This window comes from Spodoptera frugiperda, chromosome 29, assembly GCF_023101765.2.
Source record: "Spodoptera frugiperda isolate SF20-4 chromosome 29, AGI-APGP_CSIRO_Sfru_2.0, whole genome shotgun sequence".
NCBI classification, from domain to species: Eukaryota; Metazoa; Arthropoda; class Insecta; order Lepidoptera; family Noctuidae; genus Spodoptera; species Spodoptera frugiperda.
Window position 1 is genome coordinate 9,177,490 of NC_064240.1, and position 60,948 is coordinate 9,238,437.

Consider the following 60,948-nt stretch of genomic DNA (forward strand, 5'->3'; position numbering starts at 1 on the left):
ATATACAGTATACAGTACAGAAACTTAAACTAGGTATTTATAAACAATTTTCCATCAAACCATAAACTATCAGTTATATCTGCTAGGTAGAAGCAACGCACCTCTATTTACCTCCCAGCTAAGTCATAGCAGCATTACAACAAAATAACTTACAAGTAGAAGCTGACCAATTAACGCAACGAAACACTACCAACAATAGAACATCATCGTAAAATATTTTACTTAACTAGAAAGTAATTAAAGAAGTATTATTCAGTCGGACTATTAATTACTACAGTACCCGGCGATAAATATTGCACATCAATCCACGATTAAATTCCTAACACCCAAAAAGCCGGCAACGCACTTGTAACGCGTCTGGTGTTTCGGATGTCCATGGGCGACGGCGATTGCTTACCATCAGAATCACCTGATCGTAGGTAAACCGGCACTTGCCAGAATTTTACCGGCTTATATAATTAAAAAATCAACCTTTGGGAAGAAACAATCGGCTACACCGCCCGAAATATAGGTATAGGTAATACGCCGAATACCACCTATATCGGATATACTGCTCATGATTATGACCCATGAAAACTAGCTGAGTACTCTCCTACAATCATAGATACTTAAAAAGAAAAAAATGTCGTTCAAATATAATCACACAATATTGTCTTTTTTCAAAAGCCCATGTGCAATATTTAACACCTGGTACTGTAGTTCACCACTGAATGTATAATTTCACATAGTTATTACAAGGCGTACCTATAGAACATATTTAGCTTGGTACATCCATATGTAAAATAGCCGTGGCTATCCATCTTCAAATACTGCCGTCGAAGCGATAGTCATAAAGTTTGGGTACTTCGAGCACACTAGTTTTATGTGGCACCTAAAGCATAGTACTAAGGCTTCCTTACTATTAAAATTAAAATATTTTACATTTCTCGTAACTGTGAAACTAGATGCATTATGCATCTAGTGTGTAGTTCGAGATCTATGACTGAGGTAAGTATGGATAAATGGACTTAAGTAGGTATATGTTTATGAATATATTTTGTTTTTGCGTATGTATGTGATACAAACAGGTTTACACAAATGATTCCGTCGGTTTGATACCCTAACTGTATTCTTTAGAAATATTTCTGGACAACAATCTAGGCTTCTTAACAATTTTAATAATATTCAATTAATTACAGCTTAGTTAAAATTAACTATCATCTGGAGTAACAGTGTGATAGTAAGTCCTCAACCTCTTGCGAATCACGCGCCAAATCTTTGATCCTATTCTTCTAAAACTCTTGTGGTTAAAAAACCTTAGTAACAGGTATTTAGAAATTACATAGTATTCTAAAAATAAAACATTTAATTTTAACTCGATATTATCATAAAAGGCAACATAAAACTATATTGTTCATTATTAACCTATCACAAAGCAATAATGTATGCAACACAAAAGCATAAAAACCTCCTTTGGAAAGTAACGATGACGTTTAACCGATAAAAAAGGTATTTAAAAATAAAAATGCAAAACAAATTTCAATTATCATGTCAGACAGAAAAAAAAATTTGAAAAATAATCAAATAGAAATATAAGACAGCATTTTTGACTGCATAGTCTGGACTCAATATAAATTAATCAAACTGGTATTATTTAGCAGCATTAAGATCCGATCAATTTATTGCCAGACATCTTTTTTGGATGTATTTTTTTATATAGTCGTTGATTTTTTGCTGTATAGACGAGACTATGAATAGAAACTAGTTAGGATGCACTATTTATGTTGTCTCGAGGACTATGAGATAATGACTCTGTTAAAATGAATGAGTATATAGATAGGTACTGTCTAACAAGCCTACCCACTATGCCTCTAGTCGACGCCTAGCAACAATGACTAGTGATTATATTGTTTAAGACTGTCTGGTTAGTTCGGTTATTATAATTATCGTTTATTGTCTAAGTAATATTGTCTAGATCTTTGTAGAATGATTACAAGTAGGACGACATTTTCAGGTAAGAGATACGGTTATCCAAACTTTCAATTACCTTCATCACAGATTTCCTTAATGTTTATAACCATTGACGTATAAAAGCACTTGTAGCCTATTATAGAAAATAAATTCATTTCATTTTATCTTTAATTTATTTACAGCATTTTTCTGTAAAGAAAATAACACCCCGATTATCGAATACAATAGATACTAAACACTAAACAATTTTTAACAATAAATAATAATAAAAAATCTAACTTACCCGTCCCTTTAAGCCTATAATTATAATATTAAACAAAGTTTTAGCTTCCTCCGACAGTGGTAAAGCTAGAATGCTATCATAATAGCCTATATTTTGGCTCTAGATTTTCATAATATTGAAAACTAACCTCACAAAAATATTACACTAAAACATTTCAGGTTAGACGCCTACATTAGATAACTTTTTAATTTATTAAAAGCCTATACCGCACTTTACGTAAATATAATACGCCCTGTATACAACAACCCTAATCGTATTATATCGTCGTAACGTCCACTGGTAGAAGGTAAATTTAGAAGTACAAAACCATCCCTTACGTACAAAATCCGCTGTACACCTAATAAAAATGACGAATGAATATAGCTGCACTACTGCAGACTATCCGACTGTCGTCAAGTATTTCAAATCTAACCACCAGCAGATATATCTCAATGATATTTGCATCTACCAAAACATAAAACAAACGTTTTGCTACGGAGAATTTTCGAATCCTAGTAAAAAGCACACGACACTAGTCCCCAATGTTCCTACGTTCGTTCGTGCTCACAAAGGGTGCGTCACACAAAATCAACGTGTTTACGATGAGGTTTAATCGTGTGAAGCCCACACGGGAGCTACTTGGTCTACGGCGTAGCTGCAGGTCTACGTCCGGCCATTGAACTCGACGTGCCGGCGCCGAATTCGCATGCACCCTTCTGAACTTCGTACACCTTAACTCACACAGGTCAAAGAGTAACGTACTCCATTCTATCCCTAATATTCGCAGACGATAATTACTATAGAAATTCGATCGTAGACCTATCACACGATCTATCATAAAACCAACGCGCAGACAACAATATTACCGAACAACAAAAGCATAACTCGACTTATTGTTCTTCTAAGACTCAAGTTACACTAAGCTTCTAATCAACCCAATCAGTCTGGCATCTAACAAAGAGCGCTTTGACAAACATTACTTATCACTACTACTGTTCTGAAACCATCGATTGTGAGTGTGTTCTAATCGTTCATTTTTATCGAGTCGGGCCTCGGGCGTGATAGATTATCCTTTAGCTTCCTTTTTCCTTTTAGAGAGCGTCGACCGTCGGCTACGAGGGGGCTAAGGGGGGAGACGAAGGGGGGCACGAACCGCTGCACCGAACCGCCAACGTCATTGCCCTGTCAACTCAACAATACTAAGCAGACGATGTTACGTATACCGAACAATACGGAATAGGTGCTAAACTAAAAAGGGATCACTGAACTCTTGTGCAAAACACAAAAACACTTTTTCCTTAACCAACAACGGCATCCACTTGCATATTACGCAAAACCCGATACAATTTCAGCAAAAACTTTAAAGCTTCAACTTAGAAAGTTGTCAACCCGATTAACGAGGTGCGAGACAAAACATTTCCCGACAAATTGATCGCAAATGATTATTAGGTGGGTGTATTAAGAACAATAGTGATAAGGGATTAATTAGCGGTTCGTGTTAATGTGGTAAACAAGTGAACAGCTGCGGCGCAATGAGGCGCGCCCTCTAGCTTCACTTATAATAATATAATGTCTAGACTTCAGACTACAGCCATGCGTCACCCTCGTTCACACGCAACGCTTTGAACACAACCGCTCTCTGCCTTTTTGTGCGCTTCCACTAAACATAAATGATTATCGCCATACTTGTGTATGTAAACATATGAAATACTACGATGGGACTTCTCATTCATATTCTATTCAAATTGTAAGTTAATGTAGTTACAAGCGAGCCCATTAATCTAAATGTGCGGGTACATGTAAACAGAACAGACATATTTTTTGTTTGACCACCGAGAATTAATGTATGATCAATATTTAGTAGGACGTAAAAAGCGGCTCAGTAAAGAAATGTAAAGAACATACATAAATGTTATGTAACGACATGAAAGTAAAGGAATTAAGTAAATGCACAAAAACTATGTAATTAAGTGCCCAATCATTCAACCGTAGAGCACTCTATTTTATGTACTAACACTGACATTAAACAAAAATAAATATAAATAACTTCATCTAATTATAAGTCTAGATCGATTAAGTAATTCATTACTCCTACAATAATTTATATCGACTCTTGTAAGCATGAAAGTTAGAAATTATTTACTACAACTAATTACACTTTATGCACAAAAACAAACTAAGTACAAAACAACACGAGTTGTACAACTAACAAAACATAATACAGTGAGTGTGGTACTCTATAACATGCCAAATGTTATCTAGATACTAAAACAACAGTGGACAAAATATATCTTGTCTTTGACGCATTGGGATGCGTCATAACAAATTTCTGGAGCCGTAGCTAACTTGGTGCAAGCCCACGAGACCGGTGGGCGCGGGCCGGGGGTGGGCGCCCCTTGCCACCCTCTATTTCCCACGCAACGACCTTTGTGCCTCGGCGATGCACTTTGACAGACTTTACTAATTCAATAGATGGACGCTGTGTGCCACGGCTCTTTCCGTTACATAATTATATACTTTGTTTAGCTTTACGTTACGTTGGGTAAGTACTCCCTTACATATTACATACCTACAAGTTTATTACAACGTTAATCAGTGGAGCGTTGAATATTGTAATTATTTCGTAATTTGCAGAAAGAGCTTTTTTACTAAAACTTCATAACTCAAAAAATAGTAATTTAAAAGTTACGTTAGTTACATAAACGTTTTTGAGCAAATAGTTTTCAAGTTTATTGTTGATATTATTCCAAGCATGACAGGATATTTTAAGAAAGTTATATTTAAAGTAAACACGAATTACCTAATCAAGTTATTCATGAAAAGCATAATGTACCTACTTATAAAACAAACATGTGTCTGTTTTATATTAATAAACATTTAACGAAGACTGTGTAATTACCAGCGAATTATAACGCGGAGTAATCTCACCGAGGTAGTATATTTGCTCAGGTAAATTGGCGTACGTAGAGCGTACGACACACGGGAACGTTGCGACGACGAATTACGACTATATCGTAGGTAGCACGTGCGAAATGACGACACAAATGTATTCGGTTATCTTCTAGCTGAACATTATATCGATACTACGTGTGCCATCTTTATTTATCTCTTATTTCATATAAAAAAATAACTTGTAATTTTCCGTTTTGTGAAACTGGTCGTTATATGAGAAAATTGGTAGATGAAAAACTTAATGAACGTTTGTTCTCTTGCACAAAAAGGACGTTGTCTTTAATCAGAGTTACGCAAAGGAGTCGTAAGTGCTTAGGAATCACGCCTCGGGTGCAATCCTCAGGTAAGACAGATATTATTAGATAGTACCTGTAGATGTATGACGTGAATTAATAGACAAAATCCACAGCAGAACTTTCAGTATAATTTTCAATTCAAGAATGGTCGAAGTAAAAAAAACAAAACTTAAATCACACTTAGCTGTAAGTACTAATAATCCACTGATAATAAACACCTAAAACTCTAAAGATTACATCGTAAGAAAAGGCGCACCGTTACAAATGGGCTGTTGACTGGAATATTCAAAATGGAAATCGGAACCGACAGCAACATTTAGTGGCTCATAAAAAGCAATGACTTTTATTGTTACGGAAATATGCAGGAAGTACAGTCACGCTGCACACACTCACATTACAACAGAAAATTTACACAACGTTAGTTTAAGACCACAAGGTTTTATACCACACCATTGAATACCTTTTCCGGCGAATAAGAAAACAAGAATCGAAAATCTTCAGTGATCTGTAATTCATTTCCTTTCTAGAATCGTATTTGAAGAATACAAAACTTATTTCAAAATAAGCACATCACTACACAATATGGATTTAGCAAATAATAGAGGTTCCATGTTTGGATACAAATAATCCTATAAAACCTGCAACAATAAATGAAACACAGAGTACGTATCGACAACACGTTCCAAAATGTAATTGCGAAACCCTGTACTACAATATTATCGTAATGTAAGTACACAAAGCTGAACCGAAACCTTCGAATAGCAATTATTAGGTATATATCAAATAAATTGGGAGTGTCCCCGTACCACGAGACTAACGGAACAAGGTAGCGACAAGAATCGTTTGCGCGGTGGGTTCGGGTGAGGTTCGTGGGGAGGCTCGCTTGTTTTGGTCTGTTTGGGCCGAGGACGGCCGCCACACAAAGACGACGACCGATCCGCACACTAATTCAAAGGAGATCGATAGTGCACCCACCCAGTATGCCCTTTCATGTAGACCTCATCATGCGACGCGATAATTAAAATGTTTTGCTCTGACTAATATTTAGCGATGCAAAATATTTTGGCTTGTAAAATATCAAAGCTATTTTGAGTATGTAAACTTTTACAATTGAGCACCCTATGTTGTTATTGGCGCCCAACAAAGTAACCTGTTTTATTGCCATTACCGCTGACAACACTAATTTATTCCCAACAAAGCTATAGTATTTTTTATTAACTAAAAGTTGTTAAGAAACATATTCCAAAGTAGTAACGTCTAATAATAACAAGGTTTCTAATAAGTACTTTGCCTGTCAACTTGTTATTCTAACAAATTACCTGCACATTGAAAATGTAGAAACCACCTGCTTTGTATTTACTCAGCATTACAACTAAAATGGAAATGTCTCGTAACATAATGTTATATTACAAAACGTAATACAAAACGAAAGTGTTTTAGTGCAGCAGATTCATTTCTTCTAAGAACTTTGAACGACCTTCGAGGAGGGTGGTTGTTCAAGTTTCAGTTTCAGTTGCAGAGGGCGCTCTCCCACCCATCTCGGGAAATTTGCATGATTAAACGCGCTGCCTTATAAGAACGCAAGTGAAGTAGAAAGAACTAAATTAGGTAGGTATGGTATAAAGCAAAATTTTCAGTGAATAATTCAGAATTTTCTCTATGCATAAACATAAAGTAAGTATAAATGCATAAGTTGGTAGTGTAGTATAAGGAGAACCGTGAAGAGAAAAGACAACAAAGAACCTTATATAACTTACTAAATAATAACGAAACTCAGTCCCCAAAGCAAAAATCTAATAAAAGCCGCATCAAAACAGAACAGGTACATGGAATTCTTGCATCGATACGGCAATAAATTAAAGGCAATATCGGCAACATTTTGCTGTTCCAAAATTGGAATCCACAACAAAGGGACGTCAAAGAAACTAGCAAGTGCACGCGTGCAAGCGGGGCCTGGGTATAAAGAGTGAGCGCTGCACGGCCGAGGAGCCTCGTGCGTCCATTACTCCCCTCCCAGGGGTGGTTGGGGGCTGCCGAAAGTACGGGGTGGCAAGTGTCTCGCTCACACCCAAAGATGCATCGAGTTTCTGGACGAAACCGCACTGCCGCTGCATATAATGGTAATGAATTTCGTCTCCATTTTATTTAGTGAGTACCTATACGTTAGCTATCGATTTCTCTTGAAATTTCGCCATGTTTTGCAAGGCTTTGCGTCTGTTACAGCTTACTTTGTGTGATATATTGGTATTTGGATACTGGAAGTCGAACAAAGCAATGATACTTTTGAATTTTGTTGAACCATATAGATAGGGATTATTTGTCACTCAATTAGGTATAAACGTTTCACTATTTACCTACTGAAACACTTAAAGAAAGCTTGGGACGTAGGAACAAGCTCCTCCAATAATAACGTTATATCTTGCAACACTATCCTTGTCTCTACACAATGACATCAGTACCTACGTACCTGTATAGGTAGGTTCACTAGTATTTCGTTAAAGTACCTCTCCTACCTACCCCAGTCACGACATGCCCCTGCACCGATAAATCGCATTATGGCCCACGTGTAGGGAATACATTTTTAATCTTGTTTCCTTTATATCATGCGGCCCAGAAAAGGTGGGTAGTGGTGGATGGTACGCCTCAGCAAACTACCTTCCTAAATGTAATTTTGAGTGGCGAGATCAAGTTTTCCTATAATTTCGTAATGATTCATACTGTAAATGTAAAAGTAACTAATCAAGAAGTAAATAAGTAGCTAAGTAAGTTTACACATACTATGTACATAAGTGATTTGAAACCCCCTCCCGAATGTCCCTTATTTTTATTGAAATGGCGCTAGTTTTCTTTCAATACGGTGAGACATGTATTTTTAAGTGTTTGAAACCTAAGCTACAGTTCGCGACTGAAGTGGGATGCACATTCAACACGTAAACATATCATCAACGTTACCAAAAACAAACACGTCAAAACAGCGCGGTAACGTTAATAACGCTCACGTTGCCATCCATAGCTCTTTTCATTCGGCACGAGCCGGTGCAGGCTGTGTCAAAGCACGTAATTAGTATTTAGGAAGGTGGTAAGAAAGGCGAGGTCGTGGGCCAGACGTCGGGTATCGATCCGACGACCTACCCCACACTCACCTCCCAAAAGGGTGGGAAGTGGGGAGCCACGCACATCGAGCCACCAATTGACACACTTAAGGTAATACTTGGCACTTACGATGTCGCCTCGACGTACTGATGGCCAACGGAAACAAAGCCTGTACCTACCTACGTCAAATTACTCTATCGACTGAAACAACCACTACCGGACGATAGCCATGTAATCGAGAACAAAGAACCCACGTATCTCTTCAAAAACAATCGGATACAGCAAATCATATTGCATCTACGATTATTGTTAGCCGAGTAGCAGAAGTAGCTGAAAATTACAGAAAGCTCGACCCAGTTGGCTCCGAGCCCGCCCGTACATCGGAACATCGCGCACTTGCTTATAGAAGACATGTATCCATTTTATTTAACCTTGGAGAACTATAAACATATTATTCTGCATTTCTATGACTGAGATGCGATCTCTTTGTTTACTCTGTATTCTGTTTATTTGTGAATATTGCGTAGATATTGACACAGCCTGGATTAACGTATTTGGTGTCTCTATTTATTATTACGTTGTTTTTTGACTCGACTTTACCAGATCTACACTCTAGAATTCAATCTGAATTTCTATGCTCTTTAATTTACACTATTCTCGGGTGGTGCATATCTTCATGTTTCTGGAGACAATATCCTTCAGCAGATACATAGGAACGCGTTTGTATATTAGTAGACAATGCCACCTGCATTAACTAAGACACCTTAACCACCGTCTGTGAATTCGCAAGCCGTCGCTTCAAATACCTAGCATATTACTGTTGTAGTAAATTGTAATCGTCGTCTTGTAATAGGCTACTATTTTATTTATTTTCACTTACCGTTCTAATGAGCTACTGTTACTTGTACTACACACTCAAACCGTATGTAGTTAAGTACTCTAACTAACCACTTACTGTAATGAACTAAGTATTAAGTAAATGTTTTCCTCTAAACTGACAACAACTATTTCGAACCTAGGTAATTAAATACCGAAGATACTTTACAGTTTCCTAATAAATTCTCGTAAGTATTCATGACTGTGAAACCTTTCTAGAAAACCTGGGTAATTCCTTGCACATTCAATTCCCTTTATCTCGCTTTTCTCAAAACTAAATTCTCTGTTCTTTATAAAGGCAATTTCCGCAAAAGGAATTACTGGTGAAAATAAGCAGAGCACGCAGATTGTCCGGAGCGACGTCGCGTCGGCGCTGCACTTTGGGGTTGAGGACTAGGGGGGGTGGAACATTGGGGAGGTGGGTGGTGTAAAATCACCCGCAATCATTTATACCCGAACTGCCTGCAGAATTACTAGCCGTCACTAAATTCACGACACCACCCCTTGCACCAACTTTATTATGGCTTTCCCTAACAGCATAAAATTGAAATTGATAGGAATTATTTCTTGAGAATTGTAAAGGTAAATTCTGTTTTCAGAGAGGTTTGTTTGTTGGATCTAAGTTTTCTGAGGTAGCTTATTACGGAGAACAGCTTTTTTACGGTTAAGTAGGCACGAACTTGAAGCTTATGAAAGTTGTAGACGCTTCAGTGAGCTTGAACTTAGTTATGATAGCATCAAGGGGTTGTTATCAGACAAAATAAGATTTTTTGATCTAAATAATATTGAGTGATAGGTCATTGAACCTTAGTCTTTGTTGACTTAGGTTTTTGGTACCTACATAACACTTTATTTCAATACAAGGTACATCTTCCTAACAACTTGTTACGTCGATACTCGTAATTTAATCTCGTATCTTATATTCGTTAATCTCCAAAATATGTGCCCATGACAATTTTCTTGTCGCGTTATAAGGAAAAAAAAATGAGTAGTTCCTATTTCTAATGGAAAATTCCAAAATCCTATTAGGTATACATTTATTTAGTAAAAAAATGTTGACTGTTAAAAAACCAAATTAATGAAATCCCCAATTATCCTCAGAAAATCAGTAACTTGCATTAAATTTACGTCTAAGTAAAATTCAAGACTAAAAACGACACAAGCTCCCTCTATGCACGTATATACCCTACACAAGTACTAAGGTAGGTTCGCACATTGACAGCATTTGAGAGGCAACACGAGGCCACGTGGTGAGATGCGACGTAGCTATTTGTGTCAGGAGCTGTACCCGTGACCCACTTCGCAAACACCCCTCGGAGCCGCGTACTAGCGAACAGTACCGACACTGCCATATATTTTGGTCTAGGTTATGTCAAGTTATATTGCCGCCATTACAGTTTTATGCTAGGTATCCTCACGAATAAGATAGAATTTTTAAATAACGATTCAAGAATATATTCTCTTGGTTGTAGAATGAAAATCGAATGTGTTTAAATACGTAATGGTGTTTTAATCAATTTAGTGAAACCTACTAACTTAAATAAGTACAATTTTATGCATTTGAAACGTACTTACTATATTATTATTAAATAGGTAGGTTAATTATTCGCCTTCATTAAAATTTAAGTCAACAATTATACGGTTCTACGTATTTTTGCCCCTTGCTGATCTTACTGTAATCGCGTAGAAGTAGGGTATAAATCCCACCTACTCGTACATATTATATAACCTTAAACCACCGTATTTTCTACCATTAACGAGTGCAAAAAAATAATGAAAAGATATGTAAAATACCAATTTCAATTTCGCTACGTTCTGTCGCATAGCCTACCTAATAAAATAATATTGCGAGCCTATCTCTTTTCTTTACGCATTAAGGACTAACGCTATTGACTAAGTTTAGACCGATTTGGATGAAGATGCAGACTAGGCTCCTTGAAGGTAATTTCCTATAGTTTCCTAAATGAATGCAGATAGATAGACGCCGCGCCTTATGTATTAATAAAAAGAGTAACCTAGTAAATACATAGAGCCCAAGGCAAGCGTAACGTCATGATTAAATTTATTTTTTAAGGCTTAGCATAGCATCGTTAGTTTATTATGACTTTCATAAAAATTCGTTCGGAACGCACAGCTTCACTATAATTACACCGATAGGAAGAATGCGCTCTTCAGCCGGCTCAAGCTAACGGTTCAAATTAGCATTTTATAAAAGATGGTTCGCACTGGCGGCAGTGTCACGATAGCCGCTAATTGTGATATCTAATTAAACTGAATTCATGATAATTGCAAGAACCACATTAGCGCACAGTGGTAGCGCGGAGTAGACCGGTAAATTGGACGTATTCGTTAATCAGGCGTTATTAAAAGGATGTCTTAAAAAATAATACAACAGAGTTGCTTAAAAATATATATTTTTTAATTAGAGACATGGTCAAGATTTGTGTCTAGCACAATGTATTTACATAATCAATTGTACACTCAGAATGGCCTTATGTATGTGTCTTACACATATAAATATAATTTATGAACAATGTCTGATTAAAAGAAGTCATACAATAAAAGTCAGAGTCACTGGCTACTATTTCTACCTAAAGCTAAACCACTAAGGTCCATGGAGTTTCTTCAATACTGATTCGATATCAATATTCTGAATATTCGTAGAATTAAACAAATACTGGGCATCTGGATTGCTTTCATTATTTTCATTTAAAGTCTCCTCAGAACTATTACTACTTTGTATCCTTCTTTTCTTAACTTCAGCATTATCCTTAGTTTCTACATTTTCTTCTTCCTCTAACACTATTTGTATCTCATTCATTCTTTGCTCTTTGTAAGTCGGACTATGCGCCTTTAAAGGTGTGTCCAGACTTGTCAAAGTAGAATCAAATATTTCGAAACACTGCGCCTTATGATCTTTCATAGGCGTGTATAGCCTGTCCATATCTGAAATTGAATTGACTGCCACTTCTGTTTCCCTATAACTATATTCTCCTTCTGCTTCGTTTTCTGGTTCATTATTAAATAAGGTTTCAAAATGTGTTGCTCTTAATCTTATCGCTACTCCGTCATCTATACATACTTCCATACTAAACTTATCTTTTAATGTTATAGGCTGTCCTTGCCATCTATCTTTGGTGTCACTATTACATTGAACATAATTATTACTTTCTTCATGACATTCATACGCAGATAATTCTATTTCATCCTCTAAATCCTCATCTTGGACAATTTGTAATTCATTTGTCGTACTTGTATCAGTTTCAATACTCTTATTTAATATACTTTCATTCTTCTCAGATTGCTTAACCTCAGTAGGAGGAGTTGGTTTTGCACTAGGCGAATCCAGCAAATCTCTTTCTATTATTTTAGCCGTTTCAGCATCAAAACCTCTTTTAACCAAATCACTATGTAAATTGCCTGTGTTACTATTGGGTTTGTGTATATCGGTAACTGTTGTTGCAATGTATTCTTTTATTTTAGATATATCTTCACTTTCAACCTCTTTTGGTTTCCCATCTTGTGAGCCGTCGTCAGACCAACGTAACGCTAATTGTTCTGTATCGGAATCTAGCGAAGAAACCATTGAATGTGGGTTCTGTTTATTATGTTTATTGCTTGCATTCATATCCGGAGACTCGTGGCCCGAACTTTCAGAATTAAATGTTTTCGTACAATGTAGTTTCCTGGGCGTCGAAGATTTTCTCCGTGACTTGGTCGGAGCAGGACTTACTACTGGCGTAACATGAGTATTCTTTTCTTTTGCATTCAATCTCTTTTTCGGTGATTTAGAGGAACCCGATTGAGAAAACAAGTCTGTTTTCCTTCTAGATCTCTTATTATCCTTTATTGGAGTTAGTCTTCTAGGTTTGATCTTCATAAATGAATTTGGTCTATCCTTTTTCATAGGAGATTTTCGTTTTTTACTAGAACTCAGTTTTTTCTTTGCATCCGACTTGGTACTCGATGATTTTAATTTAGGATTTTTCGGTGTCTTTACGTTCACCTCTTTACTAATTTCAAGAGAGCTGTTTGCTACAGTAGTGTCACTACAAGATGAGATTTTCTCAATGTGATCATCTACTGGTTTTTCTTTCGTTTTACAGTTTATATTACTGCTACTGACATATGACACATTTTTCGTGCACTTCCTTACTGGCCTAGAACTCCTTTTACTGGTGGTTGCTGTATCATCGGGTACTTCCACAGGAGGAGGTTCATCTTTTGATGAAGACACTGGGCATTCTAAATCAGCGATTCGCAGATAGTCCTGATCATCTGGCTTGTAGTAGGACCCACCGCTAGAATAATCAGTCGCTCGAGACGAATACGATGGTGTAGCATGTGCAGGTTTTGGAGTATCAAAGAAACGAGGTGTAGGAATACTCATAATTTTAATATCTGATATCGGCTCATCTGGTAAAGATCCTAAAAATTTCGGAGTCTCCATTTGGATATCATACAAAGCTTGTTTATATGGGGTTTCTAGGAATTCTGATATATTTAATCTTGCCCCAATCTCATTCTGCAAAGATAACCTTTCTGCTTCAGGTGTTTCGTTAATGTCGTCACTGTTTGATTTGTTTGGATTGATTTCAATAAGTTTATTTTGACTGACTTCGGGAGGCTTATTTACTTCAGGTGGTACACTAGAATAAGCAGGTACTACAACGAAAGTTGGTTTGACTATAGGTCTGTTGTCTGTGTTTAAAGCCATTTGTGCGTACTGTTCCTCTTCCTCTTCTAATTTCCGTCTCTTTTTAGATTTATTAGGTTTAGGAGACAGTTTTCTTTTACTGCGTGGCTTTTTATTTTCTGTTTTCTCAACTTTTCCTGCTGTTTTATCCCCTTCCGATGGAGTGTCAACTGCTTTCTTATTCTTAGGTTTCTTAGGTTTAGGTTTGGACCTAGAAGGCGGATCGTTAGGAACACTCGCAGTTGCTAAGGCTCGCAGGTCAGCATCCCAATCACTTTTCTTATTTTTTATAACAGGCTGGATATCAGAATCTTTTTTCAGACTGTTATAGAGGCAGGACTCTATTTTATGAACTTTAACGTTACTCATATCAACAATATTATCCTTAGCTTTTGCTGTTTCAGTGAATACTAAGTTAGGACTCCTACTGACTACGACATCAACAGGATTCTCAGTGGTTTCACTAGGAGGGACTTCTTTTATTGTCTCGTGTAATATTCTCCTTGGTGTAGTGAAGTCTAATACTCTGATATGGGAATTTCTGCGAGGCGTAGAAGATGATCTTCTAAGAGGCGGAAGAACTTGTGGAGTATTTATTTGGCCTTCACCGGCTATAACATTATCTTTTGGAACAGACGCATTTTTAATATCGATAGTTTTTACTAACCCTGGTTCAGGTTCAGCAGGTTTTGGTTGATCTAAATTTGGGAGTTCAGCTTCTGGCTTTTTCGGTTCAGGAACGTTATTTGATGATACATCTATTACAAGAGGACCAAGGATGTTTGGTGCTGGAACAGTGTTTGTATTTACTTTCTGCATCTTTTGTATCTGTACAGGTTTTACTTGACACATATTCGGTGGGGGACCTATGGGGAAAAAGCATTTATATAATAAACTTAAGAAGAACGAGATTCTAACTAGATTAGAAAAGATATAAGAAATATGTTACCTGACGCGGGCACGACTATTATAGTAGGCATCGCCATAATTTCGTCCTTTGTATAACTAGTGCCAATCAAAGGTAGGGACTGATTGTAAGCTGGTCTACCGTTTATTAGAATAGTTTGCATTAATGGCGTCGAAGTCTTATTTATCGCTGGGAACGGCTTATCTACCTTTACATCCGATATAATTTTAATTTTTTGATCCTTAGGTATTAATCTAGGTTGACAATAGGAACGCGCTTGAGATTCCACTCCATCACTTTTTGGCATTCCATTCAAATTATTACTGAGATCCGTGTTTGTGTTGTTTGCAACTGAAGGCCTGCAAATGAAGAATAGTAGAAAATGAAATATGAAACTTGGAATTAAAAAACAATTACAAATGGCTCATATAACTAGCAAGTAAGTGACATAACTATGCAATTAAAAACAAATACACAATAAAAAGTATGTGTTTGTGTTGTAGACAATAAATAATATAATAAAAACTTACATGGTTGTGGAGTTTTCAGAAGTGCTGGAATCTGGTACAGGAACATTTCGGTTTTCATGTGCTAAAAGTAAATAACTATATAACTATTTGTAACAAAAAAAAATAATACTAATATATAGTATGAAGCTTAATAGCTTCATACAAAAACTTCGTACTTTTTTAAAAGGCGAAATAATTAGAATGGGTTGAAATGGGCGACAAAGAAATGACATTTTAAAGCAAACACTACAGTATACATACCTCGAACTCCAGAAGCAAAGTCTTGGAAAGAGCTATCATTGCTACTTCTATTCAAGCTATCAGATTGAGGTAGAACTGAACTGAACAATCTTGTGTCTACTTTAGACTTGTTGTTCTTGCAAACTTTCTTCAATATTGTATTGAACTCTTCAATCTTCTCTCTGCATTCCGGCGTATCGGTGGGTTTTGGCTGAAATATAATATTTAGAAAATTATAATAAGTTCGAAAAGAAAATTCCCCAACAACCCTTAAATTCCTTACCCCCAAAAGACCAGCACTTGTAATGCCTCTGGTGTTTCGGGTGTACAATGGGCTGCGGCGATTGCTTATTAAATCGCTTTGTTGCCAAGAAAGAATTTTAATTACCTGGCAAAGAGTATTAGGTATTAAGTTTCCATATTTCTTTCTTTCTTAATTAATTAGAGCCTTGATTTAATTACCTAATAACCAATTTTAATCCCAAATCGATCTCTTGTTAGAAACTCTATAGAACTAATGTTAAAATCGATCTTAATCTAAAGATTTTGGTTTGATATTGGTTATTGAAAATAGCAGTAAATAAAACAACAACATTTGCAGACTTTATCATTGTATGCCAGTATGCAGCTGATATGTTATATTAATCTCAAATTAAATACTGCACTTATCAAAATTCATGTACTGATAGGCCATAATTTTCGACCTGTATAATAATGAATGTGATACAATCATATAAAATACGGATCGCATTTCATTCCTCGAAGATTTATGTCATAAGTATCATTTTAAAATAACTCACTAATAGATGGTTAAAAATACATACTAAACTTAATTTCTATTAAGCATAAGGTTCATTTTACATTATACAGATACAATTTCTACCAGTATTTCATTAGTTTCGAATTAGACTCTGTCTAATATGACTGATAATCCCATGTTTTTATAATAACATGATTTTTCCATTATCTGTAGCTTGATATGGCATTAATAACTATGCGTAATATGCCTGCATAATGATATGAGTAAGTGTCTATTCCAACTGATAACACATATTCATTATTTCTGACTGACTCATTGGCCTAAAGCCTCCAAGCACAATCCCATAAACAAGAAATCTTAGATTCTACCATTTACATAATGTTTGCCTTGAAGGAAAATCATCCAGACTTCTCCCGCCTTGGGCGAGGCGAGGTCCGGAGTATCAGACTCAGCTGACTAAAAACCACCCCAGTCATATTCCTGCTTTTCAAGCCAGAGACCAGTAAACCTGCCTAGCAGGTTACCAGTCAGTCAGACCTATCTGATAATGTTTGCCTAGGTATGATCTACACTCCAATATCATGTACGAGTCTATCCCAATGGTCATTGATTTTCCAAAAATGTGACTAGCCCATTGCCAGTACAGCTTGCCTTAACTTTTTACATAAAAATAAACATACTCACAATTGCATTCAAAGCGATGGAAGAGCTCTCATTCAATTTAATTTGGGAACTATGGGTATTAGAACTTATATTATTCAGTACATTGCCACTGTTGTTCAAAACATTTGAAGATTGCTTTGTAATATCATTTAATCCTCCACTGGACTCTAAACCCACTTCCTTTTCCAAAACTTTCACATGCTTTTTGCGAATTCCATGGTTACCTGTAATGGAACAACCACATCTTAGTAAATAACTCAGTTTTCTACATAATGTGCACACAAAAAGTAAATAAATAAATTCAAGTAGGTAATAAACCGATTTAGAAATCTTGCAAAAAAAGGCAAGTCATTGATTTTGACTAAATTATACTGATGTTTTTTTAAATCTACACTTGACCTCATAAAACAACATTCTGTCTAGTGAAAGCTAAAAGACAAGGACAGATGAATATGTAAATGGTCAAAAAGTCTTTTTAGGTGCTATTAGAGAAAAAAGATCTTTAAGGATGAAACATCATACAAATATAACTTCCTGCTCACAGCTTCAGCCACATTATTAAAAACAAGGTGACCTTCACAACCACTAGGAAAAATTGCATCAAAATCTATTAAGTTGTTTCAAAGTTAACTTTGCTTTTTTAGCAAACAGACAGACACAATATTAAACTTTGTATTATCCTTACATATTACAAAATGAAGTTCCCTTTTGTGTGTGAAGACACAAAAATTCTACTGGTAGAATTTTTTATAGTTTTCACACTGTTTCTTGAGGAAGGTTAAATTGTATTATGGTTAAAGGTTAAATTGTAATTACCAGGGAGATCTTCCAAAGCCGTTGTTTCAACACAACTATCCAGACTCATGTCCAGACAGGAGCCAGACTTCTGTTTGCACTTACAAGAGCCAGACACACAGCTGCATACATCACAGACACTTTGTTTCGAAGCTTGTGATGAATTTACTTTGGATATACTGTAACAGAATGAGCAATATTCATATTATAAACAGGTTTTCTATAAGAATTACAAGAAAAAGTAGAATTTAACATTCAAATTGTGACTTGTATAACCTAAAATTTGTTTCAATATTTATAATTTTTGATGCTTTTTCCTTAACAAAAACTGTAACTTTATCTTCTAAGTATTATATCTAAGCTACAATGCTAAAATAAGTACCTATGTTTCATTGTAAAGTGACTAAACTTGTATTACTTGTTTGTGTGTGTGTGTGTGCAATGTAATTTACCTGAGTTTATCACTGGAAGTATCCTGTAATTGTATTTTGCTTATATCAGCATTAATAGCTAAGAACTTGACAACATCTACAAGATTTGTACATTGCACCAACTTCTTCCTCAGTATAAGAGGTTTACATGTCTCCACTGAAATAGAAAAACATAGTTTATTGAAAACATAAAACATTCTTTACAATCATATGCATACAAACAGGAACTTATATGAAACTGTCTATCAGTATGATAATAAAATTAGTTTTTAGTTGTGCTTATCAAATAAACTGTTTGTTTTTGTATATTTTTTGTTTAGAAACTGTCTACAGACAATACTATTAGTAATACTTTGATAGAAATGGTAATTGCATGGTAATCTGTGTGACAGGGTTTCCTAGTGCATATTCCAGTCCCCCACAAACCATAGAAAGTGTTTAAATCAATATTTGATTAATTACAGACCAAATAATCTATCCTACATTAGTTAAATGTTACAGAACTATATTACAAGAATTATGATTGAAAGTTAAAAAGCAATCTGCTAGACTTCTTACATTATAGAGTCTGAAGTCTTAAAAGCAACCATATTTAATAGGCTGTCTATAGAAAACATGCTTCAAGATTAATAAACTGAATAAAAGTTAAAATAAAGGTACTAAAGTTGAGCAAGAAGGAATCATATTAGAATATCAATAAAGTTATAAAATACCAAACAAATAAAAGTATTTAGGTATCTATTTTACTAACACTAAATGTTAGCTGTTTTTGTTGGTCATCAAACAGGTGTTAGGGTCAAAACAATAAGACTAAATAACTAATTGCTGTATGAAAACTTTCTTATAAGCTGTGCTTGCTTTCATAAATACATTATTATGTAAATACACATTCCCCTACAAAGGACAGCAGAGAAGTAGGTTAATACTATTTTGAAATACTGTGACATAACACAAATTGCGTTTTTAGATTCACTGGCCATGTGTAGGGATAAATTCATCAACTTGCAAAGCAAGTACCAGAGCATTCAACATAAAAACATGCTAAATAAAACGCGCCAGAGGCTTGTAGATGTTTTAAATACGGAGGGGAGACACCTCTATACTGACCATATATTTTTACAGCCCTATATTCTGCCAGAATATTCTTGAGTGATGTCATAAATATCCTGTCATATTCGTTTCTTAGAGCATCCAAGTAAGGGCTAGCTTGTAAAAACTCATCATACGCAGTCATAAGCTGCTCCTCAGCCAGATATCCTACAACATAGAACAAAGAAATCAAACATCAGTTATCCCGTCCGTTAATTGGGATCGTTATATTCCCGCCAAATACTCGACATACCAAGCACTAGTTTCGCCAAATCTTGTGAAGGAAACGGAGGTAACGACATTATTCTTCAATATATGTGCACTTCACGATTTATTTACATAGATGCAACAAGAAAAACAACACAAATTACAAAATATAATAAAATAAACAGTCCACCACTTGCACTAAAATCCTGCACATACACAAAAGTCACAAAAAAACATAGAAACACGAAACACACATAGACATTAGACAGTTACATTGAATACAGATAAATAATACTCAAGTTCGATTTTTCATAGACAATATTTTAATTCTACTAACTTTGATCCATAATAAAATTTATAATTATGAAAACGAACACTTCTTGTAGTTCGTTTTAACTTCTTTTAGTTTATTTAAGGGTCCTTTATCATTATTATCTGCTCAACCATCCTTCTACACTTCTGCCCTTAAACTATACATATTTTAATCATGAGGAAATGAGATAGACCTAACGAATTATCGAATAAATACTCAACATTATATAACTGAGTATTGATTAATTTCTGAGAAATTGCTCGTCTCTATAAGACATATATAGTCGATTTAAATTATCGACTAATTTAAAGTTTTGACAGTTAATTGACAGTGTCATTAAAAATGTAACGCCAATTCGCCATTTTTATGCCACTGGAAGCCATTTTTCAATATCAGTTGTTAAAATTTACGCGTTTGTAATTTTGTACTGTATCTGTGAACTTAATTTTGTTATTTTTTTACTTATAAACAGTGTATCTTGATTTTGATAACCATGAGTAACACAACATCAACACCGCTCTTTGCTTGTTCGCGTTGTTTCTCAAGACACCCTTTCGAGGAATTATCAACTGGGGAACAACTTTGTAAGGTATGTACGTCACATACAATGAATATAAAACACGATATTGATCGGTTAATTATTTACTATGTTTATAGTTGAGTCTGATGGGAACTGGGTTTGCGCGGGTGCGTCACAATTTACTGTTATTTTGACGTAAGTAAGTGACGCGTTTGTTGTCTGATATTTCAGGAATGTCGCGGATCTTTCCCTGTCGTCAAGTGCACGTACTGCCGTTCTGAGTTTCAACAGACAAGGTCAGTGTCAGCTGCCAGGGCATGTGCTTATGAATTGCGTTGTAAGATGTAGAAATCTGAAACAAAAGGTTTCTTAATGCGTCGTCACTTTCACTATGAAACTTGTTACACTTCACATGGTTGTAACAATTTACACATTAATGAATCAGCTGACTTATCAACACTAGTTGATTCCATTTTAGTTATCAAACATACAAACTACTCCTAATAAGTTTCTAAATGACTTACTATACATTATTCATGTAAATACAATAATATTTTCATTGATGACACTTGTTGGAATCGTATGTAAAATATTTACATAGTGTATTTTCTTATAGCAAATCGAATACATCATCGATTTGTAAGAAGTGTGAGGCCAACGTGAAAGCTTACGGCAAGCCTACAGCCTGTGAATATTGCAACATCATCGCTGCATTTATTGGTAAGCATGAGAATATTGTACTACAGGGAAAAACTTACTTTAATTGTTTTACTTTTAGGCTTATTTCTGTATGACAAACAAAATAATAAAGCATGGCCTACTAGATTTATTCCAATCTTAAAATTTAAAATAACTATATTATTTCAATTCAAAACTATGTGAATTGAGCTTTATAAGTTTATTAGTTATAATTAATGTTTATGTTACAAAGATCTATCAATTCTATTATAGTCAGTTTTTTTATTCCTGTCATAATGAACAATTACATAATTAGTTATTTAATCAAAATTACTTAATTAACTTATTTATCTTAATTAACTAATTAAAGATTTTGTATTTTTGAATTTACCTTCATAGTTAATAAAATTAGTGTAACAGTTAGCAGATTTTATATACAGAAGCAAGTTTATTTGTAGGTTTCGTATATATGTATTGCAGTATATGTTTTGATTACAGTTTGAAAACTATGTACTGACACTTCATTAAAAATTAGGTAACAAATGCCAACGGTGTGCTAACTCTGAGCGCAAGTACGGGCCAGCGGTCACCTGTGAGCAGTGCAAACAGCGCTGCGCTTTTGACCGCCATGATGATAGCAAAAAGGTATTTTAATTTAATAAAGTACATTGTTATATTTATTTATTGTTTCTATGTTTATGTACATGACCGAAACACACATACAATATTGAGACATGACAGAAGTATCAGCTGGTTTATTTAAGACTTAATTTTTTTTATTTGATTTCTACAGAGTTTCCATTTTTGTCGACTATACTGCTGGTGTTGAGTGGAGATGGTCACTTGAAGTTTTAATTATTCTGCATTCAACATACACCCAAACAATATCAGACATGACCGAAGTATCAGCTTGTTTATTGAAGTTTTAATTTTTTTTTCTTTGATGGAAACCAGGTTTCCAATGTTGTCGACTATACTGCCAGTGTTGAGTGGTGATGGTCAATTGAAGTTTTAATTATTCCGCATTCAACATACACCCTGGATTGTAGTCCACCGATACCATTGAATCAATGTTTTGTACATGTATATCGTTTTATAGCAGTATGTATGAGTGTAAATTAAATCACAATTATCATTTAGGTAACAGAGAGTACAGTTCCCTAAAGAAAGGAGGATCCTCTGACTAGGCGAGGTGATGAATGAATTCTTGTTAGTTGGGATTTTCTATCCATGTTTATTTACATGTAAACTTCACACGTGCGATGTAGGGTTTTATGACGTCATCCGTTGTTCATCGTCTGTGTGCGACTTCTATCATCTGTCACTTGTCATGTGTCGCTACAATCACTTGAGCATTCAGTCTTGATGTCTTACTCAACACTAAACGCCACAGACAATAACCGGAAAAGAAAATACAAAAATAAATAAATATTTTTTTAATAGGTCGCATACAATAACATGTTCAGTTTACAGTCGCAGATTTTCCTTATTTAAAATAGATATTACTGTACAACTTCAAACACAATAATGTTTGAAGTTGTAATTTCTTAGAATTAGCAAAGTTGAATGGATACACTACTTAACTAATAAAGGCTCTTTGTGACTCGAACGCCTGCGACCTCCGGTTGCAATTATGTAATAAGTGGTACTACTACCTAGTTAGCTAGCATTGACTTGACTAACTTGTTAATTTCATAAATATTTACAATAAATATGTACTTAAGTAAAGGACATTGTCCCTGTTCTTTAGCAGTAAACCTATATCCCTACTTCGCTTCTACATTGAGGTTCTGTTTGTTAAATCGTTGTTTCTTAGTAAAATAAATGGTAAGACTAAAATTATTATCAAAAATAACAAAACAAAATTGACTACATACTGCAACGCCACTCACGCCTTTTATCCCCGAAGGGATAGGCAAAGGTGCACAATTCATCATGACTACATACTCTGGTTTAATTACTTATTAGTTAGTTTCCTAAAATGGTTTTTTTCACCGACGTCCAAGCCTATTTCGCTAATAGGCTATTTAACACAAACAACAAAGCAATACATCATTTACTAACCCATATTAATATTTAATAAATAAAATGAATATTTTACACAAATCATAACGCGCAGTTCAATGACCTCTAAAGCAGGACAGAATGGTATAATATTCTCTATTCGAATAGGAGCATTTAATTAGGTCTATAATATCGTTCCTGTTATTGAAATTGCACTAAAAATTGGAACAAAATACTAAACAAGTAGGCACAAACGACCGACATTTTGCACCTGTTGATCGTAAAATATTTTCAACAATGCTGATAACAAACTTAAGAGTTGGGATTCGTGAAATCACACACACAGAATCATAATAGAAAAAAGCGACTTAATACTGATTATGTTGTGGAAGGCAATTGTTCTCTGTTGTACGGGTTACATAGTTATGTATTTGAGTATTTGCCGCCAAACGGATCAAACTATTGAGATTAGGAAACATCTGTGTTGCTTCTTTGCTGTGTTCCTTGACTTTAAAAGTTGAACATCAGACAAAAATCTGTAAAAACTTTATCAATGCCCAATTAATATTCAGATGTCCAACTAGAACTTACACTGGGAGCAGTATCTAACTATCAAGCAATTCATTAAGAAGTTAACTAAAACAATTAAACATTTAAAAGAGCAAGGATTTGTCTAAAAGTTTTACCAAGAAAAGCCCAAATAAACTGACTAACAATGAGGCACCATGCACTTCTAAAATGATCCTGTCCTCTGTAAATACAGTCTAAAAACTTAATACCAATACATGACTCCCCCTAAAAATGTCAATTTTAATGATTGTTGCAGGTTGACGGTAAGCTCTTATGTTGGCTGTGCACCCAGTCTCTCAAACGGGCATTGGCCAGGACCAAGCAGCATATGTCGTCTGTGGACAAACATAAGCATAGGGGACACAAGTAAGTTCATTTACCAAATATCCCAGAAATTACTAATTAAACACTGGATATCTATTACAGATATTTCCGATATTTAACCCTTAAACTGGCAAGCACTTTTATTTCTTAAATTTGTCATTTTTATGTTAATTTATTATGATCCCAGAGGAGTGAAAAAAATTATGGAAAAAATCTGTATATTACAGTTTTCGCGAAAACCTGTGTACTTCAGAAGTACACCAATTATAGTGTAAACTACGTTTGTACTACGTGTAGCACATGCCAATATATCACTAATACTCATTTTGTTAATTTATTACTTTATTTACAAAAAATCATCACAAACAAAAATTATTTAGTATGAAATTGACGTCATCAGTCACGTTCATACTCTGCAAGATTATTTCGGAGAGTGCGAGGTGGAATTGCACAACTTGATTCCCCCTAGTCCTTTCAATCATCGAATCACAAGACAATCGGCGAAGTGCCACCGCTTCATGGTAGATATCCCACCCATCTCGCATCAAGCGCTTTGTTTCAAGCTTACTTATGCGAACTGCTAGAGAGTGAAATTCTTTGCCGGAATCTGTGTTTCCTGATGTGTATAACCTGGGTGTCTTCAAAGTCCGAGTGAATAGGTTGCTTATGGGCAGACGTGTTATCGTAGGCCGCATCATCACGTACGAACAGGCGAGATAGCAGCCATACGTCAACCCATCAAATTAAAAAAATGACTCAACTTTTGTTATTATAATATATAAAATATAGAAATAAAATACATATTGATTAACACTATGCATTTGGCAATGTACTTCGTGTATACCAAAGTCTATTTCGTACTGATCTGGCAACGGTATTCACGGAGTACATACTTTGATTCTAGCTTATAATATTGTTATTACGTAAATTAGAGCAATAATATCGAATATTTTATGTTACTTGTTAGGCCCCCTTGTGCCCCAAAGCCAAAAACCCAGAACTCCCAAACGAAAAAGTAAAGAAAACAATAAAAACCTTACCCGGGTCGCAGAGACACCAGACCGTTTCGAAAAAATTTTGAATTTGACAAATTATTTTCGATTTTATCACAATTTACAATAAATTTCTACCAAGATTGACAATTATTGCTACTTATTTAATATAAAAAAATTGTTTTTTTTTTAATATTTGGGTCATTAGATTTTTTTAAAGTTTATGGTATTAGTGGAGTACAGTGCCAATTTAAGGGTTAACGACTACTTTTATATGAATAAGTTTAGTAATTGGAAATAAACAAGTGACTGTAAGATAAAAAGAAAACCCTTTGTTCTATGGACAATATTTCACTATTGATATTCTTTCTTGATGTCCTTTCTTCTCATGTGCAGTATACAATATTGAAATAAAATGTTGTAATATTTCAATTATTGGAAACAATAATTTTTATATTTTAAATTACTTACGCATCATCACTTACCATCAGGTGAGATAACGGCCAAAAGTCGACCCAATAAATGTAAAAAAAACTACGTTTTTAAAGTATTTTATCTTTTCTAGGTCCAGGAGTGGCCACAAGGAGAAACGCAAGTCAGACATGATGAAGTCGATGAACTCCAATGACTCTTCGCTGAATGACTCGCAGCCATCGGAGAAGAAATCTAAGATGAACCCGTTGCAAGGTAAGCATCACTCTGCATCCCACACACAACATTGCCATTGGAATTATAAAACAATTGTACATAATTAAAGTACCTACACTAAATCACCAAACAATAATTATACATAGGTACTTAAAAGTACCTCCACTAAATCACCTGTTATGTTATTATTCCTGTTTAAATGGAGGATAAATATAATATAAAAATATCCATAATTAATTATTATATATAGACTCCAATTAACTACCGAAATATTTCAAAATGGAGAAACCATTAGTACTTTACCTAACTTGAGGATAATAAATAACTGCTCTGCAGTATAACGCTGGCGATCGCTTGCGAGTCAGTTATATCTACGTAGGTAGTTAAAATGTTCTATACGATTTGAATCATGCCATCTCGCTTACTCTCGTGTCTCTCTCTTCATTATATAAGCTGCTTCCTTTCTCTCACGCTTGCGTATTTATTGGGTCTTCATAACAGTGTTGCATTAAATTTCCCATCTGTATAGTGTGTTATCTAAAAGCTACCTAAAATCTAGTATATTTAGAAACCATAGTGGTTTATCATGCTTTCTAAATTAGACCGTTTTACAACATGACACAGTTACATAAATGCCCTTTTTCGTTACCCGTTTATTATTGAAGCTTTCAAAATTCACCGTCTTTGTCATTTCTATCAATGAAATGAGAAAGACTAAGTAGATTAGAACAAAATTTTATTTTTAATCAATTGGCGATTCGAAGTTCTTTTGTGGATACGGCGGCAGCGTGAGGTCCGGCCCGAAACCACTCGGTAATTTCTCAACAAGAAGACACATGAACAATCTACCAAAATGTCATGACGCGACCCCGGGATATGCAGCACAATGTTTTAATGTTTTTCCACAGGTTGTAAATATGAACATACTAATAATCAACTTTTTGTTTTCTTGTTTTTTTTTCGTTCTTAGTTATATTTCGCTCCATAGGTGAACTGGACCCCAACAGTTCTGACCATGTGGTAGCAATGACGCAGCTCAAGGAGACGATTGCCAGCCTACAGAAGAAAGTACAACAGAAGGACAATGAGTTACTTGCCAAAGATAAATTGGTGAGTATATTCAACATCATTTATTCATCAAACCTTAAAATATTATAGACCTCCAATAAATAGTTTGCAATTTGCGAAATGATGCAAATACGAGTTTGGTTGAAAAAATGGTAGCTCCAGTTTTAAGACATACTAATAACATGTTTCTTTAATTTCAGATCACGGAACTTAAAGCCCAGCACCTAAACAACACACAGGATCTACGGAACGAGATGAAGAACAAGGAGCGGCTGAATGAGACCAAGTTTAACCTAATGAACACTAAAATACAGAATCTGCTCAAAGAAGTCGCGACACTAAGCAAGTCCGCTAAAAAAAACAATAAGAACACAAAGATCGCGCTAGCCAATACAGAAAATAGCGGCAGTGGAACCGACAGCCCGAGCACCAACTAGAACAATTTTCAACCCTAACCCTTTCATTTCTAGGTATATTATTACTCGACAAAAACAATGGAAAAATACTTTCCTCTTATTTTTTTACTCTACAAATGGTTTTATTTGTAGAATTTTTATAATCATAAGCGTAAGTAGGTTTCAATTTAACGACATGATAGTTTTTAATTTATTACGCAAACTTGATAAAGTTTTTACCGTTTTATCTAAAGTACATTAATTAATTAATTTATCCTGTAGCGTCATATTGTTACGTGTATAAACTGATGCGGGTTTAAAAGGTATTAAGTCTATGACTACTCAGTTAACAAAGAGATATGATGATAATTTGGAGATTATTTTTTGTATAATTTGTCTTCAGTATCTGTGTGTCTAAACTGAACAGTTTTTCAAAGTAAACCTTTAATGTTGAACTACATAGAATAGTGCACAACAATCTAACGTGTAGGTTATTCTTATGTTTCCTAGGATTGTAATAGTCTAAATTTATTAAATCTGTATCATATCGCATTTTTTATTTTTGTATCAATTCTCTTGTTATTATTTTTTAAGTAGTTGTACAGTCTTGTGACAATGAAAGTAGTGTATACCTAATAGGTAGATCAGTTTGTATTCACGAATACGTTTTTAAATAAAGAACTACGTTATCGGAGTAAGTATTCGATGTAAAATAAATTATGAAAATAAATAAAAAAAAAGAAATGTGTGTCGAATTAAATTATTATAAATTATGTTAGTCCGATAGAAAAGAGGTTTGATGTAAGTGAGATATTGTGTATTGATGTTAAATGTGAGCTGTTTTATTTGTACACGAATGTTCGCCTCTTTGATGGTGCGTTCACATTATTGTGGTAGTGTTGGTACCCCATACACCGTGTTTCAATGTGCACGCACCATACTGTGATCAAATCCCGGACTGAAGTAAATCTGTCATATCAGTGTTAACAATAATTATGATTTATTATGCAACGTTTGATTCGAATTGGTTTAAGTATGTGTGAGAGATATAGGTTAACAATAATAATACGACACACTAATAAAACATTAAATAAGACTATCAGTGTTACTTTTGTAAAATTGGAATTAAACGGCAATACTATAAAAAAGAAACTGATATAGCGAGGCCATCGCGATAGTTACTTAATATCTTGTTATAGCTAAAAATGAAACTGGATGTTTTTAAAAAAAGACCTTATTTTGTTAAGAGTACAATTGATTTTTGGCTATGATCCTCGAGCTAAGGCGACATGGATATTGTAAAGATCACAATTTTAAAATATAGCTGTAAGATGTTTTGTAAACATTGTTTTGTGATTATTTTCTAATCAAACTTAATGTTTTACCACGTGACGCACACTTGACTATAAAACATGTAAATACTAAAAAATATAATGTTAAGCCAATGTTTGTAAATCAAAAAGTATTGTGATTCAATGAGAGTTATCGTTTTTTGGTTTGTACAAGAAGTGGAAACGAGGGATAATTCGATAAAAGCAAGATCAATATCGAATAGTCCACAAGGCGTCCTCTGCTTAAGATAGGCCTTCCCCAAGACTTCAAATAAAGATTCTTTAATTGTAATGTGTTAGGAGGACGTACATGACTTAAAACTACATCAACGCCATCTAGGAAGAACAAAAACGACAGCTCTCATTGGCAAAAGTTATTGTAAACGAATATTTGAAACATATTCTCAAATTGTCTGTATAACTATCTTTTGATATTTGTACCTAACCTATGTTATAGTTAAGCAGCCATAGATGATAAATACGTTGATTTTCTTTTATTTCTAGTCTATAAAGCTGCTTGGCTATAACGGCCACATCTTCGCTTCGCCGTCCTGGCAGTAAGCGGGTTGGTGGCCAAACGCAGACTTATCAATTTAAAAAAAACGTGTACATTTGAAATGTTATCTAAGCTGTAAGAATAAATGTCATCTAATTATTTATTACCTTTCCACTACTAAAATTGTGTCGAATAGTTCTGGAGGTAATATTTGAAATTACTGTAGAACAATTTTATCATAAGCTATGCAGACTTTGTTTTGTTATTGTGTACAAATATTTAAATTCCATTGTAAAATAAAATCGATTACTATCAACATCAGTACACTTAGTACGAGTTTGCTTTATGTTTAAAGTAATCGAAACGAGAGCGCGTTCGGCGCTCTGATTGGGCGGCTCAAATAAACCAACCAATCAAAGCGTCGAACGCGCTCTCGTTTCATTTCGTTTCCTTTAAACATAAAGCAAACTCATACTAAGGGTACGGTAATGTTCTAATTGTAAGTTGTCACGTGTGTCTAAATATTAAGGATAGATATAAACTAGTTAACAAAATCTTAAAAATATATTACGAAAACAAACTTCTCGATGCTGTGGAACAAATATTCCAATAGAGTTACGACCTGAAAAAATAAGTATACTTGTTAGTGAAAAATGAATGAAATAAAGTGTAAAATTAAATTATTTTCTTTTATTTTGCATTTTTTGTGTGAATTTAGTACGGTTGCGATTTCCAATGCCGTATTTTTGGTAATTTTTTAGTTGGAACGACAGATATGATAAGGAAATGAGCGGAACACGTCTCTTAATGGGTATAAACAAAACAAAAGTGTCATTTACTCGAGTAAATGACACGTTTTGCTCGTAAAATGTAACGCTCTGTCCATCTTCATCCGCCGTCATACCTTTTATCAGTTATTGTTTACACTTCCTCGAAAACAACTTAGTTTGGGGAACAAACATGACAAAATATAGGGCTGTCAAGGTGAATTTATGAAATTCCCCATAAGATTTCTTTTTTATGGAATAGGAGCATCGCAAACGACGGATCACCATTAGGTGGACTGGACAACTGCAACACCAGAGGAGTTTACAAGGCCGGCAACGCACTTGTAACGCCTCTGTCTCTATCTATCTTCAAGTGTCCAAGGGCGGCGGCGATTGCTTACCATCAGGTGATCCGTCTGCTCGTTTACCGCCTTATTCCATAAAAAAGTTCAACTCAGTTTCTCCTGTGTAGTGGATGTGTTTATTCACAAACAACATAGATCCAGATCTGGAACAACAAATTATTGGGGATCACACAAAGTCCAATCTGAGAAGCTTTACTCAACAGTTAGTTACTGCACCAATCTTGCGGTCTACCAGCGTTTTCCTACTTAATTGTGTCGTTTCGTAGAGTGTGTAGGTAGCATTGTATTACAATTTTGTTTCATGGGTTTCCCTTCAAATAGATCCTTTAGTACCTAGGTACACGCTTACGTCATAAAAGTTCTATAATTAATTAAACAGCTCGTTATAAATTGAAGCAGGTAAATTATTTACCAAAAAAGGTTGAAGTATGAAGACTATGAAGAGCATTTAAATACTAATTGTTTCAAACAAGGAAATTAATGCAATACACATACTTAATACATAGTTTTTGGTTTTTACACTATGTATTATTCCGGGCATTGTTTCAAGTTAGGCAGCTCGTTATTATTGCATTATTAGCTGAAGTGATGACTAAGGTCATCTGTCTTGCCAGAGCCGGATTAACCTTAAGGCAGAGTAGGCAACTGCCTAGGGGCCCAGCATCGACAGGGGCCCACTGCACTGCAAAAAAGTTTTAAGGATCGAACGATAATGATAATCAACTTTTTTCCAACGCATGTCGCACTTTATATATTATATAGAACCATTTAGTATCTAATGTCAGAACTAATATAATCTTGTTGGATGCTATCAGGCAGTAGCGTTTTACGACAGTGAATTGAAAAGGGACTATGTGCTTTGTGTGTTTAAACTCTGAATAGAAGTAGACTAGACTGTTGAGTATTAGTTATTTTTATGAAATACATGACGAGAGATCACATGATTCACATGATTTCATACATATTATAGTCAGTCAAAGTAGATAAAGAAAAGGGGCCCGAAAATTGCATTGCCTACAGGCCCATGATAGGGTTAATCCGGCCCTGGGTTGCCTTGTTTGGAAAATTGCAACTGGGCTAGTAAAATACTTATAACAATTATACTTACGTAGGTGCGTGCGTTGAAATTTTGCGGTTTTCCGCGGTTACAATCCTAATTGAGTCCTATTAAGTCGTGGTGACGAATGTCATGTGTCCTAATTAATTGTCTAACAAAAGAAGTCAATACCCTATACCTAAGGGAAAGGCAGGAAGGAAAAAAATTGAAAAATTAGACTATTAGGGATACGTTTTATATTTTCAGAAACTAAAACCCCTTATTTTTAAGTTATTTTTAATGTCTTTTTATTTTATTAAAATACGTTGCCCTACTGGAAGTTTCTTCTGTCGTGGGTTAACAAACATACAAGTTCACATACACTTCCCGAAACCGGGACAACAAATCGTGGGTAGGTACCTAATACAAATAATGGCGAGAATCCTGCTACACGTGGGGCGGCAGCTGGTGGCCCAACCACATTGAACCAAAGATATTGTCAGCTTTTCTTAATATTTTAATTCCAGTTTAGCTCTAGGTACATGTTAGTTTACAGAATTTTTACTACTTACCTAGTGTCTATTAATGATCTTGAAATCTATGGATATAAATGCGACCCATACGATACCTGTAAGGTACCTACCGATGTTACACAGGTATTTTATCGTATGGATCGGTAGGTATTGAGAATTAATTAAGTACAAGGACGCGAACCGCCAAAAATATTAGATACTAAATGGAATAATGATGATTTCTAGTAGAACAGAATACTTACATTATTTCTTACATACCTACGTACTCCAAATACGACAAAAGTCGGACCTGAATTTTATGACTGAAGCGCAATGTGTTTCCTAAAGTATGCAGCAGAAAAATAGGTAGGTAATGTATATTATTTAAAAAATGGCAGCCCTAATATATTAATATAGATATCTGCTTCGCAACATAGACATTAGAAAGTAAAGTGTAATTTACGATTCAGGTAAAACAGAGTTCAAATCAAAACGTGGTCAGTAGAGAACACTAGCATATACTTAACCAATACTTTTTGGACATCTTTAATCGTTTAACAATTATCAAGATCTTCAGTACCTATTTATGTATTAAATAAATATTTATTAAAATCATCCTTTCAGAGTTTTTAGCAACTATGTTTATTTCTATACGTTCTATGCTACATTTCAGAGAGAGCCTCATTTTAATGTCATGGGCAATTACTTTCAAAAATGTTCATGTTAAATTAACTAATTACGTTTTCCAGATCGTTTAGGTACACGGGAAGTGTTAGGTAGAAAAGTATTGTCTGATTGTCCTCTGATACGATTTTTTGCTTCAACCGCTATAAATCAAATTGTGACGATAGATTGATTGAATGCAAAACAGTTGTAGATATTATGTCTCAATGCTTTGGCACTTAAGGACGCCTTCTGAGAATTCATTAATTAAGTTAATATCTTCCTAGTTGAGTGCGAAAGTGCTGAGATGATTAGTGATGAATCTATTCAAATGTTTAAAGCAAAAAACGCAGCTAAGATAGAATAACTTGATAGAGTTGCTGCAAGTAATATAAAATATGAAAGTGACAAATGTTTTTGTTTATTCAGCACACTTTGGATTTGAACTTGTTTCAATAAGACATTGTGTATGTTTCAAGTTATTTACTTAACCCCATATCCTCTATTTTACCATACAAAACTAAACTATTGACTTACAACTCTCGACCTCCATAAATAAAGAGTGGTCAATAAAATTTTCTTTATTTTCTATACGGAACCACAGCTTCGGTTAGGTGTTGAGTGTTTGATCACCGTTTTGTACCACATAGCTATGGTATATAACGCAAGTAACGTTGTTTTACAATCAAATCGCACTTTTGAATTAGTCAGTCAACGAGTGGCTGTGCCCGCGCGCAACGGTTACAATTTGAACAATGGATTCGAAAATCCTCATTATTTTGACTTTGACTTTAGTCGCTATCGGTCAATGCAAATGTAAGTTCATTATAAATTTCGTTTAATTTAGTTTGTGATTGTGTTTCGTTTTATTAATTGGAAGTTCGTTTCAGTGGTACGGTTGTCGTGTAAACAGATACGTACTTTAGTGGATGGCCACAACTCCCGGCGTCTCCTAGTAGCCAAAGGGCTGATTCAAGATCAACCTGCTGCTGCGGACATGAAAGTGCTGGTGCGTATATAATTTTTTTTAAGTGTATTTTTAGTAAAACAGATTACTTTTGTGTCATCAATGTCCCTTTTCAAATTGTTAACACCAAATTTGAAATTACAATACATATTTATGCATATACACAATACTTTTGGTTTTAGTTAGAGGTGCACAAAAATGTCACACTTAATTTTTACCAGTTATGTTATGAATCCCATTTATAACAGTGTGCGCTAATACCTACTTTGTTTTTTAAAAATTGCACCATACTAGAATTTATCCTGTGTCGTGCGTTTACAAAATGTACAATTTCATATCACTACTACACATCGAACGTTGACTAGGAACAATAATTTGTGGCTCAGACAAAGAATCATTCCGTGCGGGAATCGTACCCTCAGTATCATTGCTGGAGTGTCCGGGACACGTACACCAACAGCTCATTACCCAGCCACTGCGCAAACCGTGCAGTCTTATTACGACTTTCTCCTGTGTCAAGGGTACACAACTATCTGGGTTCCGAATACCCAGGCAATTAATTCTAAGTCAACTCATTGGTTGTCTTCACACAGAGACCGGCCAACAGATTTTCTCTTATAAAATCTTTCCCTAACTTTTTTTTATAATAAAAATGGTTATTTCTCAACGGACTGGTGTCAGTGCCTTTGTCATAATATAATTAGATACATTGAGCTATCCCACCTTATGTAGAGGAGGCCAAGGGTCCAGTAGGGGTTTGTCACGGGTTTTTTAGTATATACGTACCTACATGAATATTTATATCAGATACATTCATAGGAAATAGAAAATTCTTGTAACTAAGAATTGTATTGTGAATCTGATTGAAAAAGAGTAACCTATGGAGTTTCTTATCCGTTCTTCTCAGTAGGAATAAATTCTCCACTTTGGAACGAGCAAAAAGCTTCACTAGAGGACTGACCTACAGACAGACATTGTTAATATTATTATATTTGCTTTGACGTTCAAAACTCCTTTCCTAGTCTATTTGAAATTCGGAGCTGCGGACTACCTAGCGGGTTTACCGGGGCTCCGGTTCGAAAAGCAGGAGTAGGAACGGGGTTGTTTTTAGTCAGTAAGAGTCTGACATTCCCTCTCGCCTCGCCTAAGACGAGAGAAGCAATTGGATGATTTTCACGCCTCAAAAAAAAAGTTTCTTGGTTTATAATCAATTTTCTTAATTCTTTTGTTCACAGACATGGGATGAAGAGTTGGCTGCAAAAGCGGAAAAATGGGTAATGAAAAACGTTAGATACCACAATCCGGACAAGTATTTACGTAAGTACCTACATTTACATTATTCTATGTAAACTATGTTCATTCTCTATTGATATATCCCTTTTTTAAGGGATATAGCTTATACACATTCTTGAGACGCGATACATTGAGCTTCGTTGCTATCTACTCTAGTCAAGATCCTAGTTTACATGAGTCGCAATGGTTGAGAAGTAGTGAATGAACCTATGAATTATTGTCTTACTGTCGAGATCATTTTGTATAAAACAATAACAAAACATACCGGCCGAATTGAGAACCTCCTCCTTTTGGTAAGTCGGGTAAAAAAAAACAAAACCACAGGGGAATTCTGAGCCCTGTCTGCCGATCAAGCCTAGAGCGGCTTGTATTGGCGATATCGAAAAAAAAAATCTATTTCGCTAGATTAACGGTGTATAGTCTAGATCAAGATACGCGTATATACCAGATAACATTTAGGAACTATTTGCATGTGAATGTGTTATCTACCAGATACCGTGTGACTGGTGAAATAGGCTCAATACAGAGAGTACTCGGTACTCGATTCTCGTTAATTTGATATAAAAAAATAGATGCTTAATTTTTATCGAAATCTCTCTAAAAATAAGTGAAATTGGGATAGGTAACAGCTGTACAGTGTAGGTACCTATGTATTCTGTGTTGATAGCGCGCTGCGCGACCCTTGCGTCCGCGCGGTGTCCGAGTATTCCGCAGTTAAATAAATAAATACTGGACTCTCGGTGTACTTACTGTGTACGAAGTTTACTAAGAAGTTATTTAATATTTCATTTTTATGTTATTTTATTTAATGATATATGTTTGCATACTATCACGTCCTCAAATATTGCACGTATCTCACCAGTCTGTATATCAATGTAATGAACTCAGGAACACTGCGCATTCTGCAGGATACTGCAGTTCCCCTGCCCTCTTACCCAGAAGTTTTGAGTAAGATACGGAACATGGGGGTGGTTTTTAGTCAGTAAAAGTCTGAAAGTCCCTAATTCCCTATCGTCTTTCTAAAGTGAATGGGCTCCACGAGGATTTTCCAACTTGCCCTCAAATATGTTTAGTAAAGTCTGTACATAGGTAATAACTATAAATGCGTATAATGTATTAAATCTAATTAAAAAAAAACAATTCTAAACGATAACAAAGTTCCTACTTAAATACACTGTTATGCTTATTTAATTAAAAGAAATAGCCAATAGGTGCCTAGTTAAAAATAAATGAATTGATTTACTTATGAAAGTGATTTGATACCGTTAAGTGAAATGTGTGTCAAACAAAATTCTCGTGAAGTGGACTGCGTTGAATATTCTTTACACTTGAAAAAAAACGACACAATCATAATTAAAGGAGGCAACGGGGTTACCATGCTTTCATGCTTGAAATCAAAAGTTATTTCTCTTGTGTAGGTATCTAACTATACTAATATACTAATATTATAAAGCTGAAGAGATTGTTTGTTTGTTTGAACGCGCTAATCTCCGGAACTACTAGTCCGATTTGAATAATTATTTTTGTGTTGGATAGTACATTTATCGAGGAAGGCTATATATAGGCTATAAAACATCACGCTATGACCAATAGGAGCCGAGCAGAGCGGGTGAAACCGCGCGGAAGTAGCTAGTGTTTTATAAGTAGAGCAGGCTGCGCGACGTCGCCGCGTCTAGAAAATAGTAGAGCTTTTCTTAATTAATTTACATGAGTAGGGGAAAGTAGGGTAATTGAGAACGGCGGGTAATTGGGAACACGTTGATAAGTCCCACTTCCCCTCCCCGTATCCCGTCTCGCGGCTATTCGAGGTATTCCTCCCCCGCCCCTAAGTGCGCAAGCAACAGTGGGAGCTGGAGGATGCACGCATCTTGACACGGTGAGTCAAAATGTTTTTATTGCATTTTTGTTATAAATTTTGTGTTTTCATACATTAGATGCAAATGTCATATTTGTGAGTACAATGACACCATATTTCGTAAGTTTATTTCATGGATAATCAGTTTTAAAATTTTACGTGTTATAGGATTCACTTAAAACGCTATCGAAGGTCGCGACCATTTTTATTCAAATTGTCGACTGCGGGTAATTAGGAACGTCGGGTGGCGGGTAATTGGGAACGAACAAATTTACAATTTGTTTTTATATTTTTATTACAATACAATTTTTTTTAGATGAGGCGAGACGTTGATGCTGCCAGACACCACCAGTTCAAATATCAGATTTACACGACCACGATAAAGCTTTGGGCACATGTGCAATGCACTTCCAGAGAGACCAGCAAAGGTTACGTGTGTGATATGTGTCGCGAAAATTTTTTTTAGTTATTTATAACTGTTCTCTGTGCCATTTTTAACTAACCCATTTCTAATTACCATTTCTAAATACTGTTTTCATTTGCTCCACGGGCTGATCTCAATTACCCCATAGGGTGTCGGGTAAATAGGAACGGCAATGTTTTTTATTTTTGCTAATATTTCTAATAAAAAGTTGATTATTAAAAAATTTTTTTTCTGTTATAAGCAGACAGATAAATTATGTTTAAGTTTTAATAAAAGTTGATTCCTTTTTTAAGAGAAAATACTGTGTTTTTTGCCTTTAAAGTTAAGTGTTCCCAATTCCCCCACTTTCCCCTAAACCGCGATTTTTAGTGAATGTTTTATCAGTTGGAGTTCGTATTTACCCAGTCACACTACAAATAAATTGATGCTGAAAATCGGGATATTATTGATTTGTATGACTATCAGAGTAGTATATTCAGTTCAGTCAGCGGATACTTGAGGATGGTTGAACCGATTTGAAAAAAAACCTTTTTGTCAGATGAGACAGGTTATCTACTGAATGTTGGAATCCTTATAGTCTTTAGTATAGTCCTCCATGAACTTATTTGAGAGTGATGTTGATTGGAAGGCGATTGACACCGACCATCCTACCTTACGTCCGACCATCGTACCTATTAGAGAACAATCTCGTGCTCTTTCTTGTGATCATAGCTTATCCAATTGGCAGTTTCTTCCAGAGCTACAGAGTATCTAGCGGGTTTACTGGAGCTCCGGATTGAACGGCAGAGATAGGAACGGGGTGGTTTTTAGTCAGAGTCTAACATTCTCTCTCGCCTCGTCCAAGGCGGGAGAAGACATTGGATGATTTTCTGCCCGTAAAAAAATGACGGTTTCTGGATGAGTCACATTCACATGTCAACAGTATGAGAGTATTCTTCGGAGGCAAATAATTTACCTCTTGTATTGTAAACAGTCTTGTATTGACGTGAAGTTGTTTGATCTTTGTTGTTGCGGCATTAACTATAATTATTTTTTTAATATTTTAATGGACTGTTTTCCTACTTAAAGTGCTTCTTCTTTGTATCGATTTTGAAAAACAATAAACAATTGCGAAGTAAACTAATATTTAGTGACTTGTGCGTTTATTCAATTGGTCATTTGGTGGGCCAGTCACGTACAAAAAGTTATTATGAACCTTATGGTCTACTCGTATGTCCATACTTAGCTTAGAAGCTAGATGTTTATTATTATACATATTGTATTTTACAATAATATTTCTTTTTTGTTTGAGAAATACCTATCCATGTCTAATTGTCTAATAGTTCGAGTTTAACAATGAAAGGATGGCAACGACGTCACAATTAAATAGAAGATTAATTTTTTTTCTATTGTAACTATCTATTAGATATCGTGTTTAATTTTCTTTTCCGGCCGGACTCATCTACCGAGGTATATCTATACATAAAACTGTATAAGTCTTCATTATTCCCGAGCTGCGGACTACTTAGCGGGTTTACCGGGGCTCCGGCTCGAAAAGCAGGAGTAGGACCGGGGTGGTTTTTAGTCAGTAAGAGACTAACACACCCTCTCGCCTTGCCCCTGAAAAAAAAATTCAAGGAGTTAAATTACTAATCTGTCGTAGGCAGAACCTACCATTTTATGAAAAAAGACTTGTTATATTAATTGTATCATGTTAATTTCAGCTTCTGGCAGATTTAAGACGGGTGAGAACTTGCATTGGTACTCAACAACCAATCTCAATTACGAGTTGGACCTTGAAAGGAGTCTGGATTCCTGGTTTTCCGAACACGTCAACTTCACTTTCGGCCCTCTAACAAACAGCCAGTTTGATGCCAAGAGAAAATGTGACATTGGACATTACACTCAGGTATGTAGACATTAAAGTCTATTTTAGGTTAACGTCCTTCTAATTATTTATCGGGACTACCAGTAGTTGTTACATTAGGACTTATATCTAAACACTTACATAGTAATTAATTTAAATGCACAACATTTTAAGGTGTCACAACATGCACTGTAAGACAACATAATTGTGACACTGTTCTCAGTTAATAAAAAAAAATAAAATAAAATGTGATAGATTTCTATCTACTGAGACCAAGCATTTTGTGCTGTTTCTAATTTTTCAAAATTATTTTTAATTGGTTATTTGGTGCAATGGTTAACGTTGTTTCCATAGTATTTGAACAAATTACACAAGACCATACGTGAATGAAGCTAGGTGCTAGGTACATAGGTGTAGGTGCGTGATAACACCTGCGTGAATGCGATTATGCGGCATTAGGTATAATGTAAGTACTAAGTAAATGCCTACTTAATGCGTAGCACGTCCATATTGCACATTGTTGTGACCATTGACCACAAAGTTGGCAGTAAAAATAATATAATGCTGCAGCAAATTTTATTGGAAAGTGCACAGTCTGACGTTTAAATCAAATTATCATCATCATCAATCAGCCTATAAATGTTCAAAAAACTGGAAAAAAAACCAGTAATACTTTGCCCGATCCGGGAATCGAATCCGAGACCCCTTGCCCGGCAGTCGCACTTGCGACCACTCGGCCAACGAGGCAGTGAAGAAATATGTATAAGAGAAAACTAGCAAAATTAAGGGAAATTTCTTTTCCAGATGGTGTGGGCAGAAACCACTTACATAGGTTGTGCTATGTCGCAAACGTTCAAGGATGGGTGGAACAGATTCTACGTCGTGTGTAACTACGGGCCGGCGTAAGTACCTAAACGTACATTTTATGTATATGTTATTCAAGATATCTGTAAGGTAGTCAGTCTTTTTGTCTATGTGGACTGCACGCCACTGGGTAAGTCGCCACTTGTAACGCCTCTGGTGTTTCACGTGTCCATGGGCGACGGCGATCGCTTTCCATCAGGTGATACGTCTGCTCTTTTAACGGCTTGTTCCATAACAAAATAGGTATTCGAAACGACAAAAACAAAAAAATATGTTATCGTCACGCCTTTTATGCCCAAAGGGGTACACACCCACTTATGCACATTATGACACATAATGCCACTGTACAATGTACACTCACTTTTGACCATTTGTCTTATAAGTCCCATATAATAGGGTGAGTCTATTGCCATATACTGGGCACAATTCCATGCTCCATGCTACTACAGAGAATGTTTTGCCAAAAAAAGCCCAGCAATACTTTGCCTGATCTGGGAATCGAACCCGAGATCACTTGCATGCAGTCGCACTTGCGACCACTCTACCAATACTCAATTCTTTATTGCATTCCAAAATGTAGACTTAGGTGGTAAACAATTTGTAGGTAACAATGGTAGGTATAATTATTATACCTTTACCAATGGGAAAGTAGTAGTTAGTACTAGTCTACCTACATCAAAATTATGCTTTAAATTTCAGAGGAAATATTCTACGAGAAAAGCCGTACCGAGTGAGTGGAGGTCCGGCTGGAAAATTAACATGTGGCACCAAGGACTGTTCTAAACCATATGGACCGAATTGTAAAAAATAATAATACCTACAACAAGTCGACTACCAAAGAATGAAATAACTAGGCAATGTATTTATTTAGCGTTTAATTGTAAGGAACTTGATGGAATTGTATAGAAGTAACTCTATTTCTATAATAACTTTGAATAAGTAACAATTTTATCATTGTAATATTTTATTTATCATTTATATTTAACTGAAAGTCGAATAAAGCATGTTCGAAAGAATTGTTTTTAATTTCTTTTTTGTTTTTTGACTCGATAACAGTGAGTGTTCTGTGACAATATGGGCATCTAAACAATAGTATTTGTCGATAGTCACTAGGGACTACGTAAAGGAGGATGCCAGAATTTCTATGAAATCTGGGGCCTTAGTCTGCTATTACAATTGTGTCAGAATGGTCGATCACTGCATGAGCAGTGCGAGAGGGACGGAGCTATACAATCTACATACCTCCGTCCCTCTGGCACTGCTCAGTGATCGACCATTCTGACACAATTGTAATAGCAGGCTAAGGCCCCTGGTCCCACTTCCAATAGCTATGTGTGTTACATCATTGGATAGGTAATTTTGAGCTGAATAAAAGTTACTATGGCGCCAAGTTTCAAGTTAAAATTAAGCATAAATGTAATTATAATGCAAAAATACCATTACTTGGCTACTGATAAAACTACCAAAACTGCCATGTTTAATGAAGAATAACTCTGAACGGATTAAGATTTGGAACTTGGCGCCATAGTAACTTTTATTCAGCTCAAAATTACCTATCCAATGATGTAACACACATAACTATTGGAAGTGGGACCAGGATTTGCATCCTCCTTTTTTGTATGGCAGATTTTTGTTCCGTCGTCGCTAACGACTATCGACAAATACTATTGGTTCAAATGGTAGAGGTACAGACCTATGACAAGGTTCATTAACACGTCAATAAATCAAGTGACATTTTGTCATGACAGAAATGACATTAATTGCCCAATCAGCGTTGTCGATATCACGCAAGTCGATGGGGAAAATTAACTGATATAGATAATTAACAAGAATTCCTTTAGTGGCAATGACTTAAATGATGGTATTGATTTACAAATCGATTATCAGTTGCGATTGCGATAACTTAATTAGATAAATCACTGTTATTTAGGTATTTAACTAAACATCATTACGGTGATCCGGTGAACTGATTTAAAACTATGAGTAGTCCGCACAATTTAAGAAAAAATGTCCGTTAATAAGATCAGTTGCTGTTTACATCCGATTCCTAAGTCATATCAGTGTGGGAGAGCCATGCTTCGGCACGAATGGGCCGGCTCGACCGGAGTGATACCACGGCCTCACAGAAAACCGACGTGAAACAACGCTTGCGTTGTGTTTCGTTGTGTGAGTGAGGTTACCGGAGGCCCAATTCCCCCCTTCCCAATCTTCCCCATCCCCAATTCCCGAACAACAACCCTTAAATTCCTAACTCTCAAAAAGCCGGCAACGCACTTGTAACGCCTCTGGTGTTTCAAGTGTCCATGGGCGGCGGCGATTGCTTACCATCAGGTAATACGTCTGCTCGATTACCGGCTTGTTTCATAATATAAAAAAATCAAGTAAAAATAGTTAGAGTTTGTAATCACTAGATTAGAAAATATAATATTATCTCAGGAACTTCCGAAATAGCGTGAGACTGCGTAGAGCATTGATGAATCAATGACATCAAGGCTAAAATGTTTTTGAGAGATCCACACTATTTATACGTACATCGGTACGTAAGTACTGTACCTATATTAAATTGAACAAAAAAATGTAATGATTCGATTTTGATATCCTATCTTTCAATATTAATAATAATTCATTTATTTAAATGCATAAATTCTATAATATAAAGATACTAATAAATGAATAAAACTGGATGCTAATAAATGGTACCTATCCTTTACGAAAATGTATGAGTAACGAAGTAATGAATTGACATAAAGAATTCGATTTTAAATTTTTTTACGTGGGCGTTCTTGGACGTTATAATAACAAGTTATAGCGGTACATAGACTGGTTTACTTTTATATTAAATTCATATTAAAAAGTATGTTATTCTTCAGGGTCTATTCTATCTCTGTACCAAATTTCATCAAAATCGGTTCACTGGTTCAGGCGTGAAAGCGTAACAGACAGACAGACAGACAGAGTTACTTTCACATTTATAATATTAATAATAAATAATATAATAATATATATATTAAGTAAGAATAAACCTATTTATAGATGACCCTACAGTTGTGGTTTACAGGGCTTAGGTATAGCTTCGGGCAAATGCTTAGCAATTCTCTTATAGGCACAAACCAATAGACTGGGTATTAAACCATTATTGTAAACTTAAAGTTATATGCATGCTGTGGTTACCCATACCTGTTAATACAGTAATATACAAAATACCTTAGGCTAATGCCTTTTTTTTTTTTTTTTTTGAGGGCGGAAAATCATCCAATGACTTCTCCCGCCTTGGGCGAGGCGAGAGGGAGTGTCAGACTCTTACTGACTAAAAACCACCCCGTTCCTTCTCCTGCTTTTCGAGCCGGAGCCCCGGTAAACCCGCTAGGTAGTCCGCAGCTCCGGTAGGCTAATGCCTATCTTGTCTTTTTTTTTGTTTTTTTCATTGCCTTGTTATTTTCATTGTGCAATACCCTACTGTATTTGTGTTGGTGACACTGAATCAATAAATAAATATACTTCAATCACTACAATATAGGTATTAATTTCGAATTCAGTCATCTCATTAAGTAGATTTTATTACGATTAATAATTAATTATCATAATTGTCGGCTATCGTGAAATGAGCTCAGCGGCACGAAATTTTGTTCTTGTGTCGTACAAAGTTATCGCGAAATCCGTGTACCTACATAACTACTGATAGGTAGTTAAATTACATATGTAGGTAATGTACATACATGTTTACATAGGATGTTTCTTTACGTTTCTTCACTTATGAATACTACACAATGACAAGACCTGCGAATGAAAATGGTTAAAAACTTAATTTTTCTTTTAAAAAAGTTTAATGTTCCAAATGGGTTAATATGGTGAATCCTTCTTCTTTCTTTTATATGACTGGGTGATAGTTACCTTCTTGTTTTCATGACCTTCTAAACTTTTGGGGGGAGAGACTAGAGAGTGCGTCCACTCCTAATACAATGTTCTCTGCCTAATACCACCTATTGGCGGGGTGGGGAGGGGGGTTCATCCAATGACTTTCTTACCTTGGGTGAGGTGAAAGGGAGTGCGTCTGACTCTTTTTGACTAAAAACCACCCCGTTCCTATTGCTGCTTTTCGAATCGGTAGCCCGAATAGATCAGCTGCAAAGGGTGTGTGACATTGTGCAATGTCTTACGGCTCATACTTACCAGGGGGAAAGGGAATTTATCATAGACCCTTAATATGTAATTACAAGTAAGGCACATAGCCCCATACCCACTTTGGAAACTTTTTTTTGTGATAGGGAAAAATATCCAATGACTTCTTTCGCATTGGGTGAGAGGTGCTGGTCGTCCTCAGACCCTCGATGTAATCCTAAATGGGCACGATCAATGCGGATCCCGACTCAAAATAAAAAAGCACTCTGTACAAAATATTTTGATAAGTATGTATTTAAAGTATCTTAATCAGCTTGATTGATAATACTCCGATTGGTTAATCGCTTAAAAGATATCAGAATTAGGCTATCCGATATTGCCATCGTGGATGGCAAATGTGTTTAACAATTATTTATTAGAAACTGTAATAAAAATGGTAAGTAAACATTTGTTGTGCTTTTACTATCAGTAAATTGACTAATTTAACCCGTCTGGGTTAATGCAAGATATTAGGAAGACGACGCGATAAGCGATATTAAAATTGTAAGATATTATTATTGAGAATTTAAGTTTCCATATTTTCTTAAAATTTTATTTTAAATTTCTTTTAGGCATATTGGCCATATTGTAGGTGACTTAATCTTGCATAACAACTATACATTAACGAAAGTCGAAGATCTAATAGAAAGACCTACTTACATAATAATATGTCTATGTCCAGCAGTAATTAGATCTACCCATAGATTAGATCTACCCATGCAATTTAAACATGTGTAAATAAATATTTTTCTTTTAACACTTTCAGAGGGTGTTCCTACTACTCCTAAGTCTGTTCTCTGCATCATGGGCAGTAGAACAGGTAGCAAAAAAGCCCAGGGTCGTGGAGATGACTCTAGGAGTAGACATGAAGCCCCCCGAGGAATGGGCCAGTCTGCCCACAAGGAATGTCGTCACTAGCTACATGCCCATGCCACTTGATCACTTTGACCCTCACAACACAGAAACTTTTAATATGGTACGTTTTATTTTTTGGTTTTTATATGATCGGAAGATAAACGAGCAGACGTACCTACCTTGATAGGTAGTGGGTATAATATGTGGATAGGATAGGTAGGGGTAATGTTGTTGAATGCCCACAACACCAAAGAAATAACAAGTGCATTACCGGCCTTTTGGAGATTAGGATTGGATTTGCAATAACTAGAGTCACAGAGCGTTGTTTCATTCCTTTTTAAATTTTTAAATCATTCATCATTTTTAAATGTTATCAAAACGATTAATGAGCTTTCAGTACGAAGGTCTTAACCGCTCATTTTTTCTTTATTTTAGAGATTTATGTATAACGAAGAATTTTTTGGTGGCGATGGTTCTCCCGTATTTATCCTCGTTGGTGGAGAGTGGGACATTAACGCGGCTTGGTTGCGGGCTGGCAACATGTATGAGCTGGCGAGAGAGAACAAAGGATACCAGATATACACTGAACATCGCTATTATGGTCAGACTAGAATTTTCGAGTAAGTAGATAATCATGGTAAAAGAAAATCAATTGATATGAGTTTTTGACATACTTACTGAGGCATGATATTGAAGTCACTTGGTTAATTGAGGGCTGAAAAGGTTCAAGGCAAACTACTTGAAATATCAAGCCTTAAAGCACATAAGAAGAAAATAAAGTCACTCAGCCTTGTGGCTCTATGCTTGGTGGTGGGAAGTACTATGAAACCACTTTTACACATTCACAGCTTTTAACTATCCCATGAACATTACCTTAAGTTTGTGTGTGAGCAGATACCCACTACTATTTCTATTTATCTCTTTTTACAGCGAATTCACTACAGAAAACTTGCGTTTCTTGAACATAGACCAGGCCCTTGCTGACCTCGCGTATTTCATAGTAGAGATCAAGAAACAGTCGCGCTTTGCTGACAGCAAAGTGATACTGTACGGAGGTTCATATGCTGCTAACATGGTGATGTGGTTCAAAAAGCGCTATCCGCACTTGGTGGTCGGCACCGTCGCGTCTAGTGGACCGATTCTGGCTAAAGTTGATTACACTGGTATGCATTTTTATATCTTTCTCAATATTGCCGAAAATCAGATCCTTTTCCATTTTATTTTTAAGTCCATCTAAACCTTATTTACTAAGAACAAAAAGAAGGTTAAGACTAATAAAAAATGCCTCATTTATTTACCTGCTAGTTCCAAGGGCCATTTACAAGTGTGGAAAAAGAAAAAGAGCCTCCAAGCTTTCGACTATCTGAAGCCCACGCTATGATTTAATTAAAGATTTATAAAAAAATATGTTTTTGTTAATTTTAGAATACTTGGAAGTAGTGCATGAAGCCTTCTTGCTGGAGGGGGGAGAACAGTGCATATCACACATTCGACAAGGAATAAATGACACACTCGCCGCGTTGCGCACAGAATCTGGAAGACGCATGGTCGAACAGGCGTATAGGTCAGTATTCATCATCATCATAAGCCGGAAGACGTCCACTCTTGAACAAAGGCCTCCCCCTTTGTCCTTCACGTAGAAAACAAGCCGCATCCACTAGCTCCTCGCGACTCTGACGGTATCATCGGTCTGCCTATTGAAAGGTCTGCCCACGTTACGTCTTCCAAATCCGCGGTCGCCACCCGATCACCTTCCTGGCCCGGCGACCATCAGTCCTTCGAGCGACGTGACCTGCCCATTTTTGTTCTTTGGCTTTCCATATAACGGATTTTGTCAGGCAAAGAAGCTCCTTGCATTTAGGATGAGAAGACTTCACGTTACTTCTCAAACGCTGCCCATTTGCGGTTGATTCTTCGGGTGACGTTTTTTTCGAAGTTGGAGCTACCTACCTGGTCTACAACTTCGAAGGTATCGTTCCCAACGATAACCGGTACAGGGGCAACATGGACATTTGACATGATTTTCGTCTTGTGTTCAAGATTATAGAGATCAACCTAAAAATGTAATGTGCAAAAAAATTGGATTAGTTATCATTGAGATAAATAAATTATTCTACACTTCATCTTGTGTAGGTAGTCTTCAGGCATCGTACGGAGTTATATAAAATTAATTGGCTCCATGACAATATCATTTTTAAGCATGCATGCATTAAACTGTAACAAACCTGAACAGTTAGAATATCCACATTTATTCTATAATTAAAACAATAATAAGATTTTATTTTCTTTTCCAGGCTTTGTGCCCCATTCGATTACGACAATGTCTTGGACTTAGGATACTTTGCGGGACTCATCACTTGGAGCTTCTCCGGTGCAGTGCAGCGAGCAAGACCGGGAACTCTATTAACTGAATGTAACAATTTCCAGGCTGGAAATTATGGTAAGCAACTGCCGCTTTTATTTTTATGACCATGAGAAAATCAAGAAACAGCATCACATAGGAGAAGATATGCACTTATCTTTTTCCTATTACGTATACAGTATGGATATCACTCTTATGATATAAATGAAACTAGAAGTAGTTAGTACTCGTCCACAGAAGCATAATTCAGAAGACAACAGAAAATAAAAATAAAAAAATTTCAAACAAAATAAGTATAATTAAATAAATCTAGTATTTATTTCTGTGTGAACAACTCAATGTACCTTGACCACAGAAGAGCTGTAATGCTGTAGGTTGTCAAGATTTCTTAACAACGTTACGGACGCGCGACGCTGTTGCTAAATGTCGTAGGTATTTGTAAAAAGTGTTCAAATTTGGTCATAGAGAATAATGCCCTTTTGGCTGACTGGGCTTATTTCGCTCATTTTTCATAAGAGGTCTCCCCATCGGTATAATAGGAACTGAATCTATTATTGAATGACTATGATTAAATTTGATTTAGTCACAAACGACTCTCTATCTATACATATAATAAAATCGTAGAAAAGTGCTGTCTGTACATTGAAAATAAAAATAAAAAAAATAGCAGGGGTAATTGTTATGTCGATGTCGAACCCAAAAATGTAATTAACTTTTTTTTTGTCTGTTTGTCTGTGTGTCTATGCGCGCTAATCTCAGAAACGGCTGATCCGAGTTGGATGCGGTTTTCACGAATATATTGTGGTATGCTTCAATTTACATTTAGTGTTTGTTTCATGTTAATCGGTTCATAAATAAAAAAGTTATGTCAAATTAAAGAATCACGTCGAACACTATTCTATGCTTATACCATTAATCTCCGCCACTATTTGACGGATTTGGTTGAAATTTGGTACAGATATAGTTTAGAACCTTAGAAAGGACATAGGATAGTTTTATTTCAAAAATCAAAAAATAAAAATAGAAATAGATCGCGCTATGGTTTCGTTACATTCATTAGGTTGGGTATCGGCCGAGCGCTTCGGTACTATCGTAGAAAAAGTGTATTATCAGTCGTATGACTATTTGTCTGTAGTGGTCCTGCTGTTTCGTATATTCTAAATAAATTGGTTTCGTTGTATTTGTCAATTAATAAGTTTATTTGTTGGGTTTTTCTGGTTTTCTGGTTAAATTATTTAACGTAGGTTTAGTTTGATATCGATTATTAGTAGTTACTGTAGTTAGTTTTTTAATAAAATTGTAAGTCTAATTTATTAATTAATTAGATAGATTAGATTTAAGTCGTTTCTTTTAAATTATTTAGTTTAAGCTTGGTTATTATAGCATAGAGGATAGGTGTAATATAATTTCTTTTTTAAATGTTATAAATTCGTAATTCGTAGCTTTCTTTAGTTTTAAGTTAGTTTTCATCTTAAGTTCGGAAAGATTATAATATTTCTTTAGTTTAAGTCCGTTTTTAAACATTTTTTTCAATGCCCTAAGTGAGTATACATCTATTAAATTCAAACGCAGAGCTCATTATGTTGATTTTTGAAGAGTTCCCTGGAATATCTTCTACGTCTCATTTTTGAAGAGATTCCGCGAGATTGGGAACTATGTGGTTAAAACCAAAATTTTAAATATAAGTCTTCTAGATTAATGTTTCAGTGACCAACCACTATCCATGAAAAATCCTTCCTTAAATACATGGAGGCCTTAGTTCTAAGGTGTTTTTGTGATGATAACAATAAAATTACAGGATCAACTCCAATGGAACAGATTGGTGGATTCATCGCGGCCATCCAAGGGTTAAGCTCAGGTGGCTGCTGGAACGTTAATTTTCAAGCATTGCTCAACGCATACAGTGGTAGAACTAATTGTAAGTACCTAATAGCTATTCTACCGTTCATTTTATACGTTTTTATTTTAATTACAAAGAAAAAATACCCCACCCTAGGATTTTCTTCTGTGTCTTGCTGTGGGTGCGTTTATAAACATACTTACAAATTCACATACACATGACACCCAGACCCGAAACAACAATTTGTGACAATCACACAGTTGCTCCGTACGGGAATCGAACCGTGCAGTGTAAATTCTAATGTAGTCTTTACTGTAATAAAATAATAATTAATTTGTTTCCAGCTCGTGCTTGGTATTATCAGACTTGCACTGAGTATGGATTTTTCCAAACTGCGCCCCGTTCCGGCACTGTGTTCGATGGTTTGACGTGGCTTGACGTGGATTTCTATACAGAAGTTTGCCTTAGAAATTTTGACAGCAGGTAAGAAATAAAATTTATAATTGTTAATAGGTCTATTATTAATAACTTTTACTAATTACTACAGATAAATGGGTTATTAAAATCTAAGAAGTTACGATTAAAAAAACAATCTGACAGAGCTGCATTTCTCTCTCTCTCTTCTCTTGTTGTGATCTAAAAATCCACCTAAGATCGACCTTCGATAGGAACTCATCCTGTTGATGTTTGTTATTTCTTTTAATAAAAAAAAACTACTGGTTTGATTACGTTTTTAGGACAAAGACGCACACACAGGACACTTAAGTACCTATCTTGATTAATTGTTTTACCTTTGTTTTCACAGATTTAACAAAGATTTCGTCCTTGCTGCGGCTGACCGTGTTAATTTAGTATTCGGGGGCCTTGGGCCTGAAGTGAACAACACTATCAACATCCACGGATACATCGATCCTTGGCGGGCGCTTGGAGTTTATAAGGAAGACATTTCAGAGACCTCTCCTACTTTTACTGTAAACAGGTAATTGATATAAATGTATACATATACATATTTACAAACATTCACATGGGTGTCGGCGTGAATTGGCAGATTCAACTGAGGAGGGGCCTTAGTCTCTAGTCGGAGCTATACAATCTACATAGCTCCGTCCCTCTCGCACTGCTCAGTGATCGACCATTCTGACACAATTGTAATAGCAGACTAAACCCGGCATGAAACAACGCTTATCTTACTTTTTCATAGTGCGAATGAGGTTACTTACTAGCACCAGTTCTCCCCTCTAAGCCACCATCGACGCAACCAACGCAGTTGTAATTCCTCTGGTTATGGAGGCCTCCATGAATGGCACTGATTGCTAACTAGCAGAGGGCTTAGTACGCATTTGTTTTACGTTTAACGAGATGGGAACGAGATTGGTTAGTTTATTCGCTCCGACCAATCAGAGCGCTGAACGCGCTGTCGTTTCGATTTCATTAATGTTTCTAATGTTTTGTTACCAGGGCATCCCATTGTTTCGACATGCAAGGCTGGCTGCGTACTGACACCATAGCGATGACGGCTGTGCAGCAAAGAGCAAGGAGAATCGTTGCGTCGTGGCTATCGCAATAAAATATAGCTAACACAATTTTCATCTTTAACTATTGAAATAAAGTAAAACTTTTTTTTTATTCTACGTACAATCTGTAAGTGAATTTCAGCTGATAACAGATCAAAATTCGTATTTTCTATTTTATTGTTTGTAATACAAAAAAAAATACAAAAAAAAAACAAATTTCTTTTCCCTTCATTCAGACAGAAAATATCGAAAGCTAGTAGTAGCTCATACACCTACATATTTATTTATGAGTAATCATAGTGACCCGCCCCAGCCTATCTTCGCATGGGTGAAATGAACTAGCTGCAAATTAATTAAAAATCCTATCAATCATTTAGTCCAGCATTTTGACAATATGTGTAGATCGTTTATTTCTACAAAATTCTAAATTAACGTTTGTTTGATACTAGAGCATCTCAAAGCTTCGACTTCATAGAATGGGAACCTACGGATGACCACGCTAAGATGTTCAGCAAGAAACAAGGAGAATAGTGGCGTCCTGGCTATCCTTTTAAAATATCGTATCGTTTTAGGGACACTCGTAGTAATTTTAATATCACTATAAAATTAATAGCCACACTGCCATATAGATAAATTCCTTACATTTACCTACATGTTGGTAAATAAGTAAGAAATAATGTGCTATTTTTTAAATTAACATTTGAATTGGCTTTCAAAATCCAAAGTGTTGAATTAAGTTTCCCTGATGATGAGGAATAATCGATATTTAATTAATTATTTATATGCAGTAACGCAATTTTATTTAATATTATTTATGTTCAATATCTCTTACCTTTGTGTTTTCGCAATACAAATCATTTATTAAAAACAATAAAACTATTTCTTTTTTAACCGACTTCAAAAAAAGGAGGAGGTTCTCAATTCGACCGTATTTTTTTTTTTTTTTTATGTATGTTAATCGATATCTCCGGCAGTTATAGACCGATTTGAGAAATTATTTTGTGTTTGAAAGAGTACGATGTGAGTGTGGTCCCATATATTTTTTTAAAGTCTGACCATAAATGTGGAAGATAATCCAGGGAACTCCTCAAAAATGAACAGAATGTGCTCTGCGTTTGAGTTTAAGTGATGTATATTAGCTAATCTTTCTCAGTAACCATAAAATTCAGGACAGATAGTAGCATATCTGGTATAGAATGAGGGGTAGCTTGATGTGCTGTCTGATTTACATGTGTATGTAGGCATAATCTGTTTTGTGTTTGACAAATGCATATCTCTGGCAGATATAGTCCGATTTGAGAAATTCTTTTTGTGTTTGAAAGAGTACAATGGCAGTGTGGTTCCATATGATTGTTTTTAAAGTCTGACCATAAATGTGGAAGATAATCCAGGGAACTCCTTAAAAATAAGCAGAATGAGCTCTGCGTTTACGTTGAAGTAATGCATACTAGCTTATCTTTTTCAGTAGCCATAAAATTCAGGACAGATAGTATCATATCTGGTATAGAATGATGGGTAGCTTGATGTGCTGTCTGAGTTACATGACTGTATACCTATGTGGGTATCTAATCTGTTAGTGTGTTTGACAACTGACTATGTATGTAGCTTATGAACAGGTTACTGTTAGCTGTCGGCTCAGCAGATCATAAGTAAGGGTATCAGGTTAATATACATTTGAAAATAATGTATTTATGCGTCAATATGGATAGATATTAATATTATTCATTTAAACGGCGCTGTCTCATATGAGCAGCGCGTTTAATAGGTCGACCCATACTCAAATAAGTTATTCACTAAAAATCAAGAAATAAAAAACAATTTTAACAAAAAAAAAACCGACTTCAAAAAATAAATATTCCAAAACAAATTAATATGCACTAAAAAGTAAAAGAAATAATTGCGTATTTTTCAACACCTTAATAGATCAACTAACTTTACTAACTCATCACACACATTATAATGTAAGTAGGTACAATTATTGTTATTTTTGGAGTCGGTGTCAGCCTAGGAAACACCAACAACTAGCACGGCACGGGCGGAGTGGTGGTTAAGTAAGTACCTACTTACAACTGGTGTAAAACTGTAATGTTTGTTGTGATAATAGGTAAATAACAAACCTATCTTAGTTGGCTGACACCGACTCCAGAAATAACAATAATTGTACCTACTTACATTATAATGTGTGTGATGAGTTAGTAAAGTTAGTTGATCTATTAAGGTGTTGAAAAATACGCAATTATTTCTTTTACTTTTTAGTGCATATTAATTTGTTTTGGAATATTTATTTTTTGAAGTCTATTTTTTTTTATTTATTTAACAGTTGTTTCTAGTGTGAAACGTGCCAGTAAAATATGTGCAGTACGGTTTTTACGTCGACCTAGACACTAAAATACTTCTCAATCTCTCAAGGTTAACATTTGATAAACAAAAACCGTGCGAATACAGGTGCGGATAACATTTACCAAGCAACAAACAAAATGTGGAGAATCTACCCGGTTCCTAATTTTATTTACTACACATGTTGCACTAGTCACTAGAGCTACTTATTCCAAGGGTCTAGTTAGAGTTGGATTCACAAATAAAAGTGTATTTTTCTCCCGCTAGTTATTCGGGAAGACATAATTTTATTAAGTTTAAATTCCACAATCTGACAAATTGATAATCCACAGAAGTTAATCAGAAACTTTTAACAGGTCGAAGATGAAACAGATCAAAAAATATATATAATCGGAAATACTCACTAACCGTCCTAAGCAATAGTTTAAAACTATGTTAATTCCTAATGTCAAATGTACGGTTAGCATTTCGCCTAATTAAAACTACCGGCGGAATTACATTAAGGAGTAAATGCACAGTGCACTACTGCCCTGGTCTAGTCGGTGTGTTTTCAAAATGGCTCTTTTCCACGTCAATCCTTTTCGGAAACACAACACAAATTGTGCTGCGCGTGAGATAGTAACCAGCTGTCTCAATATACATGTGCCTTATATTTACTAAAATTGAATTTAAACAACATCCGAGGCAACTTCTCCTCGCAGCACTGATAAATTTGCAGTGAAGCGAAGGACAGCGGAACGAGGCATCGGGTGCTCCGTGCTCGTTCAACCAGCACTCGCTCGACTGTGACGCGACCAGAGAAGTAGTCTACTCTACCAAAAATCATAGCACTTACATCGTAAAGCGTACAATGAAGAACATTCGAGAGTGTAGGCAGCCCAGATTAAGTTGTACATAAATATAAAATCATATTACATACTTCATTATCACTGGAAAGTTCATTTACTTAACTATAAAAACAATTAGGCAGTGTAAAAAGCAAACAATTTTGTTTAGGAAACTGAAATGTAATCTTAAATAAATAGGACTGCCATTAAAACCCCTGAACTAACTCAAATTCAGAAATGACGGCACCATGTTAAACCTATGTGTCTAATAATCTAGAGAATACTTAAAATATAGAAAGAACCTCGTAAATGCAACCGTCACGTGATTTTACAGCGTCGTCCACAGTTCCACTGGCGAGGTTCGTCACATACATATTAATGTCTAAAGAGAGACATCAGCGACATTCCCTGCGCCCTCGCTACAATTACACACGTAGTTTAAGTGTTTATAACATACTGGTGAAAATATTTACAATGGTCTAATGCTCAAGTTGCAAGTCATTCTACAACCAATGGTTTGGGATTCTCCCATGGAAAGCCTTCTCGTCCAAAGTGGCCATAAGTACTGGTTTTCTGATATATTGGTGCCTTGAGGTTCAATTCCCTGAAAAGATACAATTTAATTTTAGTACTATATCAAAACGGCTATTAATTAATTTAATGTTGTCGTATTATTATTGACAATAATAAGAAACGAGTAATAAAACTTACTTGACAATCTTGCCCGGTCGCAGGTCAAAGTTCTTTTGTACAATAGAAAGTAGTTGCTGTTGGGTCTTGTGTGAGGTGCCGTAGTCGAACACCGTGATAGACAGCGGCTCAGCCACGCCGATAGCATAGGCAACCTGGAAATTAACAAGTAATCGGTAAGATTTTCGAAAATCTTAATTCCATTGATGATTTCTTCATAAACTGGAGTCATTGATCACAAGTAAATTAGCCAGTTTCATGAAAAGTAAACCGAGAATAGGCAATAGATTGGAGATATGTAGATTTACATATATATAATGAGTTACGAGTCACAGAATAGATAGAAGAGTGTAAAGTACAAAGCGGTGTTAATAGACAGTCGCGACAGATACGTCAGCGGAAACCCGTCGCGGCGTCGTCATTACGCACACAACCATAGTGCCAACACTTGCGCATGTTTACGTACCGACATTACCTTACGTATCTATATCAACAAATTGACGCATCATTTATTTGAGTTTCCTCCTCAGACATTTGCCATTAATTTAAATTATTAACCAACATTAAATACATCGTTTTAAACCACTGTAATTTATATTATGTATTGATATTTGAATAACACTATCAACTACCTCAGAAAGTATATTTCGAGAATATACTTGACTAGGGGACAGTCAAATAACGTGATGATACATTAGTAATACTAAACTTTTACCTAGCTGTAATGTATACTATATTTAGGGAAGTAATGATTTAATGTAAATAATGTGTATAAAAGAAATCTTAATTACCTGCACCATGCAACGGCGGCAGAGTCCGGCCTTGACCAGCGACTTGGCAACCCAGCGCGCGGCATAGGCGGCGGAGCGGTCCACCTTGGTGAAGTCTTTGCCTGAGAAGGCACCGCCTCCGTGCGCGCCCCAGCCTCCGTACGTGTCCACGATGATCTTACGTCCCGTCAGACCAGCGTCCGACTAAACAACCATTTCAATATTTTAAAACATGTTTTCCATTTCATTTTTGATAGACGTAATAGTTAGGCACTTAAGGGTGGAAAAAGGTGTATTACCTTTTTCGTGACTTAAAATTTAAAAACTATTAGAATGCTTTAATATTATGTAATGTAAGTATTCTCACCTGTGGTCCTCCAACGATGAACAAACCACAAGGGTTGATGTGAATCACGGTTCTCTCATCGAGGTAGTGTGCAGGGATCACTTCCTTGATGACCTTCTCTCTGATCTCTTCACGCAGGGTCTCCAATGTAATCTATACAACCAAGATACACAGTAAAAAAAAATAATACATGTCATCATCATAGGTCAAGGAATTTGCGATATATATTTTTGTAGGTACCTATATGTATATGTATCAGAAATGTTTACATTTATTACATAAAGCGTGACGTGACACTTGATAAATTTGTAACCTAAAAAGTTATCTCCGTGAAATGGACACATTAGTAATGCTATGGTTCAGTAGTGCGTAAGTTTTATCAAGGAAATTACTCGTGGGCTAAGAAAATTATTCACACGTGATAAGACAAATGACGAAATATTACATAAAAATTCCATGGAATGCAAAATCGCTTGTATAGAAATAATTGATTTGTCTTTAATGTCCCGTGTCTTGATTGTGTGGAATGTTTGTATCAGGTACTTATATACAGAAGCTATTAATATTTTTACCTTTTCAGAGTGTTGCAGGGAGACGACGAGGGTGTGAACTCTCTGTGGCACTGTGGCGCCTCCAGCGAACACGTACTCGCATGTCACCTGAAACCAAACACTAGATTATTAACACATACTGTCAGTTGTTTAGTTGTACTGAGCAGTCTGTAGTTGTTATTGAAATTTGACGCGACGCGTTCGAGATGATACGAGGGCCACACTAGTCGACCCCCCTGCTGAGCTATTGTTATTCTCGAAGGTTACCGCAGAGCGGGTAACTTAGCAATACGATAATGCACACAAAGGAACAATGAACGCGGATTTTTTATTAATTTTGTATCGTTACTAACTATAAGATACTTTCTAAAATCCCAATTTAACCATGTAATTATTCGACAATATTATCTGATCATAATTATTACCTATTCTATTAACCGATTTCTTACAGTAAGTAGATACCTCACATAGTATTTGTCCTGTATCCTTTACGAATAAAACTACAACATGTGTATATTACTTTCGTGAGACTTTCATTATTATGGTTATCGGCTTACTCACGTAACTGTTTGACGAGAAACTCAACCAGTTTCAAGCCATTCTGGAGGCTCATATTATCATGCTAGAGTTCCCCGTCAAACAGTTGTGTGAGAATCCGATAACAATAATAACTACAACACGTGATTCATCAAAGGATCAATCAAATTGTTATTTATACAAGTCTAACCAAATCAATTTTACTTTCCATTATCCCTAAACAACTTGTCGTAGACTCGACACTTTTACGTATGTATTGTCTTGACTCTTATATGCAGTACATGCTCACAACGTATCTAATTGACCGATCTCAAATGTCGCTTGACACTGGTGTCAGTTTTATCACTCAGTCATTAAACAACAATTGATATATTAGACATTGATTACGTCATGCGATCTCTCTTAACAGGAACAGCATTGAAAATTATCTTCTTTAGGTATTTTATTCCATTTACAGATAGGTAGTGTTTATTAATCATACAACTATGAGACTCTTAGTTACAGCTTTTAGAAAATGTCAAAGACGAAGCTGACAAATCTAAAAATGTAATCACCAATGTTATCTACAGTTTAAGAGAATATTTTAAGAATGCAATGCCTTAGGAATCCATGGTTAATTATAAAAATAACGTAACATCTCCACATAGCAACAACATGTGAAATCAGTATGCATTGTCGAGTTATTGAAACATTACAGTCACTTGTTAAAGGGTTAATTGGTCTGCCGAGGACCTCTCGACACCAATGTGCATCAATCAAGGCTAGTTAGTTGCAGATCTGAGACTGAAGATCGAAACAATGTATTCAAACATTTGTAGTTACAAATTGAAATGACCTAACTTATTCAGTAGGTAAATAAAAATATATCTACAAAGAATTACTTAACGTTTTTCGCCAGCTATCTCTATAGTCCGAATAGGAGCCCATGTTTGTTGCTGATTTTGAATTTTCATCATCATAACAGAACTCTAAATTTATTTGCAAAAATGACTGTATACCGGAAAATGTCAAGCCTATAGGCTACAATGAACTTTAGTTCAGTGTTGTTTATATATTTGAAAGATAAACCGTTTGCCAAGTTTATAAAAATAAAATAATCTTAAATGAAATAACATTTACCCTTTGACATGAATGAGTATGCCAAATAGCTGCAGAGGTCAGATAATAGACTATCTGTGTGAGTTATCAGCTTCATTTGTGACAAATATTGATGTAATTAATATTATTGCGAAATATGTTTTTTAAGTCATCACCTTATCAATTTTACTAAACAAATACCTGCACTGATCAGCATTTACATTGGACAAGAATATCAGAAAATGTTTTAGAAAAAATAAGTATGTAAGTATGTACATTATTATTATCTATTATTTACCTGAGTTTTGGAGTCTGGACGAGCCCACCAGAATTCACCGTTTCGCCGCAGTTCTGCGATCTTTTGGTTTAGTCTGTGTGCAAGTACTACTGTGAGAGGCATGCATTCTTCTGTCTCATCTGTGGCATATCCAAACATCAAGCCCTGAAAATAGAAAAATATTAATTAAATACATACACAAACTGTGGTAAGCAGATTTGTCGAATAATATTAATAGTTGTTAATTCTCAAAGATTAATATTTTACACAGACAAATCTTCGAAACATGCTAAGAAAAAAAACCATTATTGTATAATTTATAAAACAGATGTTTAAAAAAAAGACCATTAAGTAATATATTCAAAAAAATTCCAGAGAAGACTTCAAAAACATGTGGTAATTTTATGAGGATATGATAGTTTACATTGCACAATTAAAAGAAATAAATTTTCCCAAGTAGCGGTAACATTGGATTTATGAATCATGCATGTTACTTATTCACAATAATTGCAAATTTAATGTAAACTATGAATAGCTATTTTTGATAACTGTTTGATCATGATGGATGATAAATCCACTTAAATTAATGAGTAAAAGTATTTTTCAATGAAACAATGAACTCAATATGTTGCAATCTTCTTACTATCACTAAGTATATGATATTGAAGTGGGTTATTGTTTTGTGAGACATGAATGAATACATACCTGGTCTCCAGCCCCAACTTCATCATCATTTCTGTTTTCATGCACGCCAGCGGCAATGTTTGGCGACTGCTGGTCCAACGCAAGCATCACGCAGCAGGTCTTGTAATCAAACCCTATTCCCAACATGCTTTGTTTAATATTAATAATTAATGGAAAACCTATGACTATGATCATAACAGATAAAGTGAAATATCACACTTCATCATCGCTGTAAAAGTTAATTCATGCACTTCATAAATGTGCTGTCGCACAACTGAACACTTTTGTTTAGCTGTCCATGAAATTTGAATTGCATGAAATGAAAACCCAATTGATTATGAACATTTCTCATTCTGTAAATCATGCGGTATGTAAACCCGTTTAGTTCTGAAAAGCCAATAGACCCAGGAGTTATTCCGTGCAGCAAATTTCAATTTGTACCTGGTCTCCGGCCCCAATATCTAATTCCTGTCTTTGCTCATGGACTCCACCAGCTATGTTAGGGCTTTGCTCTTCAATAGCCACTAATAAATTTAGTGTACGCCAATCAAAACCTAGTGTGCACGGAATAATATTCAACCATTACTAAGAGTGAAGTTAAATTAGAATTTGTCTACATAGTACTGGCTAAAAGCCAAGGAACTGCATCTGTATACCTCAGGTAATGTGATGTGATCCAAGGATAATATTTACATACCTTTAGAGGAGTCATCATAACCAATGTGCTTCACTGTCTCTCTCACAACTTTCTGGTAGTCAACATTGGCTTTGGAAGTGATTTCACCGCACAATAACACCATCCCGGTTTTCGTTACGGTTTCTGATAATAAATAACACGAGTCAGTATAAAGTATCGCTACAGTATAAAATAATTACATTGACATCGTGGTTTATCACGACACTCACCGCATGCCACTTTAGCGTCAGGATCTTGCCTCAAATGTGCATCTAAGATAGCATCACTAATTTGATCGCACATTTTATCTGAAATAAAACATAAAAAAATTGAATCCCTAATGAAAGTGCAAGTGCATATTATCATACATTTCATCGTTGTTTAGATCAGACCACGTGTTGCGATTATTTTGACAAATGTAAATTGCAATATACCCGCAAGGTTCATGATGTAACAAAACAATAGCATTGAATAAAGCGTGCATGTACATGTGGTATTATTGTAGTAGAATCAATAATTTTCGAGGACTAATATCATTAATAATGTAAACAAAAGGAATCCTATTTATACCTTTATCTACGCACATGCTAAGGCGGCCATTTTTCACCGAACAAATCCTGCATTAGAAGATATTGAATAAAACTAACCTGGATGGCCCTCGCCGACGGATTCTGATGTGAACAAAAATACTGATCCTTCTTCCATGTCATAACTATGTCCGTTTGTTTTTGCGTATCCATTCATTTTTGAGGTCTCCGGCATTCTGAATTTAGAGTTAGCTCACAAAAATAACCCGAAAGAGTCCCCTTGAATTAACACTGTGGAAAAGAGGTCTGGTTTGTGATCGCGCCGATATTTATAAGGTCGGAGAGGCGCCACAGAGCAATTCTTATTCTCCAATCAGAATTCTCGCAACCGTCGGCGCTGAACGCTGCTATTGGTTGAAATATATTGTTTTGGTTTTGTATAATCTGGAATCCAAAGGCGGTAAGTTTTGAATATTCGTAAATACGTACGCTTAATGTTAAATGAATTGCATAGTTTAATCAACGCTTGTATCTGAATTAAGTACATCAATGGTTGCTGTTATTAGTAAATTAAATTATAATTGAATTTTATTTTTATTTACAATTAACTGCATCCAAGCAATCATAAGAAAATTAACTCGTAAAAAGTAATCAATTTTGTAAGAAATAAGTTACACTGATGCAAAAATGTTAAAAATATTTTAATCTATAGGATTAAAATTGTAGTAATGTTGAGAACATTGTAATTAAATTTTTTATGATTTTGATTAACAATTTATTTAAAAATAATAAAATACACTACAAAATAAATTTAAATACAGTTTCATTTAAACACCATAAAAATAATGTTCCTTTGATTCAACAGACTTAAGAATTACATTACTCACCTTATACAAGACTTTCCACAAAAAAACACTAGAACAGTTACTCAGATATCACTTTTTAATAAATACTGTTTTTCAATTTAATTTTTTTAGCAATATGGATGCTTAGATGGCAAGTTTCCCGCGAGAAATCTCGTCGTCAACTGTGTGTAAGTTCGTTGATTCAACTGTACTTAAATACTAACAACGATGATGCATATTTATTTACTTATTCAAGAGCTCGCGACTTTCAGCAAATCATTATGTTGAAAAATATAGATAGTATTATGTTCTTGTCACTTGTTTTTTACTTTAAATGACAATAGTTAATATCATTACTGTCAAACTGATATTTTTTGGGATAGGTATTACTTTAATTAAGCACTTCGTTGAGTGCTGC

At 35.4% G+C, this 60,948-nt stretch overlaps 5 protein-coding genes and 1 long non-coding RNA gene across 9 annotated transcripts; 3 read left to right on the forward strand and 3 right to left on the reverse strand.

The window, feature by feature from the left end:
- Positions 1-11,826: 11,826 nt before the first annotated feature.
- LOC118268325 (uncharacterized) lies at positions 11,827-20,000 on the reverse strand. The gene is made up of 9 exons (XM_035582771.2): positions 19,773-20,000; positions 19,538-19,687; positions 18,452-18,587; positions 18,021-18,178; positions 17,226-17,428; positions 15,803-15,992; positions 15,563-15,623; positions 15,075-15,391; positions 11,827-14,991 (listed from the first exon to the last, which is right to left on the reverse strand). Exons 1-9 carry the CDS (start codon positions 19,819-19,821, stop codon positions 12,035-12,037), a joined length of 4,221 nt encoding a protein of 1,406 aa, XP_035438664.2. The 5' UTR covers positions 19,822-20,000; the 3' UTR covers positions 11,827-12,034.
- A 373-nt stretch (positions 20,001-20,373) lies between these two features.
- Positions 20,374-29,745, forward strand: LOC118268358 (protein FAM76A). Of its 2 annotated transcripts, none has more exons than XM_050706621.1 (8): positions 20,374-20,628; positions 20,791-20,855; positions 21,176-21,279; positions 21,773-21,882; positions 24,068-24,177; positions 25,693-25,814; positions 26,764-26,885; positions 27,044-29,745. In XM_050706621.1, the coding sequence occupies exons 1-8, from the start codon at positions 20,533-20,535 to the stop codon at positions 27,278-27,280; spliced, it is 966 nt and encodes a 321-aa protein (XP_050562578.1). In that variant the 5' UTR covers positions 20,374-20,532; the 3' UTR covers positions 27,281-29,745. The 2 variants fall into 2 exon arrangements, with proteins under 2 accessions (XP_050562578.1, XP_050562577.1); XM_050706620.1 differs by having other exon boundaries at positions 20,381-20,628; positions 26,746-26,885.
- Positions 20,666-21,232, reverse strand: LOC118268359 (uncharacterized). Its single transcript, XR_004783019.2, has 2 exons — positions 21,084-21,232; positions 20,666-20,911 (listed from the first exon to the last, which is right to left on the reverse strand). It is a non-coding gene; the product is annotated as an uncharacterized LOC118268359 (long non-coding RNA).
- Positions 29,746-33,065: 3,320 nt separating the features above from the next.
- LOC118268283 (venom allergen 5.02) lies at positions 33,066-40,673 on the forward strand. The gene is made up of 6 exons (XM_050706623.1): positions 33,066-33,224; positions 33,299-33,417; positions 34,611-34,692; positions 38,651-38,835; positions 39,598-39,695; positions 40,357-40,673. Exons 1-6 carry the CDS (start codon positions 33,164-33,166, stop codon positions 40,466-40,468), a joined length of 657 nt encoding a protein of 218 aa, XP_050562580.1. The 5' UTR covers positions 33,066-33,163; the 3' UTR covers positions 40,469-40,673.
- Positions 40,674-44,068: 3,395 nt separating this feature from the next.
- LOC118268699 (putative serine protease K12H4.7) lies at positions 44,069-51,262 on the forward strand. Of its 2 annotated transcripts, XM_050706610.1 has the most exons (11): positions 44,069-44,212; positions 44,582-44,791; positions 45,106-45,290; positions 45,601-45,833; positions 46,096-46,234; positions 46,965-47,110; positions 48,831-48,950; positions 49,217-49,355; positions 49,678-49,851; positions 50,331-50,481; positions 50,836-51,262. In XM_050706610.1, the coding sequence occupies exons 1-10, from the start codon at positions 44,165-44,167 to the stop codon at positions 50,437-50,439; spliced, it is 1,503 nt and encodes a 500-aa protein (XP_050562567.1). In that variant the 5' UTR covers positions 44,069-44,164; the 3' UTR covers positions 50,440-50,481; positions 50,836-51,262. The 2 variants fall into 2 exon arrangements, with proteins under 2 accessions (XP_050562567.1, XP_050562565.1); XM_050706608.1 differs by lacking the exon at positions 50,836-51,262 and having other exon boundaries at positions 50,331-50,762.
- A 1,713-nt stretch (positions 51,263-52,975) lies between these two features.
- On the reverse strand, positions 52,976-60,739 carry LOC118268701 (S-adenosylmethionine synthase). 2 transcript variants are annotated; one of them, XM_035583296.2, is made up of 11 exons: positions 60,573-60,739; positions 59,806-60,129; positions 59,389-59,466; positions 59,180-59,302; positions 58,504-58,616; positions 57,820-57,963; positions 55,929-56,015; positions 55,378-55,509; positions 55,032-55,214; positions 54,262-54,395; positions 52,976-54,154 (listed from the first exon to the last, which is right to left on the reverse strand). In XM_035583296.2, exons 2-11 carry the CDS (start codon positions 59,918-59,920, stop codon positions 54,049-54,051), a joined length of 1,215 nt encoding a protein of 404 aa, XP_035439189.1. In that variant the 5' UTR covers positions 59,921-60,129; positions 60,573-60,739; the 3' UTR covers positions 52,976-54,048. The 2 variants fall into 2 exon arrangements, with proteins under 2 accessions (XP_035439189.1, XP_035439190.1); XM_035583297.2 differs by lacking the exon at positions 58,504-58,616 and adding an exon at positions 58,924-59,036 and having other exon boundaries at positions 60,573-60,738.
- Between the last annotated feature and the right edge of the window lie 209 nt (positions 60,740-60,948).

What these genes read in the sequence shown, in the direction of transcription:
- LOC118268358 (XM_050706620.1), top strand. Translation starts at nt 20,533, where the DNA reads ATGAGTAACACAACATCAACACCGCTCTTTGCTTGTTCGCGTTGTTTC. An exon ending in TCTGAGTTTCAACAGACAAG is followed by an intron (nt 20,856 to 21,175) that starts GTCAGTGTCAGC and finishes ATTTTCTTATAG; the next exon opens with CAAATCGAATACATCATCGA. An exon ending in TACTTGCCAAAGATAAATTG is followed by an intron (nt 26,886 to 27,043) that starts GTGAGTATATTC and finishes CTTTAATTTCAG; the next exon opens with ATCACGGAACTTAAAGCCCA.
- LOC118268325 (XM_035582771.2), bottom strand. Translation starts at nt 19,821, where the DNA reads ATGTCGTTACCTCCGTTTCCTTCACAAGATTTGGCGAAACTAGTGCTT. An exon ending in TAGGGCTGTAAAAATATATG is followed by an intron (nt 18,588 to 19,537) that starts GTCAGTATAGAG and finishes TTTCTATTTCAG; the next exon opens with TGGAGACATGTAAACCTCTT. An exon ending in AATAGTCGTGCCCGCGTCAG is followed by an intron (nt 14,992 to 15,074) that starts GTAACATATTTC and finishes TTTTCCCCATAG; the next exon opens with GTCCCCCACCGAATATGTGT.
- LOC118268699 (XM_050706610.1), top strand. Translation starts at nt 44,165, where the DNA reads ATGGCAAATGTGTTTAACAATTATTTATTAGAAACTGTAATAAAAATG. An exon ending in TAGAAACTGTAATAAAAATG is followed by an intron (nt 44,213 to 44,581) that starts GTAAGTAAACAT and finishes TAACACTTTCAG; the next exon opens with AGGGTGTTCCTACTACTCCT. An exon ending in TTTCCAGGCTGGAAATTATG is followed by an intron (nt 47,111 to 48,830) that starts GTAAGCAACTGC and finishes ATAAAATTACAG; the next exon opens with GATCAACTCCAATGGAACAG.
- LOC118268701 (XM_035583296.2), bottom strand. Translation starts at nt 59,920, where the DNA reads ATGCCGGAGACCTCAAAAATGAATGGATACGCAAAAACAAACGGACAT. An exon ending in CGTCGGCGAGGGCCATCCAG is followed by an intron (nt 59,467 to 59,805) that starts GTTAGTTTTATT and finishes GTTTTATTTCAG; the next exon opens with ATAAAATGTGCGATCAAATT. An exon ending in AAGTTGGGGCTGGAGACCAG is followed by an intron (nt 57,964 to 58,503) that starts GTATGTATTCAT and finishes TTCTATTTTCAG; the next exon opens with GGCTTGATGTTTGGATATGC.
- LOC118268283 (XM_050706623.1), top strand. Translation starts at nt 33,164, where the DNA reads ATGGATTCGAAAATCCTCATTATTTTGACTTTGACTTTAGTCGCTATC. An exon ending in CGCTATCGGTCAATGCAAAT is followed by an intron (nt 33,225 to 33,298) that starts GTAAGTTCATTA and finishes AGTTCGTTTCAG; the next exon opens with TGGTACGGTTGTCGTGTAAA. An exon ending in CTGCGGACATGAAAGTGCTG is followed by an intron (nt 33,418 to 34,610) that starts GTGCGTATATAA and finishes TTTTGTTCACAG; the next exon opens with ACATGGGATGAAGAGTTGGC.